At 37.2% G+C, this 72,089-nt stretch overlaps 1 pseudogene; it reads left to right on the top strand.

The window, feature by feature from the left end:
• The first annotated feature begins 14,317 nt into the window (after positions 1 to 14,317).
• Positions 14,318 to 53,419, top strand: LOC104654219 (annotated as a pseudogene).
• The last annotated feature ends 18,670 nt before the right edge of the window (positions 53,420 to 72,089 follow it).

The raw sequence follows: 72,089 nt of genomic DNA, 5'->3' as shown, positions 1-72,089 counted from the left end.
CTCCCCCATTTCCCACAACAGCTGCAGCAATCCTCGTCCAGGGAGAATCTGAGCTGAGACATTCCTAACCCTGCCCCCAATTGATGGTCTTTCCCTACCCACCCTGGTAGCCAAAGACAAAGGACATAATTTCATGGGAGCTCTAGAGCCCCACCCATGGCCTGATCATCCCTATACTACCATAATTGATGCTCTCTTGAAAGTGCTACCTCCTGGCAGGAGACCAGTCAACTCAAAATTAGTGCAATAAACAAAACTATAATTAAGGACCTTCACGGAGTCCATTTCATTCCCCTGCCACTTCCACCAGAGCAAGTGATGGAATCTATGACTGAGACACCTGAAGATGGTTCACATCAGAGGACTCTGTGCAGACACCCCACAGTACGAGCCCAGAGACCAGCAGATGCACTGGGTGGCTAGATCCAAAAGACAAATAACAAGCACTGCGGTTTACCTCTCAGGAAGCCACATCCCTAGGGGAAGGGGGAGATCACTACATCAAGGAAGCACCCTGTGGGACAAAAGAATCTGAACAGAAACCCTTGATCCCCAGATCTTCCCTCTGACATATTATACCCAAATGAGAAGAAACCAGAAAAACAATTCTGGTAATATGACAAAACAGGTTTTCTTATCACCCGCAAAAGATTACACTAGCTCACCAGCAAGGGATCTGAACCAAGGAAAATATCCCTGAATTGCCAGAAAAATAATTCAGAAAGTCAATTATTAAGCTAAACAAGGAGGCACCAGAGAAAGGTGAAGTCCAACTAAATAATTTTTTTAAAAATGACACAAGATATGAAGGGAAACATCTTCAGTGAAATAGAGAGCATAAATAAAAAACAATCACAACTTCTGGAAATAAAGGACACACTTAAAGAAATGTGAAATGCACTGGAAAGTCTCAGCAACAGAACTGAACAAGCAGAAGAAAGAACATGAGTGCTCAAAGACAAGGTTTTCAAATTAACCCAATTAAGCAAAGACAAAGAAAAAGAATTTTAAAAAATGAACAGATCTTTCAGGAAGTTTAGGATTATGTTAAACAACCAAACCTAGGAATAATTGGTGTTCCCAAGGAAGACGATAAATCTAAAAGTTTGGAAAATATAGTGGAAAGAATAATTGAAAAAAACTTCCCTGGCCTTGCTAGACATCTAGACATCCAAATTTAAGAATCTCAAAAATCACCTGGGAAATGCATCACAAAAAGGTTATTGCCTAGGCACAAAGTCATCAGGTTATCTAAAGTCAAGATGAAAGAAAGTATCTTAAGAGCTGTAAGGAAAGAGCACCATATAATCTGTAAAGGAAAACCTATCAGATTAACAACATATTTCTCAGCAAGCTAGAAGGGATTAGGGACCTATCTTCAGCTTCCTTAAAGAAAACAATTATCAGCCAAGAATTCTGTATCAAGTGAAATTAAGATTCATAAATGAAGGAAAGATACAGTCTTTTTCAGACAAACAAATGCCAAGAGAATTCACCACACTAGAAGAACTGCTAAAAGGTGCTCTAAATCTTGAAATAAATCCTGTAAAAACAGCAAAATAGAACCTCCTTAAAACATACCTCTCACGGGACCTATAAAACAATAATACAATTTAGATAAAACAAGGTATTCAGGCAACAAATAGTATAATAAATAGAATAGTACCTCACATCTCAATATTAATATTGAATGTAAATGGCCTAAATGCTCCACCTAAAACAAAAGAATGGAAGAATGAGTAAGAACTCACCAACCAAGTGTCTACTATCTTTGAGAGACTCACCAAACACAAAAATACTCATATAAACTTAAGGTAAAGGGGCAGAAAAAGATATTCCATGAAAATGGACACTGAAAGCAAGCAGGAGTAGCTTTTCTTATATCAAACAAAACAAACATTAAAGCAACAGCAGTTAATAGAGACAAAGAGTGACATCATAAAATGATAAAAAGACTAGTCCAACAGGAAAATATTGCACTCACAAATATATATGCACCTAATACTGGAGCTCCCAAATATATTTAAAAATGACTACTAGACCTAAGAAATGAGATAGACAGCAACACAGTCATAGTGTGGGACTTCAATACTCCACTGACAGCACTAGATAGGTTATCACAACAGAAAGTAAACAAAGAAACAATGGATTTAATCTGTGCCTTAGAACAAATGAACTTAACAAATATTAAGAAAACATTCTCCCCAACAACTGAAGAATATACATTCTATTCACAGCAAATGGAACGTTCTCAAAGATAGACCTTATGATAGACCCCAAAACATGTCTCAACAAATTTAAGAAAAACAAAATCATATCAAGTACTCTCTCAGACCACAGTGGAATAAAATCGTAAATCAACTCCAAAAGGAACCCTAAAAACCATGCAAATATCTGGAAATAAAATAACCTACTCCCAAATGATCATAAGGTCAAAGTAAAATCAAGTTGGAAATTTAAAAAATCTTTGAGCTTAATGATAATAGTGACATAATCTATCAAACCCTCTGGGATACAGCAAAAGCAGTACTAAGAGGAACGTTCATAGCATTAAATGCCTACATCAAAAATTCTGAAAAGAGCACAAATAGACAATCTAAAATCACACTTCAAGGAACTAGAATAACAAGAACAAACCAAATCCAATCCAAGCAGAAGAAAAGAAATAACCAAGATTAGAGTGAAGCTCAATGAAATTAAAACAAACAATAAAACAATACAAAAGATAAAACAAAAAACTGGTTCTTTAAAAAGATAAATGAAATTGATAGGCTACTAGCGAGATTAACCAGTAAAAGTAGAGAGAAAATCCAAATAAACTCAATTAGAAACAAAACAGGAAATACTACAACCAATATCACAGAAATACGAAGGATGATTCAAGGCTAGTATAAACACCTTTACACACATAAACTAAAAAACCTAGAGATGATGGATAAATTCCTGGAAATATACAACCCTTCTAGATTAAATCAGGAAGATATAGAAACTCTGAATAGACCAGTAACAAGCAGTGAGATTAAAATGGTAATTTAAAAAGTGTAAAAAAAAAAAAAAGTCCAGGTTGAGACAGATTTACGGCTGAATTGGAGCAGATATTCAAAGAATTGTTACCAATCCTATTGACACTGTTACACAAGACAGAGAAAGAGGGAATCCTACCTAAATCATTCCATGAAGACAACATTACCCTAATACTAAAACCAGGAAAAGACACAACAAAAAAAAGAAAACTGAATGGGTGTGGTGGCGCACGCAGGTAATCCCACCACTTTGGGAGGCCGAGGCAGACAGATTGCCTGAGGTCAAGAGTTTGAGACCACCCTGGCCAACATGGTGAAACCTCATCTCTACTAAAAATACAAAAATTAGCCAGGCGTCGTGGCACATGCCTGTAATCCCAGCTACTCGGGAGGCTGAGGCAGGAGGATTGCTTGAGCCTGGGAGATGGAGGTTGCAGTGAGCCAAGATCATGCCCCTGTACTCCACTCCAGTCTGGCTGACAGAGTGAGACTCTGTCTATTAAAAACAAAAAAAAAAAAAAAAGGCTATAGACCAATATTCCTGATGAATATAGATGCTAAAATTCTCAACCAAATACTAGCCAAATGAATCCAACAGCATATCCAAAAGATAATCTACCATGATCAAGTGGGTTTCATATCAGAGATGCAGGGATGATTTAACGTATGTAAGTTAATAAATGTGATAACCACATAAATAGACTTAAAAACGAAAATCAAATGATCATATTAATAGATGGAGAAAAAGCATTGGCAAAATCCAGCATCACTTTATGATTAAAACCATCAGCAAAATCAGCATAGAAGGGACATACTTTAAGGTAATAAAAACAATCTCTGACACACCCACAAACAACATTATACTGAACGAGGAAAAGTTGAAAGCATTCACCCTGAGAACTGGAACAAGACAAGGATGTTCATTCCCACCACTTCTATTCAACATAGTACTGGAAGCCCTAGCCAGCACAATCAGACAAGAAAAAGGAATAAAGGCATCCAAATTGGTAAAGAGAAGGTCAAACTGTCACTGTTTGCTGATGATATCATTGTATACTAGAAAACCCTAAAGACTACTTCAAAAAGCTTCTAGGACTGATATATGAATTCAGCCCAGTTTCAGGATACAAAATGAATGTACACAAATCAGTAGCTCTGCTACACACCAACAGCAACCAAGTGGAGAATCAAATCAAGAACTCAACCCCTTTTACAATAGCTGCAAGAAAATAAAATATTTTAGAAATATGCCTAATCAAGGAGGTAAAAGTTCTCTACAAGGAAAACTACAAAACACTGCTGAAAGAAATCATAGATTACGTGAATAAATGAAACACATCCTATGCTCATGGATGGGCAGAATCAATATTGTGAAAATTGCCATACTTCCAAAAGTAATCTACAAATTCAATGCAATTCACATCAAAACACTACCATCATTCTTCACAAGGCTACAAAACACAATCCTAAAATTCGTAAGGAACCAAAAAAAGAGCCCGCATACCCAGAGCAAAAGGAACAAATCTGGAGGCATCACATTACCCGACTTCAAACCTACCCATGAGGCCATAGTCACCCAAACAGCATGGTACTGGTGTAAAAACAGGAACATAAACCAATGGAACAGAATAGAGAACCCAGAATTAAAGCCAAATAAGTACAGCCCACTGATCTTTGACAAAGTAAACAAAAATATAAAGTAGAGAAAGGACAACCTATTCAACAAATGGTGCTGGGATAATTGGCAAGCCACATGTTGAAGAATGAAGCTCATTTCTCACCTTAGACTAAAATCAACTCAAGATGGATCAAGGACTTAAATCTAAGACCCAAAACAATAAAAATTCTGGAAGATAACATTGGAAAGACCTTTCTAGACATTGGCTTAAGCAACGACTTCATGACCAAGAACCCAAAAGCAAATGCAACAAAAACAAAAATAAATAGATGGAACTTAATTAAACTAAAAAGCTTGTGTACAGAAAAAGAAACAATCAGTAGAGTAAACAGACAACCCACAGAATGGGAGAAAATCTTCACAATCTTTACATCTGGCAAAGGACTAATGAATATCCAGAATCTGCAAGGAACTCAAACAAATCAGCAAGAACAGAACAAACAATCCCATCAACAAGTGGGCTAAGCAGTCATCCCATTACTGAGTATGTGCCCAAAGGATTATGAATCATCCTGCTATAAAGACCCATGCACATGTATGTTTATTGCAACACTATTCACAATAGCAAAGACTTAGAACCAACCCAAATGTCCATCAATGATAGACTGGATTAAGAAAATGTGGCACATATACACCATGGAATACTATGCAGCCATAAAAAGGATGAGTTCATGCCCTTTGTAGGGACATGGATGAAGCTGGAAACCATCATTCTCAGCAAACTATCGCTAGGACAAAAAACCAAACACCACATGTTCTCACTCATAGGTGGGAATTGAACAATGAGAACACTTGGACACAGGAAGGGGAACATCACACATGGGTGCCTGTCGCGGAGTGGGGGAGTGGGGGAGGGATAGCATTAGGAGATATACCTAATGTAAATGACGAGTTAATGGGTGCAACACACCAACATGACACATGTATACATATGTAACAAACCTGCACGTTGTGCACATGTACCCTAGAACTTAAAGTATAATAATAAAAAAAGTGGGTTAAGGACATGAATAGACAATTATTTTTTAAAAGTTATGGCCAGCAAACATATTTTAAAATGCTCAACATCACTAATAATCAGATAAATGCAAATCAAAACCACAATGTAATACCACCTTACTCCTGCAAGAATTGCCATAGTCAAAAAATCAAAAAATAATAGATGTTCATGTGGATTTAGTGAAAAGGAAAAAATAAACAAAATAATGGGATTAGCAGCAACCTGGATGGAATTGGAGACCATTAGTCTAAGTGAAGTAACTCAGGAATGGAAATCCAAACATTGTATATTCTCACTCACCAGTGGGAGGTAAGCTATGATGATGCAAAGGCAGAAGAATGATACAATGGACTTTGGGGACTTGGGGGAAAGGGTTGAGGGTGGTGAAGGATAAAAGATTACACATTGGGTACAGTGCATACTGCTCTGGTGATGGGTGTATTAAAATCCCCGAAATCACCACTAAAGAATGTATTCATGTAACCAAACATCACCTTTTCCCCAAAACCTATGGAAATAAAAAAAAGATAAGCTAGCACTGAGAGACTAAACCAGGAAGAAGTTGAATCCCTGAATAGACCAATAGCAGGCTCTGAAATTGAGGCAATAATTAATAGCCTACCAACCAAAAAAAGTCCAGGACCAGATGGATTCACAGCTGAATTCTACCAGAGGTACAAGGAGGAGTTGGTACCATTCCTTCCGAAACTATTCCAATCAATTCAAAAAGAGGGAATCCTCCCTAACTCATTTTATGAGGCCAACATCATCCTGATACCAAAGCCTGGCAGAGACACAACAAAAAAAGAGAATTTTAGACCAATATCCCTGATGAACATCGACGCAAAAATCCTCAATAAAATACTGGCAAACCGGATTCAGCAGCACATCAAAAAGCTTATCCACCATGATCAAGTGGGCTTCATCCCTGGGATGCAAGGCTGGTTCAACATTCGCAAATCAATAAACGTAATCCAGCATATAAACAGAACCAAAGACAAGAACCACATGATTATCTCAATAGATGCAGAAAAGGCTTTTGACAAAATTCAACAGCCCTTCATGCTAAAAACGCTCAATAAATTCGATATTGATGGAACGTACCTCAACATAATAAGAGCTATTTATGACAAACCCACAGCCAATATCATACTGAATGGGCAAAAACTGGAAAAATTCCCTTTGAAAACTGGCACAAGACAGGGATGCCCTCTCTCACCACTCCTATTCAACATAGTGTTGGAAGTTCTGGATAGGGCAATCAGGCAAGAGAAAGAAATCAAGGGTATCCAGTTAGGAAAAGAAGAAGTCAAATTGTCCCTGTTTGCAGATGACATGATTGTATATTTAGAAAACCCCATTATCTCAGCCCAAAATCTCCTTAAGCTGATAAGCAACTTCAGCAAAGTCTCAGGATACAAAATTAATGTGCAAAAATCACAAGCATTCTTATACACCAGTAACAGACAAACAGAGAGCCAAATCAGGAATGAACTTCCATTCACAATTGCTTCAAAGAGAATAAAATACCTAGGAATCCAACTTACAAGGGATGTAAAGGACCTCTTCAAGGAGAACTACAAACCACTGCTCAGTGAAATCAAAGAGGACACTAACAAATGGAAGAACATACCATGCTCATGGATAGGAAGAATCAATATTGTGAAAATGGCCATACTGCCCAAGGTTATTTATAGATTCAATGCCATCCCCATCAAGCTACCAATGAGTTTCTTCACAGAATTGGAAAAAAAAAACAGCTTTAAAGTTCATATGGAACCAAAAAAGAGCCCGCATTGCCAAGACAATCCTAAGTCAAAAGAACAAAGCTGGAGGCATCATGCTACCTGACTTCAAACTATACTACAAGGCTACAGTAACCAAAACAGCATGGTACTGGTACCAAAACAGAGATATAAACCAATGGAACAGAACAGAGTCCTCAGAAATAATACCACACATCTACAGCCATCTGATCTTTGACAAACCTGAGAGAAACAAGAAATGGGGAAAGGATTCCCTATTTAATAAATGGTGCTGGGAAAATTGGCTAGCCATGAGTAGAAAGCTGAAACTGGATCCTTTCCTTACTCCTTATACGAAAATTAATTGAAGATGCATTAGAGACATAAATGTTAGACCTAATACCATAAAAACCCTAGAAGAAAACCTAGGTAGGGGCGGAGCAAGATGGCCGAATAGGAACAGCTCCAGTCTCCAACTCCCAGCACGAGCGACACAGAAGACCGGTGATTTCTGCATTTTCAACTGAGGTACTGGGGTCATCTCACTAGGGAGTGCCGGACAATCGGTGCTGGTCAGCTGCTGCAGCCTGATCAGCGAGAGCTGAAGCAGGGCGAGGCATTGCCTCACCTGGAAGCGCAAGGGGGAAGGGGATCCGTTTTCCTAGCCAGGGGAACTGAGACACACAACACCTGGAAAATCGGGTAACTCCCACCCCAATACTGCGCTGTAAGCATACAGGCACACCAGGAGAATATATCCCACACCTGGCCGGGAGGGTCCCACGCCCACGAAGCCTCCCTCACTGCTAACACAGCAGTCTGCCGCGATCTATCCGCAAGGCAGCAGCGAGGCTGGGGGAGGGGCGCCTGCCATTGCTGAGGCTTAAGTAGGTAAACAAAGCCGCTGGGAAGCTCGAACTGGGTGGAGCTCACAGCAGCTCAAGGAAGCCTGCCTGTCTCTGTAGTCTCCACCTCTGGGGACAGCGCACAGCTGAAGACCAACAGGGGAAGTAGCGGGAGCCAGTGCAGACGCGAACGACTCTGTCTGACAGCTTTGGGGAGAGCCGCGGATCTCCCAACTCGGAGGTTGAGATCTGAGAACGGACAGACTGCCTGCTCAGGTGTGTCCCTGACCCCTGAGTAGCCTAGCTGGGAGAAATCCCCCACTAGGGGCAGTCTGACACCCCACACCTCACAGGGTGGAGTACACCCCTGAGAGGAAACTTCCAAAGGAAGAATCAGACAGGTACACTCGATGTTCAGCAATATTCTATCTTCGGCAACCTCTGCTGCTGATACCCAGGCAAACAGGGTCTGGAGTGGACCTCAAGCAATCTCCAACAGACCAACAGACAGTCCTTCTGACTGTCAGAAGGAAAACTATCAAACAGGAAGGACACCTATACCAAAACCCCATCAGTACGTCACCACCATCAAAGACCAGAGACAGATAAAACCACAAAGATGGGGAAGAAGCAGGGCAGAAAAGCTGGAAATTCAAAAAATAAGAGCGCATCTCCCCCTGCAAAGGAGCGCAGCCCATCGCCAGCAACGGATCAAAGCTGGTCAGAGAATGACTTGGACGAGAGGAGAGAAGAAGGCTTCAGTCCATCAAACTTCTCAGAGCTAAAGGAGGAATTACGTACCCAGCGCAAAGAAACTAAAAATCTTGAAAAAAGAGTGGAAGAATTGACAGCTAGACTAATTAATGCAGAGAAGATCATAAACGAAATGACAGAGATGAAAACCATGACACGAGAAATACGTGACAAATGCACAAGCTTCAGTTACCGACTAGATCAACTGGAAGAAAGAGTATCAGCGATTGAAGATCAAATGAATGAAATGAAGCGAGAAGAGAAACCAAAAGAAAAAAGAAGAAAAAGAAATGAGCAAAGCCTGCAAGAAGTATGGGATTATGTAAAAAGACCAAATCTACGTCTGATTGGGGTGCCTGAAAGTGAGGGGGAAAATGGAACCAAGTTGGAATACACTCTTCAGGATATCATCCAGGAGAACTTCCCCAACCTAGTAGGGCAGGACAACATTCAAATTCAGGAAATACAGAGAACGCCACAAAGATACTCCTCCAGAAGAGCAATTCCAACACACATAATTGCCAGATTCACCAAAGTTGAAATGAAGGAAAAAATCTTAAGGGCAGCCAGAGAGAAAGGTCGGGTTACCCACAAAGGGAAGCCCATCAGACTAACAACAGATCTCTCGGCAGAAACTCTACAAGCCAGAAGAGAGTGGGGGCCAATATTCAACGTTCTTAAAGAAAAGAATTTTAAACCCAGAATTTCATATCCAGCCAAACTAAGTTTCATAAGTGAAGGAGAAATAAAATCCTTTACAGATAAGCAAATGCTTAGAGATTTTGTCACCACCAGGCCTGCCTTACAAGAGACCCTGAAGGAAGCCCTAAACATGGAAAGGAACAACCGGTACCAGCCATCGCAAAAACATGCCAAAATGTAAAGACCATCGAGGCTAGGAAGAAACTGCATCAACTAACGAGCAAAATAACCAGTTAATATCATAATGGCAGGATCAAGTTCACACATAACAATATTAACCTTAAATGTTAATGGACTAAATGCTCCAATTAAAAGACACAGACTGGCAAACTGGATAAAGAGTCAAGACCCATCAGTCTGCTGTATTCAGGAGACCCATCTCACATGCAGAGACATACATAGGCTCAAAATAAAGGGATGGAGGAAGATCTACCAAGCAAATGGAGAACAAAAAAAAGCAGGGGTTGCAATCCTAGTCTCTGATAAAACAGACTTTAAACCATCAAAGATCAAAAGAGACAAAGAAGGCCATTACATAATGGTAAAGGGATCAATTCAACAGGAAGAGCTAACTCTCCTAAATATATATGCACCCAATACAGGAGCACCCAGATTCATAAAGCAAGTCCTTAGAGACTTACAAAGAGACTTAGACTCCCATACAATAATAATGGGAGACTTCAACACTCCGCTGTCAACATTAGACAGATCAACGAGACAGAAAGTTAACAAGGATATCCAGGAATTGAACTCATCTCTGCACCAAGCAGACCTAATAGACATCTATAGAACTCTCCACCCCAAATCAACAGAATATACATTCTTCTCAGCACCACATCGCACTTATTCCAAAATTGACCACATAATTGGAAGTAAAGCACTCCTCAGCAAATGTAAAAGAACAGAAATTATAACAAACTGTCTCTCAGACCACAGTGCAATCAAACTAGAACTCAGAACTAAGAAACTCAACCAAAACCGCTCAACTACATGGAAACTGAACAACCTGCTCCTGAATGACTACTGGGTACATAACGAAATGAAAGCGGAAATAAAGATGTTCTTTGAAACCAATGAGAACAAAGATACAACATACCAGAATCTCTGGGACACATTTAAAGCAGTGTGTAGAGGGAAATTTATAGCACTAAATGCCCACAAGAGAAAGCATGGAAAGATCTAAAATTGACACTCTAACATCACAATTAAAAGAACTAGAGAGGCAAGAGCAAACACATTCAAAAGCTAGCAGAAGGCAAGAAATAACTAAGATCAGAGCCGAACTGAAGGAGATAGAGACACAAAAACCCCTCCAAAAAATCAATGAATCCAGGAGTTGGTATTTTGAAAAGATCAACAAAATTGACAGACCGCTAGCAAGGCTAATAAAGAAGAAAAGAGAGAGGAATCAAATAGATGCAATAAAAAATGATAAAGGGGATATCACCACTGACCCCACAGAAATACAAACTACCATCAGAGAATACTATAAACGCCTCTATGCAAATCAACTAGAAAATCTAGAAGAAATGGATAATTTCCTGGACACTTACACTCTCCCAAGGCTAAACCAGGAAGAAGTTGAATCCCTGAATAGACCAATAGCAGGCTCTGAAATTGAGGCAACAATTAATAGCCTACCCACCAAAAAAAGTCCAGGACCAGATGGATTCACAGCTGAATTCTACCAGAGGAACAAGGAGGAGCTGGTACCATTCCTTCTGAAACTATTCCAATCAATCGAAAAAGAGGGAATCCTCCCTAACTCATTTTATGAGGCCAACATCATCCTGATACCAAAGCCTGGCAGAGACACAAAAAAAAAAAGAGAATTTTAGACCAATATCCCTGATGAACATTGATGCAAAAATCCTCAATAAAATACTGGCAAACCGGATTCAGCAGCACATCAAAAAGCTTATCCACCATGATCAAGTGGGCTTCATCCCTGGGATGCAAGGCTAGTTCAACATTCACAAATCAATAAACGTAATCCAGCATATAAACAGAACCAAAGACAAGAACCACATGATTATCTCAATAGATGCAGAAAAGGCTTTTGAAAAAATTCAACAGCCTTCATGCTAAAAACGCTCAATAAATTCGGTATTGATGGAACGTACCTCAAAATAATAAGCGCTATTTATGACAAACCCACAGCTAATATCATTCTGAATGGGTAAAAACTGGAAAAATTCCCTTTGAAAACTGGCACAAGACAGGGATGCCCTCTCTCACCACTCCTATTCAACATAGTGTTGGAAGTTCTGGCTAGGGCAATCAGGCAAGAGAAAGAAATCAAGGGTATCCAGTTAGGAAAAGAAGAAGTCAAATTGTCCCTGTTTGCAGATGACATGATTGTATATTTAGAAAACCCCATCGTCTCAGCCCAAAATCTCCTTAAGCTGATAAGCAACTCCAGCAAAGTCTCAGGATACAAAATTAATGTGCAAAAATCACAAGCATTCTTATACACCAGTAACAGACAAGCAGAGAGCCAAATCAGGAATGAACTTCCATTCACAATTGCTTCAAAGAGAATAAAATACCTAGGAATCCAGCTTACAAGGGATGTAAAGGACCTCTTCAAGGAGAACTACAAACCACTGCTCAGTGAAATCAAAGAGGACACAAACAAATGGAAGAACATACCATGCTCATGGATAGGAAGAATCAATATCGTGAAAATGGCCATACTCCCCAAGGTTATTTATAGATTCAATGCCATCCCCATCAAGCTACCAATGAGTTTCTTCACAGAATTGGAAAAAACGGCTTTAAAGTTCATATGGAACCAAAAAAGAGCCCGCATTGCCAAGACAATCCTAAGTCAAAAGAACAAAGCTGGAGGCATCACGCTACCTGACTTCAAACTATACTACAAGGCTACAGTAACCAAAACAGCATGGTACTGGTACCAAAACAGAGATATCGACCAATGGAACAGAACAGAGTCCTCAGAAATAATACCACACATCTACAGCCGTCTGATCTTTGACAAACCTGAGAGAAACAAGCAATGGGGAAAGGATTCCCTATTTAATAAATGGTGCTGGGAAAATTGGCTAGCCATAAGTAGAAAGCTGAAACTGGATCCTTTCCTTACCCCTTATACGAAGATTAATTCAAGATGGATTGGAGACTTAAATGTTAGACCTAATACCATAAAAACCCTAGAAGAAAATCTAGGTAGTACCATTCAGGACATAGGCATGGGCAAGGACTTCATGTCTAAAACACCAAAAGCAACGGCAGCAAAAGCCAAAATTGACAAATGGGATCTCATTAAACTAAAGAGCTTTTGCACAGCAAAAGAAACTACCATCAGAGTGAACAGGCAACCTACAGAATGGGAGAAAATTTTCGCAACCTACTCATCTGACAAAGGGCTAATATCCAGAATCTACAAAGAACTCAAACAAATATACGAGAAAAAAACAAACAACCCCATCAAAAAGTGGGCAAAGGATATGAACAGACATTTCTCAAAAGAAGATATTCATACAGCCAACAGACACATGAAAAAATGCTCATCATCACTGGCCATCAGAGAAATGCAAATCAAAACCACAATGAGATACCATCTCACACCAGTTAGAATGGCAATCATCAAGAAGTCAGGAAACAACAGGTGTTGGAGAGGATGTGGAGAAATAGGAACACTTTTACACTGTTGGTGGGATTGTAAACTAGTTCAACCATTATGGAAAACAGTATGGCAATTCCTCAAGGATCTAGAACTAGATGTACCATATGACCCAGCCATCCCACTACTGGGTATATACCCAAAGGATTATAAATCATGCTGCTATAAAGACACATGCACACGTATGTTTATTGCAGCACTATTCACAATAGCAAAATCTTGGAATCATCCCAAATGTCCATCTGTGACAGACTGGATTAAGAAAATGTGGCACATATACACCATGGAATATTATGCAGCCATAAAAAAGGATGAATTTGCGTCCTTTGTAGGGTCATGGATGCAGCTGGAAACCATCAATCTTAGCAAACTATCACAAGAACAGAAAACCAAACACCACATGTTCTCACTCATAGGTGGGAACTGAACAATGAGATCACTTGGACTCGGGAAGGGGAACATCACACATCGGGGCCTATCATGGGGAGGGGGTGGGGGGAGGGATTGCATTGGGAGTTATACCTGATATAAATGACGAATTGATGGGTGCTGACGAGTTGATGGGTGCAGCACACCAACATGGCAGAAGTATACATATGTAACAAACCTGCACGTTATGCACATGTACCCTAGAACTTAAAGTCTAATATAAATAAATAAATAAATAAATAAATATGAAATAAAATAAAATAAAATAAATCAAGATAGCCCACTACTTTTCCTATGTAATGAAAACTGTGTTATTCCCAGCTTTCCAGGGAGTACTATTGCTTCCGGACCAGGTTTCTGTATTTATGCAAAGTAAATCAGATGCTCGTGCTAAACTTAAAAAACATATATATATCCAGGGGCCAAAGGGAGATCTTTACAGAACAGGGACAATGACTTTCATTGGCTGACACAGAGAAGCCCAAGAAACTTGACCATGAATGTTTCTCGGAGCCCCAGAAGCCCCAGTGATTCCTCCACAGAATCTAAGAGCAACCGTGCAGGAGAGAGCAGCTCCACCAAGATGCAGTCAAATGCCCCAAAATGTCAGAAAGTGGAACTGGGTCCTCAGACAGGTGCAGAACCAGCCCCAGTGCAGCCAGGTCCCCACCACCCTGCATAGCTGCCCCTGGAACTGCCCCAGGGTCCACAGCTTCCCCAGAGGGAGGTGATCGTTGTGGTCTTGGAACCAGGAATGGTCCTGCAACTGCCCCTGGGAGAGGAGGTTCTGGTTCTGCACTCACAGAGAGCCCTGCAGCTCAGCCCCCTCCATGTGCTTCTCCTGATGGTCCCTGAGCAGGTCTGATATCCTTGAAAGATCTCTTGTTCCCTGTTCATGCCTGCTGGCTCATGCTGATAAGCACAGAAACCACCTGAGAGATCAACGTTGAAGATGGATCTGTGAGAACCCAGAGAGCAGAGAATGTGTGTGTGGCACCTGCAGTAGCAAAGGGTGAGGCTCCTCACACCTGTTGCGACCCCCAGCAAACCCCATGCCTGGAATCAGCCCTTCTTCCCAGTACATCCTGAACCTCAAACCTTGCTACAGAGAGTCAATGCCCCAGGACTCCTCTCAGATGCCCAAGCCTGGTCTCTGGAGAAAGACTTTGCCTGAAGAACTCAAATTGGATCTCCATGTTGTGAAGCAACTGCCCAGCTCTTCCCTAAGACCTCTTCCTCCCTTGTGCTGCCCAGGGCCCAGAATTTGCCCAAGGTTCAACACAGGCTAATGTGCAAGACCCAAAGACATCTTTTCCAAGGCTTATGGGCCAAGAGCCCTCATGCCCCAGACAAGAATCAGAAACACACTATTAAGAATCAAGCACGCCTGTTTTCTCATGATGTCTCCCTGCACAGACATCTCTGCACATTGACGGAGGGAGCCACTGCACATACTGGATAAGTGGAGAAATGTGGCGTCCTCTCACCTGAACCACTTACCTTTACTTTGTTCTGCTTCAGCTGCTAAAAATAAAAATAAAAAAAAGAGCAACCTAAAGTTTGGGAAAGAAAATATTTGCAAATCTCACACACATGCAAGGACTCCTACCCAGGATATAGGAAGAGTTGTCAAAACTCCAATGGGGAAAAAAAATGATTCTGTTTAAAAACCAGCAAAAGACTTGAACAGACGCTTCCCCAAAAGGGATGTAAGGAATCACTTCAAAAGGTGTTCAGCATCTCTCCCCTGGGGGAAAGGCACATCAAATACACCTTGAAATACAACCAGGAAGCTATTAGGCCACCGTGACAATGACTGACCATGCTGGGGGCTGCAGAAAATGTGGAGCAGCTGGAACACTCCGACAGTGCTGATTGGAATCAAAATGGTACAACCCACCAGGAGAATAGTTGATTGTTCCATATTCAATGCAATGGGCACTCATCACTGAAGTCAGCCATCCCACACTGAAACAGTTGTTCTAGAGAAATTAGAATTCATGTTGACAAGGCTGAGGACAATGGTTTTTAGCAGCTGTCTTCACCATATCCAACATGTGGAAGGAGGTTTGTCATTTCTTCCATAGTAAATAGAAACACAAACTCTGACCCATTCCTACAATTAGGTGCAATTCAACAATAGATGAGATTTTTGTGTCAAATTCAGTTCTGAAGTGTGATACTTGATTCACTTGTTGAAATAATTGATGGTATGTTTAGAAAATTAGTGGGGGTTAAAATTATCTTGGAACTGTAACTCTTGGAAATCTACATGGGTGACAGGAATATCTGACCAAAATTAACTTTCCAATGGAGATGGGGTTCAGATATATCTTTATCATTGTGGTTTGAATTATATTTGTAATAATCATGGCTAGATTTCTTGGGTTAATGAAAATGTTAGAAATATTTTTAAAAAGACAGAAATGAGAGATAAGGCATCATGCTTGGAAGTGGTGTGATGAAAAAATTTTATGCTACTTTATTATTTGTTCCTGATAATTATAGTTATCATGTAATAAATGATTTTATGAGCCAAGAACTATTCTATACCTGTATTGTCTCACTTACTTTTTTAGGTAGCCAAAATTATGTGCATTTTTAAAGAGAAAAAATTGATTCTCAGATAATTTAAATTGCTGGCTTGCTTAAGTATACATACCAAGGCGGTGGTAAATCTGGATTGAATCTTTATTATATCTAACCCCAGAGCTTATGACTGGAATTGTGTACTAGAGTTGTAGAAGGCAATATTTGTAAATGTTCTCCTGGTTATACTAGCCAAGGAATTCTGGAAAGAAGGAGTGATGTGAAAGTTACAAAAAAATGAAGGATCCCAGACTTCTAGTTATTAATCTGCTGTGTAAAAAGCTTGAAAGCAGTCACTTTCTTCCACAGAAGAAGAAAGCTGAATATACATAAATCAGTAAATATTCTTACATCCATTAGAGAAGTGAGATGAAAGGGCAAACTGCTCCCCTAAATACTGAAGACAGACAGGTGAGTACAGAGAACTGTAACTTACTAGAGTAAAAATTCATGAACAGAAATCTTCTTGAGAATGAGTACTGGGGTAAAGAAACCTAAACCGTACTTCATAAATTGCTGAAAGCTCAGTGGGGTGGTTTGAGATTTAAAAACACTACCTCTCTCCCACACACATTTTTTTTTTTAATTTTATTTAATTTTATTTTTATAATTTTTTTTATTTCTTTCTTTCTAAAAAATTTCAATAGCTTTGGGGGTGCTGTATTTTTTTGTTACGTGGATGAATTATATAGTGGTAAATTTGGAGATTTTAATGCACCCATCACCTGAGTAGTGTACATTGTACCTAATGTGTAGTTTTTTATCTCTGGCCTCTCTCCCGCCCTCCCACTTGTGAGTCTCCAAAGTCCATTATATCACTCTGTATGCTTTTATATACTCCTAGTTTAGCTCCCACTTGTAAATAGGATCATATGGTTTTTGCTTTTCCACTCTTCTGTTACTTCACTTAGAATCATGGCCTCTAGCTCCATCCAAATTGCTGCAAAAAAAAAAAAAAAAAAAAAAAAAAAACAAGAAACAAAAAAAACACTGTTTTGTTCCTTTTAATGGCTGAGTAGTATTCCATGGTGTACATATACATCACATTTTTTTTTTTATCCACTCATTAGTCCATAGGCACTTCGGTTAGTCTATATCTTTGCAATTGTGAATTGTGCTGCTATAAACATACAGGTGCAAGTGTCTTTTTCTGTTTTTAAATTTTTATTATTTATTTTTAATGTAATTTTTTTTTTCTTAATTTTACTTTAGTCCCAGGATACATGTACAGAACATGCAGGTTTGTTACATAGGTATATGGGTGCCATGGTGGTTTGCTGCACCTATTAACCCATCATCTAGGTTTTAAGCCCCACATGCATTAACTATTTGTCCTGATGCATTCTCTCCCCTCACCCCCGCAACCCAACAGGCCCTGGTGTGTGACGTTTCCCTACCACGTGTCCATGTGTTCTCATTGTTCAACTCCCACTTCTGAGTGAGAACATGTAGTGTTTGGTTTTCTATTCCTGCATTAGGTTGCTGAGGATGACAGCTTCCAGCTTCATCCATGTCCTTACAAAGGACATGATTTCATTCGTTTCTATGACTGCATATTATTTCATGGTGTATATGTACCACATTTTCTTTATCCAGTCAATCACTGGTGGGCATTTGAGTTGGTTCTATGTGTTTGCTGTTATAAATAGTGCTGTAATAAACATATGTGTGCTTGTGTTCTTATAGCAGAATAATTTATATTCCCTTGGGTATATACCCAGTAATGGAATTGCTGGGTCAAATGGTATTTCTGGTTTTAGATCCATAAGGAACCCCCACACTGTCTTTCACAATGGTTGAACTAATATACATTCCCACAGTGTAAAAGCATTCCTATTTCTCCACAGCTTCTCCAGCATCTATTGTTTCTTGACTTTTTAATAATCACCATTCTGGCAGGCATGAGACAGTATCTTGTTGTGGTTTTAATTTCCATTTCTCTAATACTAAGTGGTAGTGAGCTCTTTTTCATATGTTTCTTGGCCACATACATATCTTCTTTTGAGAAGTGTCTGTTCATATCCTTTGCCCACTTTTTGATGGGGTTGTTTGTTTTGTTCTTGTAAATTTCTTTAAGTTCCTTGTGAATTCTGAATATTAGACTTTTGTCAGATGGGTAGATTGCAAAAATTTTCTCTCATTCTGTAGGTTGGCCTGTTCACTCTGATGATAGTTTCTTTTGCTGTGCAGGAGCTCTTTGGTTTAATTAGATCCCCTTTGTCAATTTTAGCTTTTGTTGCAATTGCTTTTGGCATTCTTATCATTAAATCTTTGCCCATGCCTATGTCCTGAATGGTATAGCCTAGGTTTTCTTTCTTCTCGATTTTTTACGGTTTTGGGTTTTACATTTAAGTCTTTAATCCATCTGGAATTAATAATAAGGTGTAAGGAAGGGGTCCAGTTTCAGTTTTCTGCATATGGCTAGGCAGTTTTCCCAACACCATTTATTAAATAGTGAATTATTTCCCCACTACTTGTATTTGTCAACTTTGTCAAAGATCAGATGGTTGTAGATGTCTAGTGTTATTTCTGAGGTCTCTGTTCTGTTCCATTGTTCTGTATATCTGTTTTGGTACAAGTACCATGCTGTTTTGGTTACTATAACCTTGTAGTATAGTGTGAAGTCATGAAATGTGATGCCTCCAGCTTTGTTCTTTTTGCTTAGGATTGTCTTGGCTATACAGGCTGTTTTTTGGTTCTATATCAAATTTAAAGTAGTTTTTTCTAATTCTGTGAAGAATCTCAGTGGTAGTTTGATGGGAATAGCATTGAATCTATAAATTACTTTGGGTAGTATGGCCATTTTCACAATATTAATTCTTCCTATTCAAGAGGATGGAATGTTTTTCCATTTGGTTGTATCCTCTTTTATTGCACTGAGCAGTGGTTTGTAGTTCTCCTTGAAGAGATCTTTCACATCCCTTGTTTACTGTATTCCTGGGTATTTTATTATCTTTGTAGCAATTGTGAATGGGAGTTGATTTCTAATTTGGCTCTCTGCTTGTCTCTTGGTGTATAGGAATGCTTGTGATTTTTCACGTTGATTTTGTATCCTGAGACTTTACTAAAGTTGCTTATCAGTTTACGGAATTTTGGGGCTGAGATGATGGGAATGGGGTTTTCTAAACATAGAATCATGACATCTGCAAAGAGAGACAATTTGACTTTGTCTCTTTCTATTTGAATACCCTTTATTTCTTTCTCTTGCCTGATTGCCCTGGCCAGAACTTCCAATACTATGTTGAATAGGAGTGGTGAGAGAGGGGATACTTGTGACAGTTTTCGAAGGAAATGCTTCCAGCTTTTGCACATTCAGTATGATATTGGCTGTGGGTTTGCATAAATAGCTCTTATTATTTTGAGATTTTTAATCAATGCCTAGTTTATTGATAGTTGTTAACATGAAGGGATGTTGAATTTTATTGAAAGCCTTTTTTGCATCTATTGAGATAATCGTGGTTTTTATCTTTGGTTCTGTTTATGTGATAGATTATGTTTAATGACTTGTGTATGTTGAACCAGCCTTGCATCCCAAGAATGAACCTGACTTGATCATGATGGGTAAGCTTTTATGTACTGCTGAGTATGGTTTGCCAGTATTTTATTGAGGATTTTTGCATCAGTGTTCATCAGGGATATTGGCTTGAAGTTTTCTTTTTTTGTGTGTGTCTCTGTCAGGTTTTGGTATCAGGATAATACTGGCATCAAAAAATGAGTTAAGGAGGAGTTGCTCCTTTTCAGCTGCTTGGAATAGTTTCAGAAAGAATGGTACCAACTCCTCTTTGTACCTCTGGTAGAATTTGGTTGTGAATCCGTCTAGTCCTGGGTTTTTTTGTTTTTTTTTTTTTTTTATTGGTAGGTAGAAGTTGATTAATTTTTTCCTCAATTTCAGAACTTGTTATTGGTCTATTCAGGGATTTGACTTCTTCCTGGTTTAGTCTTGGGAGGCTGTATGTGTCCAGGAATTTATCTATTTTTTCTTGATTTTCTTGTTTATTTGTGTAAAGGTGTTTTTGGTACTCTCTGATGGTCGTTTGTATTTCTGTGGGGTCAATGGTGATATCCCCTTTATCATTTTTTATTGTGTCTGTTTGATTCTTCTCTCTTTTCTTCTTTTTCATTCCAGTTAGCGGTCTATTTTGTTAATTTTTTTTTTAATTGTTTCTGGATTCCTTGAATTTTGAAGGACTTTTTTGGTCTCTATCTCCTTTAGTCCTGCTCTGATCTTAGTTATTTCTTGTCTTCTCCAAGATTTTGGATATATTTGCTCTTGCTTCTGTTTTTTTTCTTTTCTTTTCTTTTCTTTTTTTTTTTTTTTTTTTTTTTTTTCTGTGACACTAGGGTGTTGATTTGAGGTCTTTCTAGCTTTCTGATGTGGTCATTTGGTGCTGTAAATTTCCCTCTTAACACTGTCTCAGCTGTGTTCCAGGGATTCTGGTACGTGGTCTCTTTGTTCTCATTGGTTCCAAAGAACTACTTGATTTCTGCTTTAATTTCATTATTTACCCAGGAGTCATTCAGGAACAGGTTGTTCAATTTCCATGTAGTTGTGTGGTTTTGAGTGAGTTTCTTAATTCTGAGTTCTAATTTGATCGTGCTGTGGTCTGAGAGACTATTGGTTATGATCTCAGTTCTTTTGCATTTGCTGAGCGGTGTTTTACTTCCAATTATGCAGTTGATTTTATGGCACTGAGAATGATGTATATTCTGTTCTTTTGTGGTGGAGAGTTCTGTGGACATCTATTAGGTCCACTTGATCCAGAGTGGTGTTCAAGTCCGGCATATCCTTGTTAATTTTCTGTCTCATTGATCTGTCTAATATTGACAGTGGGGTGTTAAAGTCTCTCATTATTATTTTGTGGGAGTCTAAGTCTCTCTGTAGGTCTCTAAGAGCTTGTTTTATGAATCTGGGTGCTCCTATATTGGGAGCATATATATTTAGGATAGTTAGCTCTTCTTGTTGAATTGATCCTTTTACCGTTATGTAATGCCCTTCTTTGTCTTTTTCGATTTGTGTTGGTTTAAAGTCTGTTTTGTCAGAGACTAGGATTGCAACCCCTGCTTTTTTTTTTTCTTTCCATTTGCTTAGTAAATTTTTTTCATCCTTTTATTTTGAACCTATGTGTGTCTTTGCCTGTGAGATGAGTCTACTGAATACAGTACACTGATGAGTCGTGATTCTTTATCTAATTTTCCAGTCTGTGTCTTTTAATTGGATCATTTAGCCCTTTTACATTTAAGGTTAATATTGTTATGTGTGAATTTGATCCTATCATCATGATCCTAGTTGTTATTTTGCATTTTAGTTGAAACAGTTTCTTCATAGTGTCATTGGCTTTTATATTTTGGTGTGTTTTTGCTATGACTGATACCAGTTTTTCCTTTTCATATTTAGTGCTTCCTTCAGAAGCTCTTGCAAAGCAGGCCTGGTGGTGATGAAATCCCTCATCATTTGCTTGTCTGAAAAGAATTTTACTTCTCCTTTGCTTATGAAGCTTAGTTTGGCTGGATATGAAATTCTAGGTTAAAAATTCTTTTGTTTAATAATGCGAAATATTGACCCCCACTCTTTTCTGGCTTATAGGGTTTCTGCTGGGAGATCTGCTGTTAGTCTGATGGGCTTCCCTTTCCCAGAAAGACCTGGTCTTTCTCTCTGGTTGCCCTTAACATTTTTTCCTTCATTTCAACCTTGAAGAATCTGATGATTATGTGTCTTGGGGTTGATCTTCTTGTGGACTATTTTAGTGGGATTCTCTGGATTTCCTGAATTTGAATCTTGGCCTGTCTTGCCCAGCTGGGGAAGTTCTCCTGGATAATATCCTGAAGTGTGTTTTGCAACTTGATTCCATTCTCCCCATCTCTTTCAGGTACTCCAACCAATCATAGGTTCAGACTTTTTACATAGCTCCGTATTTCTCAGAGGTTTTATTCATTCCTTTTTTCCCTTTTTCTCTAATCTTGTCTACCTGCCTTATTTCAGGAAGATGGTCTTCAAACTCTGATATTCTTTCCTTCACTTCATTGATTCAGCTATTGATACTTGTGTATGTTTCACGAAGTTCTCATGCTGTGTTTTTCAACTCCATCAGGTCATTTATGTTTCTCTCTAGACAGGTTATTCTAGTTAGCAGCTCCCGTAACCTTTCATCAAGGTTCTTAGCTTTTTGAATTGGGTTAGAACATACTCCTTTAGCTCAGCAGAGTTTGTTATTACCCACCTTCTGAATCCTACTTCTGTCAATTTATCCATCTCATCTTCCATCCAGTTTCGTCCCCTTGCTGGAGAGGTATTGTGATCATTTGGAGGAGAAGAGGCACTCTGGTCTTTTGCGTTTTCAGCATTTTTTCATAGATTCTTTCTCATCTTCTTGAATTTGTCTAGTTTTGATTTTTGAGCTTGCTGACTCTTGGATGAGGTTTTGTTGGGGACAAAGTGCCTGGAGATGTCACTTGAGGAGTCTGGAGAACAACGAAGATGGGTGTCTTCTTCTTCCTCTGGGATCTCTGACTTCGAGGGGCACTAACCTGATGCCAGTAGGTATGCTCTTGTATAGGATGTCTCACAACCCCCTTGTTTGATGGTCTCACCCACTTTGGTGGCACAGGGAGCAGGACTCATTTAATGAAGCACTTTGGCTGTCCCTTGGTGGAGCGGGTGTGCTGCACTGGCAGGAAACCCACTCATCAGGTCTGCCTGGATTCCTCAGAACTATCAGGAGGAAAGACTAAGTCGGCTGCTCTATGGAGACTACGGCCACCTCTCCCACTAGAGGCTCAGGCCCAGGGAGATCAGAGTTTTCTGCTCCTGAGCCCCTGACTAGAGTTGTTCGAGTTCCTGCATTGAGGCCTCACCCAGTGAGGAGGGATGGGTCAGAGTCAGGCCTGAAGCGGCACTCTGGCTACAGTCTGCCACAGCCAGTATGTTAGGCTGTCGGGGATACTTCTTGGGACCAAGCTGTCCAGCCTCTCTGGCTCCAGCAGGGGAAAAGCACAGGCTGGAGCTATAGAGATGGCTGCTGCCTTTCCCTGCCTTTCCCCTCCTATTCCTCCCCCTACCCCCAGTTTAGTCCCTTAGGCGGCTAACAGTCCTATTGTTGGCTGCCACCCCTCCCCCAAGGAGCTCAGATGGCTTAGACAGCAGGTAGCCACAGCTGTGGTGATGGTTGCCCCTCCCCCCAGGAACATGGCAGGCTTAAGCAGATTCTAGCTAAGTGGCTGTTGAGAATCTAGGTGACTCTCTGATTGGGACCCTAGACCTTGATGGCGTGGGCTGATGAGTGGGATCTTCTCACCTATTGATTGCACAGTTCCATAGAAAAAGCATGGTTTTTCAGGCTGGGTAGCAGGGTTACTCACTGCCTCCCTTGGCCAGGGGATAGGGACTCTCCTGCACCATTTGACTCCCAGGTAGGCCACATCACACTGCTCTTCCTTCATTTCCATGGGTCACGCCAGGCACCTAGTCAGTCCTGACAACAAAACCTGATACCCTGGTTGCCAGTGCTGGATTCACATGCTGTTTTAGTTCTTTTCGATGTGAGCCTCTGATCGCCACTATTTATAGTCAGCCATCTCTGCCCTGTCCCCCTCCCACACACTTTTATAAGTTTTACTTTTAGGAGCCCTAAAAGATTCTCACAGTTGAAGACCAAAGAAAAAAGAAAAAAAGAAAAATGCAAAAAGAAAAATCCTCATACTTCTCTCAAGGGAGGAGTAAAGTAGCATTTATGAGATACATTCAGAACATTCTGCTCTTCTTAACAAGGCCTGACCTCAAAAGAACGTATTTCACCGGAACCTAACTAACTGGGTTGTTGCCAGAGCTTAAATTGCCTCAGGGAGGGGATAAAACCAACTCTTGCCCACTCTAGCCTCTCATATAGGAGAAGGAAAATACTCTAGGTTAGCTGCTTCAGTGAAGAAAGAGGGGCTGAAAAGCACGTGTGAAGATAACAGCCCACTAAAAGACTGAGACCTAATGATATAACTTTAGAATGTGTCCCCTCCGGCCGGGTGCGGTGGCTCACACCTGTAATCCCAGCACTTTGGGAGGCCGAGGCGGGCGGATCACGAGGTCAGGAGATCGAGACCATCCTGGCTAACACAGTGAAACCCCGTCTCTACTAAAAAAACTAGACGGGCGAGGTGGTGGGCGCCTGTAGTCCCAGCTACTCGGGAGGCTGAGGCAGGAGAATGGCGTAAACCCAGGAGGCGGAGCTTGCAGTGAGCCGAGATCGCTCCACTGCACTCCAACCTGGGTGACAGAGCGAGACTACGTCTCAAAAAATAATAATAATAATAAAGAAAAGAATGTATCCCCTCCTCCTACACCTTACCAACCTTACCATAGTATCAGAATAGCTCCTAAATAATCATCCAGGGGCACAACTAAATAGAATGGTAGATATAGAACCTTACTTGGAAGAAAAGTCTCTAGGGAGTCCCAAAGACAGCAGGAGAGACAAAGCAAGGACACCAGAGGAAATTTTTGCCTCTGACACCAACAGATATAACAAACAGTAAACATAGTTATAACCCTTATCCAGATAAACATAATATCTCTCACTAAAGTTTACTTACCTGAACTTCTTTTCACCGAATATCATATATGACTCTTAACAAAAAATAAGGTATAATTTTTTTTAAAGTCTGAAAAGAGAGAAAGCAAGAGAACCAGACTCAAATATGGCAAAGAAGTTGGAAATATCAGACAGAAATTTAAAACAAGCGTGATTCATATTCTAATGATCCTAATGGAAAAAGTGGACAATATACAAAAGCAGATGGGTAATGGAAGCAGAAATATGAAATCTCAAAGAATCAGAAAGAAATGCTACAAATAAAAAAAACCCAGAATATTATGAGAAATGAAGAATGGTCTCAGCAGAAGGCTAAACATGACCAAGAAAATAATCAAGGAGCTTAAAGAAACTTCTGAAACTGAAATGCAAAGAGAAAAAAAGAGTGAAGAGACAGAATGGTTTATTCAAGAGCAGATGGACTATTACAAAATAAGTAAATACACATAGTGAGAATACCAGAAGAAGAAGAGGGAAAGACAAAGAACAAATGTTTGAAACAATAGTGACTGAGGACTTTCCCAAATTAACAACAGACATCAAACAACAGATCAGAACATTAGGCAGGAAAAATATCAAAACCAAACAAAACTATACCTAGGCATATCATATTCAAACTGTAAAAAATCAAAGACAGAAAAAAATCTTAAAAGAAGTCAGGGTAGGGGAAGCATTTTTCCTATAGAGGAATACCTAGATCAGACTTCTTTTCAGAAATCACGTAAGCAAGAAGAGAGTAGAGTTAAATATTTAGTGTTGAAAGAAAAAACAATACATCATTAGAATTTCATATCCAGTAAAATTATCATTCAAAAGTGAAGAAAAATCATTTTCTCTGAAAACCAAAAATGTAGGGGATTTGTTGCTGGTAGACCTGTTTTACAAGAAATATTAAAAGAAATTCTTCAGAAAAAGGGAAAATGATATAGGCCACAAACATGGATCTACATAAAGAAAGGAATAGCAATAGAGAAGATATAAATTGAGGTAAAATAAAATCTTTTGCATTTTCTATTCTTAACTTATCCAACAGAAAACAGTTTGTTCCAAATAATAACAGTAACACTATAGCCTATATTTGTGACTTATGTATAGGTATAATGAATGGCAACAATGTATAAGGGTTAAGAGAGGGAAATTTGGAATACTATGATAAGATTGTTTTTTGCCTATATAAATTTATAAGGTATAAGTGCAATTTTGTTATATGCATAGATTGCGTAGTGGTCAACTCACAGCTTTAAGGGTGTACATCACACAAATAACATACATTTTACCCATTAAGCAATTTCTCATCTTGCACTCGCCCTCCCACTCCTTCATCCTTCAGAGTCCCCATTGTCTGTCATTATACTCTCTGTATCTATTTGTGTGAATATTTTAGCTCCCATTTATAAGTGAGAACATACGATATTTTTCTATCTGTGTGTGACTTGTTTCACTTATAATAATGGCCTCCAGTCCCATGCATGTTACTGCAAAAGACATCATTTCATTATTTTTTATGGTTGGATAGTATTCCACTTTGTATATAAACCACATTTTCTTTATCCAATCATCTATTGACGGACACTCAAGCTGATCCCATATATTTGCTATTGTGAACACTGCTGTAATAAACATATGAGGACAGATATCTGTTTAATATAGATTTATTTTCCTTGGGGTAGGTATCAAATAATGAGATTGCTGAATTGAATGACATTTCTAATTTTAGTTCATTGACAAATCTCTATACTGTTTCCCATCAAGGTTGTACTAATTTACATTCCCTCCAACAGTGCAAACTAGTTCCCTCTCGACATTACGTAGGTATACTTGTGTCATGGGAGTTTGTTGTACAGATTATTTCATCACCCAGATATTAAGCCTAGTACCCATTAGTTATTTTTTTTTATACTCTCCCACCTCCCACCCCCACACTCTGATAGGCCCCAGTGTGTTTTCTGCCCCTCTTTGTATCCATGCATAGTCATCATTTAGCTCCCACTTATGGGTTAGAACATGCAGTATTTGGTTTTCTGTTCCTGTTAGTTTGCTAAGGATAATGGATTCTTTGCTATTATAAATGGTGCTTCAATAGACATATACATGCATGCATATTTATAATAAAATGATTTTTATTCCTTTGGGTATATCCCCAGTAATTGGATTTCTGAGTCAAATGATAGTTCTGTTTGTAGCTCTTTGATGAATCACCACACTGCTTTCTACAATAATTGAGCTAATTTACACTCCCACCAACAGTGTATAGGCATTTTCTTTTCTACAGAACCTTGTCAGCCACTGTTATTTTTTTAGTTTTTTATAATAAGTCATTCTGACTGGTGTGAGATGGTATCTCATTGTGGATTTGATTTGGCTTTGCATTTCTCTAATGATCAGTGATATTGAGGTCTTGTTTTTTTTTTTTTTTTTTTTTCCCCATAGGCTTCTTGATCACATGTATGTCTTCTTTTGAAAAGTGCCTGTTTATGTTTTTTGCCCAGTTTTTAATGGGGTTGTTTGCTTATTGCTAGTAAATTTGCTTAAGTTTCTTATAGATACTGGATATCAGACCTTTGTCAGATGCATAGTTTGCAAATATTTTCTCCCATTTGGCAGGTTGTCGGTTACTCTGTTGATAGTTTCTTTTGTCATGAAGAAGCTCTTTAGTTTAATTAGATACCATTTATCAATTTTTGCTTTTGTTGCCACTGCTTTTGGTGTCTTTGTCATGAAATCTTTGCCTGGTCCTATATCGAGAATGGAACTGCCTAGATTGTCTTCCAGGGTTTTATAGTTTTGGGTTTTATATTTAAGTCTTTAATCCATGTTGAGTTGATTTTTGTATATTGAGTAAGAAAGGGGTCCAGTTTCAATCTTCTGCATATGGCTAGCCAGTTATCTCAGCACAATTTATTGAATTGAGAGTTCTTTCCTATTGCTTGTTTTTGTCAACTTGGTTGAAAGTCAGATGGTTGTAGGTGCAAGGCCTTATTTCTAGGCTCTCTATTATTCTAGTTCAGTCTATGTGTCTGTTTTTGTACCAGTACCATGCTGTTTTGGTTATTGTAGCCCTGCAGCATACTTTGAAGTTGGGTAATGTAATGCCTCCTGCTTTATTCATTTTGCTTAGAATTGCCTTGACTATTCGAGCTCATTTTTTGTTTCATATGAATTTTAAAATAGTTTTTTTTTTCTAGTTCTATGGAGAATTTCATTGGTAGTTTGATAGGAATAGCATTGAATCTGTAAATTGCTTTTGCCAGTATGGCCAATTTAATGGTACTTATTCTTCCTATGCATGAGCATAGAATGATTTTAATTTGTTGTATCATCTCTGATTTCCTTGAGAAGTGTTTTGTAATTCTCATTGTAGACATCTTTCATCTTCCTGGTTAGCTGAATTCCTAGATATTTCATTCTTTTTATAGAGATGGTAAATGGGATTGGGTTTCTGATCTGACTCTTGGTTGACATTGTTGATGTATAAAAGTGCTAGTGATTTTTACACGTTGATTTTGTATTCTGAAACTTTGTTGATGTTGCTTATCAGTTTTAGGAGCGTTTGGGCCAAGACTGTGGGGTTTTCTAGATATAGAATCATGTCATCTGCAAACAGGGATAGTTTGACTTCCTCTCTTCCTGTTTGGATGCCTTTCATTTCTTTCTCTTGCCTAATTGCCCTTTACAGGAATTCTCATACTATGTTTGATAGGAGTGGTGAGAGAGAGCATCTTTGTCTTGTGCCAGTTTTCAAGAGGAATGCGTCCTGATTTTGCCCATTTTATATGATGTTGGCTGTGGATTTGTCATAGATGGCTCTTATTATTTTGAGATATTTTCCTTCAATACCTAGTTCATTGAGAGTTTTTAACATAAAAGGATACTAAAGTTTTTATTGAAAGCCTTTTCTGCATCTTATTGAAATAATCATGTGTTTTTTGCCTTTAGTTTGTATATCTGATGAATCACATTTATTGATTTGCATATGTTGAACCAACCTTGCATCCAGGGATAAAGCCTACTTGATCGTGGTGGATTAGCTTTTTGATGTGCTGCTGAACTTGGTTTGCTAGTATTTTGTTGAGAATTTTTACATCAATGTTCCTCAAGGATATTGGCCTAAAGTTTTCTTTTGTTGTGTCTCTGCCAGGATTTGGTATCAGGATGATTCTGGCCTCATAGAATAAGTTGGGGAGAAGTCCCTTCTCCTGAATTTTTTGGAATAGTTTCAGTCGGAATGGTACCAGCTCTTCTTTGTATGCTGGTAGAATCTGGCTGTAAATCCATCTGGTCCTCAGCTTTCTTTGGTTGGTAGGCCATTTATTTCTAATTCAGTTTCAGAGCTTATTATTGGTGTGTTCAGGGATTGAATTTCTTCCTGGTTCAGTCTTCGGAGGGTGTGTGAGTCCAGGAATGTGTTCTTTTTTTCTAGAGTTTCTAGTTTATGTACATAGAGGTATACATCCTAGTCTTTGATGGTTATTTGCATTTCTGTGGGATAGTGGTAATATCCCTTTTGTCATTTGTAAATGCCTTCGCTTGAATCTTTTTTCTCATTAGTCTAACTAGTGGTCTATTGATTTAATTAATTTTTTTCAAATAATCACCTCCTGAATTTGTCGATCTTTTGTATGGGTTTTCATGTCTCTATCCTCTTGAGTTCAGCTCAGATTTTGGTTATTTATTGTCTTCTGCTAGTTTTAGTATTGGTTTTATCTTGCTTCTCTAGCTCTTTTATTTGTGATGCTCCACTGTTAATTTTCTAACTGTTTAATGTGGACATTTAGTGCTATGCATTTCCCCGTTAACACTGCCATAGCTGTGTCCCAAAAATTCTGGCATGTTGTATCATTGTTCTCACTAGTTTCAAAGAACTTCTTCATTTCTGTCTTAATTTTATCATTTACTCAAATATCATTCAGTAGCAGATTGTTTAATTTCCATGTGATTGCATGATTTTGAGCAATTTTCTTAGTCTTGATTTCTATTTTTATTGTGCTATAGTCCAACTGTGTGTTTGGTATGACATCGGTTCTTTTGCATTTGCTGATATTGTTTTATGTCTGATAGTGTGGTCAATTTTAGAGTATTTGCAATATGCCAATGAAGAGAATGTATATTTTGTTGTTTTCATAAGGAGAGTTCTGTAGATGTTTGTCAGGTCCATTTAGTCCAATATTGAGTTCAGATCCTGAATATCTTTTTTAATGTTCTGCCTCAATAATCTGTCGAATACTGACAGTGAGATGTTGAAGTCTCTCACTATTGTTGTGTGGGAGTTGAAGTTTCTTTGAAGGTCTCTGAGAATTTGCTTCATGATTCTGGATTCTCCTGTGTTGGAGGTATATATATTTAGGATGGTTAGGTCTTGTTGAATCAAAGCCTTTACCATTATGTAATGCTCTTCATTGTCTTTTTTGATTTTTGTTTGAGGTCTCTTTTGTCTGAAATTAGAATTGCGTCCTCTGCTTTTCACTGTTTTCCATTTGTTTGCTAGATTTTTCTCTATCCCTTTATTTTGAGACTATGTGTGTCATTGCACATAAGATGGGTCTCATTGCACGTAAGATGGGTCTCTTGAAGACAGCATGCCATTAAGTCTTGCTTGTTTATCCAGTTTTCCACTCTGTACCTTTTAGTTGGGGCATTTCGCCCATTTACATTCAAGTTAAGTATTGATATATGTGGATTTGATCCTGTCATTTTGTTGTTAAGTGGTTATTTTGCAGAATTATATTTGTGGTTGCTTTATAGTGTCACTGGTCTGTGTAGTTAAGTGTGTTTCTGTAGTGGCTAGTAGTGGTCTTCCCTTTACATATTGAGTGCTTCTTTTAGGAGCTTTTATAGTGCAGGTCTGGTGGTGAAAAATTCCCTCAGCATTTCCTTGTCTGAAAAGATCTTATTTCTTTTTTGCTTCAAAAGTTTAGTTTTGCAAGATATGAATTTCTTGGTTGAAAATTCATTTCTTTAAGAATGTGAAATACAGGTACTCAAACTCTTCTGGCTTTTAGAGTTTTTGCTGAGAGGACTGCTGTTAGCTGATTGGGCTTTCCTTTGTAGGTGATCTGTCCTTTCCCTCTAGCTGCCTTTAATATATATTTTTTTCATTTTCACCTTGGAGAACCTGATGATCACGTGCCTTGGGAATGATTGTTTTGTGAAGTATCTTATGGCGGTTCTCTGCATTTCTTTGAATTTAAATGTTGGTCTCTCTACCTAAGTTGGGGAAGTTCTCACGGATGATATCCTGAAATACATTTTCCAAGTTTCTTCCATTCTCCCCATCTTTTTCAGGGATGCCACCAAGTCATAGATTTGGTCTCCTTACATAATCCTATATTTATTGGGTGTTTTGTTTTTTCCTTTTCATTTATTTTTCTTTATTCTTGTCTGTCCTATTTCAGAAAGCCAGTCTTAAAGCTCTGAGATTCTTTCCTAGGCTTGGTCTGTTCTGCTCTTAATATTTTCAGTTGCACTATAAAATTCTTGTAGCAAGTTTTTGAGCTCTATCATGTTGTTCACATTCTTTTCTGTACTATTTTGTCTGTCAGCTCCTGTATCATTTTATTGTGATTCTTAGCTTCCTTAGATTGAGTTTTAACATTCTCCTGAATGTTGACGATTTTCATTTCTATTTATATTCTGAATTATATTTCTGTCATTTCAGCCATCTCAACCTGATTAAGAATCCTTGATGTAGAACTGGTGTGATCATTTGAAGGAAGGAAGACATCTGGCTTTTTGAGTTGTTAGAGTTTTTGTGCTGGCTTCTTTCTAATCTTTGTGGGGTGGTGTTTTTTCAGTCTTTGAAGTTGCTGACCTTTAGATTTTTTTTTCTTTTATCCCGTTTGATGACCTTGGGGGTTTGACTGTGGTATAGGGTAAGTTCGGTTGACTAGCTTCATTTCTGCAAGATTATAGGGGGCCAAGGCTCAGCTCTGGACACCTGCAGTACATGCTCTAACTATGGAGAACAGATATCAGTCCCTGATTGTTCTCTGGCTCCTTGAGGTTAGAAATCTGCTGCACTGAAAGATCTAAGGTGCCCCCTGACCACTGGTCACAATACTGTAATGGGTGGTGCCAGGGGATCTCTCCTCATTTGCATGTGTCAGCTGCAGGGGCAGCATCAATATGATGTGGTGCACACTCATCAGCTGCAGCAGGATGCAAGTGGGTGCCAAGGTGCTGGCCTCCATGAGGGCAATCACAGCAGCAACAGTGGCAGCCTGGCTTAGGGCAGTGGGGTATCCCCACCCCCACTGGCGACTGTGCATGCATTTGCGTTGTAGATAGTCTTAGCATGGGGGTGGGGCATTCATGGGCACAGGACTGTGTTCACCCTCTGAGCATTCATGTGGCCAGCAGTTACCTCTCAGATCAGGGGAGGTCTTTCTTTTCTTTGTGCCTGTCATTTTGTTTTGTTCCAGCAGCAGTGTAGGCATAGGGCAGGACACTGGCAGGGATTTGGGGGATGGTACTGGTAGGAGTGGGGCTGCTGGGTTTCTGCCCACCGTGTGAAGGACAATGGTAGTGCAATGGGGAGGGGAGCAGGTTGCACTCATGCTGGCAGCAATGACACAGTAGGGTGCATGTGCACACATACCCTAGTGGGGAAGAGAAGTCAAGGTCCATACTTGCACACACATGCAGGCAAAGTGATGTGGGAGATTGCTATGGGCTAATGTGTGCAGGCAAAGCGGCATGGGGGAGACCTCAGTAGAGGGAGGGTGTAGTCAGGCTGCTGTGTGTCTGTGGAGACCACTCAGCTAGAGCACTCTGCCAGTCAGGTGCAATCTGCCAGCACAAGTGCTGTGATGTGGACACCCAGGAGGTACCTGGGGGTTGCACTACAAGCAGGTGCAGCCTGACTGGGCCTCCAGGGAAGGCCAGCAGACCAAGGCCTGCTCAGGTCAAATTGGCCCTGTCTCATGGGCAAGACCACCCTGCAGAGTTCAGGTCTGACAGTTCCCCTACGGATAAAGTCTCCTATGAGAGCAAGTGGAGCCTAGCAGGATGGGTGTCCCTGACTGTGCTCCATGACCAACGCTCCCACATCAAACCATCTGGGCTTTGCACTGGCTGAAGTTCTGCCCCTACCACTTCTCTAAGCAGCTCTTCCTGCCAGCTTAAGTGTCTGTGGTGATCGAGGGGGTCTCCTTCTGCTGGGATTCCAGAGGCTGGTGGTGTAAGTGGGTTGCTTTTTGCCTGTTCAACTCAGCCCTTCCCTAGGAGTTGGTAGGGGCCAGGAACAAGTACTGGTGCATGGTAGCCCTGCACAGTGTTCTCAGATTCTTTGCCTTTCAGCCCAACATCTGTGTCTTCTTTCTATTCACTCTCAATGCTTTACCTCTGAAGATCTGCTAGAAGTATGCTAGTCTTTCCAATGTCTTGATCCCTCAGTGGGAGATGTTCCTCCCGGCTGCATGTAGTCAGCCATCTTTGCCTCCTTCCAGTTCCAAAATATGTCTTTTGGATGTCAGGGGGACCTAATATCTAAGAAGGTTCATCAGGTCATAAAAGGCTTAATTTAAAATTTGACTTTAGAAAGTTTATCAAGTATTTAAAACACTTTACATTGCAAAATAGAATCTCAATCGCTATGTCATTTATTTAGACAAAATAACTAAAAAAATTCAAAAATGTAAAATTCTTTACTCAATAATAAAGGAGAGATTCAGTTTCTCAAACAGCAAGACCCAATAAAGACAGTATGAGAACAACTGAATCTGTCTCTTTTCTCTCCCCTCTTTTTCCTGTAGTTTAAACAAATATTATTTATCATCTCTCAATATTATAGGTAAATCTTGCTCAAAAGGAGAAAACCAAATTTTATCTTTGCTCTAGTGTATTATTAAAGTTAAACCTAATTTTAAATAAAATCTCATATATGAAACTATCTAATTTTAATTTGACCATAAGGTAAGATTTTAATAAACATTTTATAACTCTTTACCATTTTTTTTTTTTTGCAGAGCAGATCAATTCCTAATAAAACCCTGTTATTCTGACACATGAGCCCAGATTCTGGCCGTGTATCAGCATACATTTATTTTAATGTTTAATTTATGCAGAAAGTAAATAACACCTTTTTAAATTTTAGCCGAATTGCTCACACACAGAAGTGCTATGAGCTTAATCTTTCATAAACCTTCCACAATTTGGTTAAACCTTCAGTTTTCTTCTCCGTTTAAAGAAAAACAATCCTTAAATTCTCTCAGTTAAGCAAAATAACTTTTTCTTTTTTAAAAAAACACATTCTTATGCCTTTTAATCAAAAACACATAGTTTATATTTTTAATGTAAGCAATTTGGGTTATATATCAGGTGCACAGTCTCGGCTACAGGACAGAACCACACATAATGTCGGACTCTTTCTAGCATATTTAAAGTGTATGGCTAACTACAAATATTTCCAGGCCTTACCTAAAATCTAATGGCTTTGAGGCAGGCAAGTCAAACAATTATCAAAAGTCATAGAAACAGTTTGTGATTCTAAACTGTCTAGTAAAGACAGTATCTGACCTGACTACTTTAGACCAAATGCCTAAAGTTTGAAGACATTTTTATTTTAGTTTATCAATAACCATTAAAACTGTCCTTATTTACCAAAGATTACATACTAAAGTGATGTGAACTAAAAGGCAATAAAGCTTTTATTTTTGACACAATATTTTATTTAAGCACTTATTTTTCTTTAAGCCAATTAATTAGAGCTCATTTATATAATCATTAAACACAAAACACAAACGCAAAATACATATAAGTACACAGTCAGACGGGAGATATAATAGTATTATACATTTTTTTATTTGCCAGTTTTTAAGTTTTTCTTTACTATTTTAAAATAAGATTATCAGTCCTTTGATTACCTGTTTCCTGCCATAAAAAATTGTCAGCTAGGGAACTCTGAATTTATATATTTTAAAATTTCCAACCTTTGGGACTGCAAGTGGTTTTTGGCTACATGGATACATTGTATAGTGGTGAAGTCTGAAATTTTTGGTGTACTCATCACCTGAGTAATGTACATTATACTCAATTTGTAGCTTTTTATCCCTTAACCCATTTCTACTTTCCCTGCATCTGAGTCTCCAATGTCCATTATACCACCATATATGCCTTCGCATACCTATCGTTTAGCTCCCACTTATAAGTGAGAACATGCAGTATTTTGTTCTTCATTCCCAAGCTGTTACCCTAGAAGAATAGTCTCCAGTTCTATATGACTTGCTGCAAAAGACATTATATTTTCTTATTTATGACTGAGTTGTATTCCATTTCATATATATACCACATTTTCTTTTTCCATTTATTCATTTCTTGGCACTTATGTTGGTTATATATCTTTGCAATTGTGAATTGTGTTGTGATAGCCATATATGTGTAGATATCCTTTTGATATCATGAGTTCTTTACATTTGGTTACTCAGTAGTGGGATTGCTGGATTGAATCATAGGTCTATTTTTAGTTCTTTGAGAAATCTCCATAGGGTTTTCCATAGAGGTTGTACTAATTTTCACTCCCACTAGCAGTGTATATGCATTCCCTTTTCACCATATCCACACAAACGTCTATTATTGTTTTTGTTTTTGTTTTGCTTTTTAATAATGGCCATTTTGGCTGTGGTAAGGCAGTCTCTCATTGAGGTTTTAATTTACATTAATCTGATAATTAGTGATGTTGAGTTTTTTTCAAATATTTGATGACTTGTATATCTTCTTTTGAGAAATGTCTACTGTTATTTTTCCACTTTTTGATGGAATTATTTGTTTTTTCCTTCCTGATTTTTTAAGTTCCTTGTAGAGTCTGGATGTTAGTCCTTTGTTAGATGCATAGTGTGCAAATATTGTCTACAATTTAGTGGCCTGTCTGTTTATGCTGATGAATATTTATTTTGCAGTGCATAAGATTTTTAGTTTAATTAGGTCCTATTTATTTATTTTCATTTTTGTTGCATTTGCTTTTGGGGCTTTTAGTCATAAATCTATTGCCTAGGATAATGGCCCAAAGAGTTTTACCTAAGTTTTCTTCTGAATTGTTATGGTTTCAGGTCTTAGATTTAAGTCTAATCCATCTTGAGTTGATTTTTGTATATGGTGAGAGATAGGGATCCTGTTTTAATTTTTTACATATGGCTATCCAGTTTACCGAGCACCATTTATTGAATAGTATGCCATTTCCTCAATTTATGTTTTTGTATGCTTTGCCAAAGATAAGTTGATTGTAAGTGTTTGGCTTTATTTCTGAATTCTATATTCTGTTATATTGGTCTATGTATATACTTTTATACCAGTACCATGCTGTTTTGATTCCTATAGCCTTGTAGTATAATGTGAATTTGAGTAATGTGATGCCTCCAGATTTTTTTCCTTAGGATTGCTTTGACTATTTGACCTCTTTTTTTCCCCACATGAATCTTAGGAGTGTTTCTTCAAGTTCTGTGAAGAATAATATTGGTATTTTGATAGAAATTGCATTGACTCTATAGATTGTTTGGGGCAGTGTTGCCATTTAAATAATATTGATTCTTCCAATCCATGAGCATAGGATGTATTTCCTTTTGTTTGCATCATCTATGATTTCTTTCATCAGCGTTTTGTAGCTTTCCTTGTAGAGATCTTTCTCTCCCTTGGTTAATATATTTCTAGATGCTTTATTTATTTTTGTGTAGCTATTGCAAAAGGGATTAAGTTTTTTGTTCAATTCTCAACTTGGTCATTGCTGGTGTTTAGCAGTGCTACTGATTTGTGTGCATAAATGTTGTAACCTGAAACTTAGCTGAATTCATTTATCAAATCTAAAAGTCTTTTAGAGGAGTCTTTAGAGTGTTCTAGGTATACAATCATATCATTGGCAAACAGATAGAATCACTTCCTCTTTTCTAATTTGGATGCTCTTTATTGCTATCTCATGCCTGGTTTTTCTAGCTGGGATATCTGCTTGGTACCCCAGCTCAAGATATTTTTATGACTCAAACCAATAGGACAATTTGCTGAGGTCTGTGAGCTGCCCCCCTTCAAGAGAATTGCCGATTTCCCAAATTTTGTGTGAAATTTAAAATTTATTTTGCTGTTTATTTTATTGACGTTTATGTTATTCCTGTTTATTTTACTTGCTTCCAACGAGTAAGGTAAAATTTTCTGCTTCCATAATGATGGAGGACAGGCAACTGCTTTCTGAAGTTTCAGCTGATTTCCAACAGTGATGGCTAGTTCAAGTTTTTGTTTTTGTTTTTGTTTTCCTGATTCTAAGATGATAGAAAATAGTCTTGGCCTGGGGTTCCATTCCTAGGTAAGTAGCTAAATTGGGCTTTTTGTTTTTTTCTGATATTGGAAACTCTCCATAATGACTAAAAGTTAGCAGTGACAACCAGCAGGTCTTAATTTCTTCTTACCATTAGAGCTCTCAGCAATTATATTTTTTATTGTTGTTGTTATTTTGGTCTTTCTCCTATCAGATTTGATCAACTCTAAATGACGTGTTCAAATCTGAATGAGAATTTCAAATTATGGGGAACAAGGCCTATGAATTGGCTACAATGCCTTGAGCTGCAAAAAGAAATAAAGAAAAAGAAACAAACAAAAAAACAAAGAATGATGTGCTTAGTTTCTATGTTCACTTAATTCCTTAGAAAAACGATTTTCTTCCTTTTACTTTTCTTCTACCCTATTCATCCTTCCTCCTTTGTCGCCTTTGACATCAAGAAAAATCTAGAGAAGGCTTCTAATGACTCATACCCTTTAAAGAACTCAAAACAAAAGTGCTACTCACACTTTTGAGGCTGTTGTGTTTTTTGTTGACATCATGGTCAAGAGTCATGGGCAGATTCTCCTTAGGCCTAAAGCTCTGCTTTCTTGTATTGCATTACCTGACTCTTTGGCTTTTGGGGGTACCAGAGATTACCTTGTACTGTGAGAGGATTTGAGTTTGACATGTGTAATGGTGGATGAGAACAACAAATTTGGGTATGGCTGAGGACAGTTTACAGAAAGTGGTCTTAGTTGTTTTATTTTTACTCTAGAAAGTTGTTGTTTGGAACCCTAATTCCAGTATAGACATTCATTCTACAGAGTCTTCCCCATTGCTTTTTCTCCAAAAATTAAGCTCAATTGGCTTGTCTGCACATTTGCATGAGAAACTGAACTGTCATGTTCATAGATAAATGAGAGACTGTGTTTCCTCAATTCTGAAGAGAAAGGGCGTTTTAATCCTCCCAGTCAAAAGTTTCCCCTGGGTGACCGATTGCCGAGTGGGAGTGTCTGCTTTGTGGAACATCTGCAATGTGCAATGATCCTACAGGAACCCCCAACAAAATTAGTTTAAAAGGGCTTCTCCAGAAAATGCTAGTAGCTTGTCACTCTGCATTTTAAGCCCTCTCATGGGTGATAGACCTCCAGAGAGAGAAACTGAGTCATATTAAGGAGCAGAAACAATTCAGTGGTGACACACTGTGGAGTCCTGCCCACAATTAGCACATTTTGATCCACTACACTAAACCCTAGGCCACAGCACAATTACTCATTTTAAGAGAAAAAAGATGGGAAAAATTATCTAAGAATGAGGAAAGACAAGTAGAATGACCCCATTTTGGGCACCCCATTGTTTTTATGGCACCTCTACTAGCAAGTATTTGTGTAAGATTAAAATTTTGAGGACATGTCAGCTTTCCTAGTACTGCAGCAGGTTTACATATTACAGTATTTTATGCACATTTTAAACTGATGAGCAAATTACATCAAAATTCAGAGCCCAAATGTCAACTTGCAGCTATAGAAGTCCTAAGATTTCTATCTCTCTCTCTTTTTTTTGTTTGCTTGATTTATATCTGCTGCTATGTTTCTACTGAGCTAAAAACCACTGTTTTTAGACACAGTTATTTCATTTTGCTTTTATTTTTGCAAACAAATCCATTTGTATTAATATTTCATGACTAAAGTTCTAAAGTAAAAGCTATAGCATCTTTGTGTTTATGAGTGTGCATATGAGTATGTACATATATTTGTAGTGTGTTACTGACCTCAAGGTACTCAATTGGCTTAAAATTTAAGAGTACTTATTAATTAAATAATATACTCAGATGCTTTGCAAGTTCACATGACTTAACTAAAATATTTAATAAATGAATAACCTTTCTTTAAAGTTACTGGTAAAACAATTTTAGACATTTCTTGAGATATGTCAGCATACATTTTGTTTGCATTTATTGATCAAGTAATTTCATATTTATCCCTACCAAATATTTTAAGGTGTCAAAATTTGGCATAAGGATTTAAAATTATAAACTCAGCTCAAAATGGAATTATTTTTGCTTCTGTAATTTTTGATAAAGAGACATTTAATATTGTTAGTTTAATTTAAAAAGCTTAATCCTGAGTTATTGGTAAAATACCCATATATTTACCCTTAAGTTTCTTACTTAGATAAACACTTGAAATTCATAGGCTATATAAATGGCTAACAGGAAAATAACTTTCAATAATGACTATCAGAGTTTCCATAAATAATATAGGTAAACAATTGTATTAGTCCATTCTCATGCTGGCTAATTTATAAAGGAAAGAAGTTTAATTAATTCATTGTCCTGTGCTGCTGGGAAGGTCTCAGGAAACTTACAATCATGATGGAAGGCAAAGAAGAAACACGCACCTTCACAGGTTGGCAGAATGGAGTGAGTGCGAGCAGGGGAAATGCCAGACACTCATAATACCATCAGATCTTATGAGACTCACTCAAATCTCATAAATATGTGAAGGCCACCTAATTTGGGTGACTCTGAAATACTACTGGTGTTGTCCACACTGAGCCTCCAGTATTTTATCAGTTATAGCTTAGGTTATCACATCCTGGCACTAGTTCCCATAGAATTTTATACTTGTGGGTTTTGTTCTTGTAAATTGTAATTTTCTGTATTTGCTTTTCTGTCTGTCTAATTTTGAAGTGGCAGTTTACCCTATGACCTCACTTTTCTGATGAATTTCAGAAGTGTTAATTTCAGTTTGTTTAGGTTTTTACTTGTTAGGATAGAGTGCTTATTGGGATTTTGAAATCTGGTGGTTTGAAGCTTGTCTTTCAACATGGTGATTTATTTTGGATCAGGTTAAGATCAAGACAGAATAGTTTAGGATTAGTTGATACAGCAAAGCAAGGATTTGAAGCATATGTTTCAAATAGTCTTGGGGTATAAACTGTTTGATGTTCTCTATTGAAGAGTTGATTAATCTTTTCAAAAGTATCTGGAATTAACAACATAGATATTTTCAACTTTTTTCTTCCCTAGGAAGAGTTTCACAGAATAATGTAGATATTTTGACGATGACTGAAAAATAGTGAAGTCAAATCAATATTGAAATACTGTTTTGATTTTCATTATACAACTACAGTATCAAGACAATTTGACTTATCCATAATGGCATGAAAGTAGTGCAGTGGAACTGAATAGAATTTATCAATAATCCCACACATAAATGGTCAATTGGTTTGTATAAAAGTGACTGAGGAGATTTAATAGGGAAAGAATAGCCTTTTCAACAAACAGTGCTGAAACACTTATATATGTATATCCTTATACAAGAAAGAAATATTGATCTATACTTCTTTACACCCTAAACAAAAATGGCTCACAGACTGAAACTTGAAACCTAAACTATAAAACTTAAAGAAGAAAACACAAGAAATCTTTATGATATTGAGTTAAGCAAAGATCTGTTATATGTGACACCAAAAGCATGATCCATTACACAAATTGATAAGTTGAACTTCATTAAAACTTTAAACCTTTGCTCTGTGAAGAGCATCATAAAAAATTGAAAAGATAAGCTATAGACTGAAAGAAGATATTTTCAACTCAAATATATGATAAAATACTTGTTTCTGTATTGTATAAAGAAATATCAAAATTCACTAATAAGAAAACAACTCAGTAAATAAACAGATTTAAGAGCATTTAATAAAAAATACACTGGCAAATAAACACATGAAAAGATGGTCAACATCGTTATTAATTATGGATATGCAATTAAAAAACTGATGAGATAAAATTTCATATGTATTAGAACCACTAAAATTAAAAGAACTAGCCATCAATTATTGTATGTGGAGCACTAGAATTATCATACTTTCCTGGTTGGAGTGTAAAATGCCACAACCACTATAGAAACTAATTTGACAGTTATTTTTTTATACACCTAACTATGCTCTTAAATGTTTGCACAAAATAAATTAAAGTATATATCCACATAAAATGTTTACAAGAATATCAATAGAAAGCTTATTTTTAATAGCCAAACTTGAAAACAATGTAAATGTCCATCATCAGGTGAATAGATAAACACTGGTACGACCATAATAGAACACTACTCAGTAATAAAAATACATTCAACTTTTGATACATGTAACAACCTGGTTAAACCTCAATATAATTGTGAGCAAAATAAATTTCATAAAAATTAGTACATATTGTATAATTACATATATGTAAAACTTCACAAAATACAAGGTAATATGTATTGACAGAAAGCATATCAGAGGTTGCCTGAGTAAGGGGAGAAGTGCAGAAGGGAAGGATTATAATGAGTCATGAACAAACTTTTGGGATTGATAGATATGTTCATTATGTTTGTATATGGTCTTGAGGGTATATACATAGGTAAAACTTTTCAAACTTTATATTTAACTATGTTCACTTATTTTGTGTCAATTATACTCAAATCAGTTTAATAAAATGGAATTTTTTCTCCAAAAGTCCCTAGGCCCAGCCATTATAACAGAAAGGTTTAACAAAAAAGAAATAATTAAGTCTTTTATAAATCTATTCCAGAATGTATAATGAGAAAACACTCCACAACTTACATTATAAAGTCTGTGTGTATAAAGCTGATATCAAATCCTGATAAGTGGAGTTCAACAAAAACAATTACAAGCATCTCTCTTTTATGAATATACATGAGAAAATCATTAACAAAATATTTTAAAACTCAAAACAAAAATATTCGAACCCTATAACACATTATGTCTTCATCAGGTTTATATCAGAAATGTAGATTGTTTTAAAATTTGCCCTTCAATCAATGTTTATTAACAAGTTAATAAATAATAGAAAAAACATATCACATTAAATCTGATGGTATTAAACACTGTCAAATAGTATGTGATAAAGTTCAGCATTCATTCATTATAAAAAACTTGTAGCAAAATAAAAAAGTGGAAGATGATTTTTTAATCCTAATAATGGGTAACATTAAACAATTCTGTATAGAAAGTATCATACTTAAATGGAATGAAACTGAAGGCATTCATTTTAATTTCAGGAAAGAAACAAAGGTGTCTTGTGTTATCACCCCTCTTTATCATTGTGCTGCAAGCTAACAAATAGAAAGCTATAACAAACAAAAACTAAGCATAGAATTTCAATTAGCCACAGATGACAGTGATATGCTTAGAAATAAAATAATCTATAGGCAAATGACTATAGGTGACATGAGAATTTAGCAAAATTTGTGGATGCAGAATCAGTATACGGAAAGAAACTGTATTTCTATGCAACAGTAAGAATCTCTTCTTGCAATTTTTAAAGTCTGATCTACAGTAACATGAAAAATAAGTCATAAGAGAAAATAAGAAAATATAAAAAAAGACTTAAAGACAACTTTGCCAAACAGATTGAAGCATAAAAATAATATTAGTAGAGGCTATTTTATCATTCTTACCAGCATCATTCCTTGGTCCAAAGCCTATGACAGTTGTTGGTTATGAAACATCTTTTGCAGATGCAAAGGTACATTTTACTAACATTTTATTAAATGGTTCTGAAGATTTGGATCTTAGAAAGTAGGAAAGGTAGACTTGCTATGTCTCTGTACAATATTTAAGCTTTATTTCAGTATCATTTTATACTAATTTATTATTTTATATCCTATTGTGTGGTTGTTGCTAAATCTACTGCTTTTAGGACAGGATTTGCCATGTAGTCTGAGATATCATTTATACAACACACAAGAATAAAAAACTGAAACTGAAATACTGGTTAGCTCAAAAAGAGATTTCTTTTATGAATGCAATTCAATGTCTTCTCATCACGTGTTGGATGCTAAATGCTGTGAATGGCTTGGTTTTGCATTTTATAATCAGAATTAAATATTGACTCTTTAAGATCAAAGAAAAACAATACTAAATTCTAGGTAAATAATCACATTGGTTGAACTGTAAATCCCTTGTGATTATACTTTCATAGTACACAGTCAATATTCTTTTAGAAAATAGGTATCTTATTTGAATAATAAATAAGTGATATATCTTCAAATAAAATTATTTTTCTTTCCCTTTTTTGCTTATTATAGTTTATCTGATGTTGATGGTTTTGTCCTTTTTATATTTCTAAGGACATACACATTAGGAGGGTAAGACACTACATTAATACATGAAATTTTGTTGCCACACAGTACATATTTCTGGTGAATTGTGTTTTACGTGTAGTATTCAGTTAGGGGGTACACAATTACATTAGATTAGTTCACTATTAATGTTTGAATTCAACAAAAGGGAGTAACACAGAAGTGTGGACAAACTGCAAATGTTATCTCATCCTATGCATTCACTTTACTAAGTCTCTATTTAAATGGCATTTATGAAAAACTGCATGAAGAAAGTTAAATACAAAGATAATTCCTAGGGAAATGGTAATTTTCACATGAAATGCAGTTACTTTGTACCTACAAATTCAAAGGAAAGAATGATGCTCAACCAAAGTATAATTTAATTTATCTCACCATTTTAGGAGGTATTGATAATTGTAGGAAAGAAAAAACAATACTAGATTCTTAGTAAATCACTGTCCCAGAAATAAACATAAAGACTGAAAAAGTTAAGTGGGGTTAGAAGTTGTTTTACTCCGTGTTCTACCTTCTTTACTACATGAAAAGTTTCTAGATCAAGGGAAAATGACAGTTATTCTGGATGCATTTGAATGAATATATTTATAATATTTGGTTATCTATTTAGCTTTCATAATGATTTTTGAGAGTTTCTATTCTAAAGAAAAAGAATTACTTGCCAAAATAACTTGCCTTCATATAACTTTTTCTCAGGACAGCTAAGCTCATCTTCAATGTGATCACATTTGTCTGTTCTCAGACTGTTGAGGAAGCTGAGGTAGAGATACAATTGACATTTTCAAGCCTTTTCAATACAGAACTTGGCTACCCAGGGGACTCATTCCTTTAAGCGTAATTATTTTATACACTGTTGGTTTATCTTTTGTTGTTATTTCTGCAGCAAAGCTCTGTGAATACAAACCACCAAAATCTTTAGCTGTACTGCATTTTTACCCTTCTATGAGATCAAATGAATCTTTAGATGTTCCCTTCAACTTCTTAAAAATCACCATCAGTGCATATTTAATAAGAGACTTATGGTATGATGAAATATAAAACACATTCTTGGTACAATTATTAAAACTATATAAGATAGCATCCTAAGTCTACAATGAGTGGACTAGTTAAATTTCCACCTTTTTATTGTAATTATTATTTGGCTTATCTATTTATTCACCAAATGTCAAGTACCTACAATATGTGGATGACATTGCACTATATGTATTTTTAATTTACTAAGTTGAATATGAGTGTTATTTTCCCAGAAACTGCCAGTGATGTTTTTTAATCTTCTACATTCATCATACATACATGCCTAGATCAGTACTCATCCAGACCCTTGTGCAGGTCTTCTGAGCTTTCTCATCATGCAGCTCTGATCAATCCAGTGTTTTTCTCCATGAATTGTAGACATCCTGTGACCTCTCAACTCCAAATTCTCTCTGCTCAAGTCATCAAGACTATTGGGGTCTAACTGAACTTTCCCTCTCTTCTCTGTGGCCAGGAAATTCACTACAGGTAGAAAACTGGACAGTCATAGGACTACCTTTATTTGTTTATGTTTTCACAGGGATTCCTGGCATCACTACCAATTAATTAAAGTTTGAAAACTTTTATTTAAAATGCATTGTCATTTTTCCAGTTGTTTGCAGTGGGATAATGATACATATTATTCCTATAGCTTTATCATGCCAAAAAGAAGTAAAAAACTGTGGTTACATACCTATCTGTCTAACCCGTCCATTCTAGATGTCTGTTATCATATCGAGGACTTTATGCCTCTATGTTATGATAGACAATAGGTTGTAATTTTCATTTTTCATAATTTCTTTCTCAGCTTATGGTGTCAGAGTTGTTTCCTTCCTAAAATATATTGAGAAGGTTTCCTGTCTATATATATTCACAGAGTATGTGTAAAATAAATATTATTTCTTTTTGTACATTGCTTAATACAATTCAGAGTGAAACTACCTGGATCTGGAGTTGTCTTTGTGGGAAGGGATGTGAATATAAACTTAATTTATGTTAATAAATATAAAGTATTTAGGTTATTTATTTTTGAGATGATTGTACTATAGTTTTTGTAAGAATTTTTTTTACTTCAACCTAGTTGTTAGATTAATTGGCAAAAACCGTGTATACCATTTTCCAAAATTTCATTTAGACAGGAAGAATAAGTTCTAGTGATCTATTGCACAGCATGGGGACTATAGTTAATAATAATGTATTGTGTATTTCAAAATTGCTAAAATAGTACATTTTAAATGTTCTCACAACAAAGAAATGATAGCTATATGAGGTGATAGGTATGTTAATTAGCCCAATTTAATTCTTGCACAAAGTACACACATATGTATATAACATCACATTGTACCTCATAAATATATGCTATTATTGTCAATTAAAATCAAAATTGAACTAAAAATATACTATTCCTTTATTATTACTTTTTATAAATATTTTATTTTTAAAACAAAAATGACCTTATTATATACAATTAATTTTATAACAAATTGTTTTGTTAAACACATCAAGTAACAAACTTCAAGTACTATTGATCTGTCACATGATTTTTCCTACCTGTCCAATGCTCCTTTGGATGGCTAGACCTCCATTCAAGTCACTTCTGATGTTGGACACTATAGTTGTTTTGTGTGTGTGTGTGTGTGTGTGTGTGCATAAATTAACAATCTATATCTTAAAAATAGTCTAGGTTTTAAGCAAACTTGTGAAGAAAGTGCAGAGAATACCCATATACTCCTTTCCCAGCAATACATTACGTGTCCTTTGAAGTTCCATATAACTGTGATACATTTCTCACACTCAATGAACCAGTAACACCATATCATTATCAACCAAAGTTTCTAGTACATATTAGAGTTCAATCTTGTTCTTGTATATTCTATGCATTTTGACAAATTTATGATAATATGTAACCACCATTACAGTATCATACAGAATACTTGTACTGTCTTAAAAAAAAAAAACCCTGTGCTCCACCTATTTATCCCTTCTTCTCCACCAAAACCCTTGTCAACAGATGACTTGTTAATATCTCCATAGTTTTGCCTTTTCTAGAATGCCATATAGTTGGAATCATACAGTATGTACATTTTTAGATTGGCTTCTTTCACTTATTGTTATGCACTTGTTTGTTTTATGTCTTTTCATAGTTTGACAGCCCATTTTCTTCCTCTGAATAACATCTCATTGTCTGATGTACCACAATTTATTTATTTATCCATTCAACTATTGAAGGACATCTTGGTTGCTTCCAAGTTTTAGCAATTATAAATCTGTATGAAAGTTTTTGGATGGGCATAAGTTTCAAATCATATGGAAAAAATAACAAGCAGAGGGACTGCTGGATCCTATGGTAAGAATACATTTAGTTTTGTAAGAAATTGCCAGTGTCTTCTAAAGTGGCTGTACCATCTGCATTCCCATCTGCAGTGAATGAATATTTCTGTTGCTCTATTTTCTCACTAGAATTTTGTGTTCTCTGTGCTTTAGATCTTTGCCATTCTTACAGGTATATAGTGCTACTTCATCACTGTTTTGTTTATATGCCTTTTTTATTACATTTAATGTTCATAGGAATTGCAATGAAGTAACCGTTTTCATTCCTGACGTTGGTGGTTTGTATCTTCTCTCTCATGTCATTATCAGTTTTGCTAGATGTTTATAATTTTATTAACATTTTCAGAGAACAACTGTTTGTCTTTATATTTGTCCCAATTATTTATTTCCTGTTTTATTTGTTTTAGTTCATTCCTTCACTATTTCGTTCCAACTACGAACATTAAATTTCTTCTTTCTCAAGCATCATTAAATAGAAGTTTATATTTACTTATAATCTTTATGTTTTATAAAATAATAATTTAGCATTTATATATTTCCTTTTAAGCTCTATTGTCACTGCATCTCAAAAAATTGTATATGTTATGTTTTCACTATACATGTAAAAATATTTTCTAATTGTTCTTTTGGGTTTTTTTAACCCCTATTTTGTCTCTATATTTTGATATTGAATATATATTTTGATATTGAATTCCAAATTAAATGTCAGAGAACATTCTCTATATGATTTCAGATTTTGGTAATTACTTTCCACCTGTTTTATATCTTAATATATGGTTCATTTTAGTAAACAGCTTCATGCTAATTTTTAATGAAGGTGCAAAATGTTGTGCAACCTCCTCCTATATCTAGTTACAAAATATTTTTCTCCCTTAAAGAAAATTGCACTAACATTAAGCCCTCACTTGCTGTATTAGCCCTTTTTCACAGTGATATAAAGATACTACGTGAGACTGGGTAATTTATAAACAGAAGAGGTTTAATTGACTCACATTTCTGCATGGCTGGGGAAGCCTCAGGAAACTTACTATTATAGCAGAAGGCAAAGTGGAAGCAGACACCTTCTTCACAAGGCAGCAGGAGAGAGAGAGAGTGCAGGGAAAACTGTCACTTTTTCACCATCAGATCTCATGAAAACAGCATGAGGGAAACCACCCCCCAATCCAATAACCTTCAACCAGGTCCCTTCCTCGACATATGGGGTTATAATTTGAGATGAGATTTGGGTGGAGACACAGAGCCAAACCATATCATTCTACCCCTGGTCCCTCCCAATCTCATGTCCTTTCCACATTTTAAAACCAATCATGCCTTCTCAATAGTCCCCCAAAGTCTTAACTCTTTCCAGGATTAACCCAAATGTCCAAATCCAAAGTTTTATTTGAGAGAACAAGTCCTTTTTGCCTGACAGCCTGTAAAAACAAACAAACAAACAAACAAACAAACAACCATATTAGTTACTTCAAAGATAGAATAGGGGTACAAGCATTAAGTAAATTTTTCCATTCCAAATGTGAGAAACTGACCAAAACTAAGAGGTCACAGTCCCCATGCAAGTTCAAAACCCAGCAGGGCACTCATTAAACCTTAAAGCTCCAAAATCTCCTTTGACTCCATGTCTAACATCTAGGTCATTCTGATGCAAGGTGTGGAGTCCCATTGCCTTGGGCAGGTTCACCCCTGTGGCTGTGCAGGAACAGCCTCTTTAACTGCTTTAATGGACCGGCATTAAATGCCTGTGTCTTTCCCATGCTCATTGTGCAAGCTGTCAGTGGATGTACCTTTCTGGGGTCCAGAGGATGGTGGTCCTCTTCTCACAGCTCAACTAGGCAGTGTCACAGTGGGGAATCTGTTTGGGGGCCCTAACCTCACATTACCCTTCCATACTGCCCTTGCAGAAGTTCTCCATGAGGGCTCCACCCCTGCAGCAGACTTCTGCCTGGATATCCAGGAGTTTCCACATATCCTCTGAAATCTAGGTGAAGGTTCCCAAAGCTCAGCTTTGTCTTCTGTGCACCTACAGGCCCACCAACACCATGTTGAAGCTGCCAAGGCTTGGGGCTTGCACACTATGAAGCAATGAACCAAGTTGTACCTTTGCCCCTTTTAGCCATGACTGAAGCTGGAGCAGCTAGGATGCAGGGCACCATGTCCCTGGGCTACACAGAGCAACAAGGCCCTGGGCCTGGCACACAAAACCATTTTTCCCTCCTAGGCCTCTGGGCCTGTGATGGGAGGGGCTGCCACGAAGATCTCTGACATTCCCTGGAGACATTTTCCTCATTGTCTTGGTGATTAAAATTCGGCTCCTTGTTAGTTATGCAAATTTCTGCAGCCAGCTTGAATTCCTCCCCCCAAAATGGATTTTCCTTTTCTACCACATGGTCAGTCTGCAAATTTTTCAAACCTTTATGCTCTGCTTCCCTTTTAAACATAAGTTCCCATTCCGAACCATCTCTTTGTGAGTGCATATGAGTGAATGCTCTTAGAATAAGCTGGGTCACTTCTTGAATGCTTTGCTACTCAGAAATTTCTTCCGCCAGATACCTAAATTATCTCTCTCAAGTTCAAAGTTCCACAGATCTCTAGAGCAGGGGTAAAATGCCATCAGTCTCTTTGCTAAAGCACAGCAAGAGTGACCTTTGCTCCAGTTCCCAATATATTTATCATCTTCATCTGAGACCACCTCAACCTGGACTTCATTGTCTATTTCTCTATCAGCATTTTGGTCAAAGCCATTCAGCAAGTCTCTAGGAAGTTCCAAACTTTCCAAAACCATCTTATCTTTTACTGACCACTCCAAAGTGTTCCAACTGCTTTTCATTACCCAGCTGAAAGTCACTTCCACATTTTCAGGTTATCTTTATATCAGTATCCCACTATCCCAGTACCATTTTTCTGTATTAGTCTGTTTTCACACTGATATAAAGATACTACCTGTGTCTGGGTAATTTATAAGGAAAAGAAGTTTAATTGGCTCACAGTTCCACATGGCTGGAGAGGTCTCAGGAAACTTAAAATTATGGTGGAAGGAGAAATGGAAGCAGGCACCTCTTCACAAGCCAGCAGAAAACAGAGTGCAGTAGAAATTGTCACTTTTTTTTCCATCAGATATCCTGATGCCCTCCTCAATATCATGAAAACAGCATGAGGGAAAATGCCCCCGTGATCCAATCATCTCCAATCAGATCCCTTCCTCGACACATGAGGATTACAATTTGAGATAAGATTTGGGTTGGGACACAGAGCCAAACCGTATCACATGCTAATCTCCTCTGCTGACAGAACCTGGCAAACACCAATTAGCTTTATATTTCTGTGAGTACAGACTCTTATTCTGAATATTTCCTGGAATCATACAATATGTAACCTTTTGTGTGTGGTTTCTGTTAGCATTTTCAAGGTTTATCCATTGTTCAGAAGTTCTGTGTAAACTATATTTATGGCTTATTATTCATATATATATTATATATATATATATATATGTCACAATTTGTTCATCCATTCACTATTAATGGACATTTGTGTTTCCATCTGTTGGCTATTGTCAATAGGGCTGTTAATTAATATTTGTAAAATATTATTAGTTTGAGTAATTTCTTTTCATTTTGTGGGTATATACCTAGGAGTGGAATTATTAGGTCAAATACCAATTCTATGTTTAACTTTTTAAGGGCCTGCCAAAATACTTTTTTGACAGCACTATGTTTTGAATGTCCTCTCCAAAACTCATGTTGAAATTTAATTGCCATTTTGATGGTATTAAGATGGGGACCTTTAAGAGAGGATTTAGTTATGAGGGTAAAGCCCTCATGAGTAGATTAATGCTATTATCATGGAAATCAGTTTGTTATTACCAGACTGGGCTCTTGACAAAAGGATTAATACTGTCCCCATTTTTTCTCTCCCTATGCCTTCCACTATGTGGTGACCCTCACTAGGTGCTGGCACTATGCTCCTAGCGTGCCCAGCCTCTAGAATTGTGAGCCAAATAAACATTTCTAAAAAATTACCTGGTCTGTGATATTTGTTATATCAGCAGAAAATGAATAAGATATGCAGTGACTGAACCATTTTATATTATCACCAGCAATAAATGAGGTCTCTAATTTCTCCACATCCTCAATAACACTCGATATTTCCTGTTGTTCTATAATAGCCATCTTAGTGATTGTGAAGTAATATCATTGTGGTTTTGATTTGCATTTCCTTTTTCGCTAGTCACCAATGAAATGTAAGTCTAAACCATAATGAGATGCCACTTCACACCTACTATGATGCCTAGAATCAAAAATGTATTAATTAGCATTGGCAAACATGTGGAGAACCTCACCGTAGAATAAAAAATGTATTAATTAGCATTGGCAAACATGTGGAGAACCTCACAAACTCTGCTGTTAGGAAGTTTGTCTCAGACACTTTGAGAAAAAGACTAAAAATTCCAGAAATAATTATACTTAGAGTTACCATATATGACTCAGCTTTTTCACTTTTAGATATATAACCGGAAGAAATGAAGATATAAATATATATAAGATTGTTTCAAGCAGCATATTTTATAGTAGTCAAATAGTGAAAGAAATCCAAATGTCTATCAACTGATAGATGGATAAACAAAATGTGTTATATGCGAACATTGAACGAACCTTGAAAACGTTATGTAAAGTGAATGAAGCCAGTCACAAAATATCATATATTGTATCATTGCACTGTAAGAAATACGAAGAAGTGGTAAATATGTAGAGATGGAAAATACATTAGTGGTCATTTAAGGAGCTGGAGGATGGTTTGAAGAGAGGATGATAGCTAAAGAATATGGGGTTTCTTTTTAGTGATAAAAATATTTTGATTTACTTTTGCAATGTGCAGATATTAGCAAATATGATAGAAAACATTGAGTTATATAATGCAAAGGGGTAAATTGATTGTTATATAAAATTATCTCAATAAAATTGTTTTTGAAAATGTAAGAGAAAAAAATGTACATTCTAAGTGCCTGCTGGAACTGAGTTGCAGGTATCTCAAATCAGAAATTCACCTGTATCTAGTGCTTAGTTTTTCTCCTTCAAAATGAAATGTATTTTTGTCATTCCACAATAAGCAGTTCAGCAGAGCAGAAAGAGAAGGACTCTGGGACACACCTATAGACTGGCAGCTTCACTTTGTTATATAACTAGAGGCATCTTCTTTGGAGTCACAGATTTATCAAAGCTCTCTATAGGTATGGTTTGCCTTCCTTGGTTTCATATATGACAAATTGGGAAGTACTAGTTGCTCAAAGACCCTTGCCCTCTGATGCTCACCAAGGACAACTGTGGCCTTGTCTGGATTGTTACACAGAGGGCAATCATTCCTGAAATCGTTTCAGCAAATCCTGGGTCTATAGAAAGGAGACAAGACTCAGGGATTGAGGATGGGGTATTTTGGTGGATTGGAGGCTTCCAGCTAGCTCTGCCTGAGTGACAACCTGAGAATTTTGGAACCCTGTGTTCTTAAAACTTACAAAGATGTCTGTTTTCTCATAAAGTAACCTAAGTGTTCTTTCTTTATTTTGGGGAAGTCCAGAAGAACATGCTACAGACGTGTTTAATCCACATGTATTAGATGTGCCAGCTGTAATTTTTAACAATGGTTCAAGACTGCAAAGCCAGCCTATCTGGAGAGATTGGATGCCACCATGTCAACAACTGCATCTTGGGACATCCTAAATGCAACATGCCTTCAGCAAGACCCAACCAGAAGAGGTACTTCAGGGGGCAAGAACCCTTGTACAAGTAGGAGGACTTATATCTGCACTACCCCAATGAGTGTGGGCTGGTACCAGGATGGGATGACATGGAGAAACTCTGGAAACATCTCTTTGAGTGGGAGCTCAGAAAAAAACCCAGTCAACAGCCTATACTCGTGACTGAGCCCTCTTAGACCCCTAGAGAAATTTGAGAAAAGCTTGCAGAAACGATGTGTGAGAACTTCAGTGTCCCTGCTTTCTACTAGTCTAACCATGCAATGGCAGCACTCTGCCTCTGCCTGTGTTACAGGCCTGATGGTGGATAGTGGAGATGGGGTCACTTGCACTGTCCACATCTATGAGAGTTACTCCCTGCCTCATGCAGTCACCAAGCTCTTTGTGGCAGGGAGGGACATCATAGAGCACCTCACCTGGCTCCTCTTTTGCTAGTGGGTATACTTTTCCTTGCATACTCTACAAGGCCTTGGTAAATAACATCAAAGGGAAGCTGTGCAACATTACCTTAGAGTCACATAAAAAGCTATGCAAGAGGTCAGAGACATCCTGAGAGAATACAAACTGCCAGATGGGAACATCGTCCACATTGGGGACCAACTGTACCAAGTGCCCAAAGTTCTTTTTGCCCCGACCAGCTGGGAATCCACAGCCCGGGACTCTCAAAAATGGCCTCCAGCAGCATCATGAACTGTGACACTGACATCCAGAGAATGTTTTTGCAGAGATTGTACTGTCTGGGGGCACCACTCTCTTTTCTGGGCCAGAGGAAAGGCTTATGAAAGAACTGAAACCGCTAGCTTCCAAAGGTACTCACATCAAAATTACGACTTCTCCTGCTCGATGCTTCTTTGTGTGAATTGGTGTATCCATCATGACCTCTCTGAGCAGTTTCAAACAAATGTGGGTTACCTCTGCAGATTTTAGTGATTATGGGACATCTGTGGTTCGGAGAAGATGCTTTTAAAGATCCTTGAGTTCAGGGAACAACTTGATGGGTGAGATCACAGAAGCACCAGTGGGAGGTGCCACTGTCCTTCAGGCTTTTTCAGGATGTTGAATAAAAGTGTTTTCACATTTTATGTTTCCGTATATTTTTCTTTGCACATTATTGTAAATATTGTACAAGTATCTACCTGAGTCCCCGGTAAATTCTTTTGGCTATATACCTATAAGTGTATTTTATGGGTCATTTACTAATTCTTTTTTTAACTTTTTGAGGACTGCCAGAGTGCTTTTCCAGTACCCTCACTGCTTTACACTCCCATCATCAATGTAAGAGTCTGTTTTATCCTCCTTGCTGACAACACTGCTAGTTTTTTGCTTTTTGAATAATAGCCATTTGAAAGTGGTATCTCATTGTGATTTTTATTTGCGTTACCATAATGGTTAGTGATGTCTAGCATTTTTATGTGCTTATTTACTATTTCTATATCTTCTTTGGAGAAATATTTAGTCAGTCCTTAGCCTATTTTTTAATTGGCTTGTGTGTAGTATGGCCATCTAGTTTAGGAGTTCTTTATATAGTCCAGATATTACACTGCTATAATATATGCAAGTTTTGTTCTCCTATTTATTGGTTTGGCTTTCTACTCACTTGACATTATCATTTGATGCACAAAAATTTATTTTGATAAAGTCCAATTTATTTTTTTGCATATTCATTTGGTATCATATTTAGGAAACCATTGCCAATTTCAAGATCATGAAGATTTACTCCTAAGTTTTCTTCTGAGAATCTCATGGTGTCAGTTCTTACACTTAGGGTTTTTATTCATTTTGAGTTAATTGTTTTTTTATGCAGCATGAGATAATTCTCCAGCTTCATTCTTTGGTATATGACTATCCTGTTTTTCCAACACTGTTGAAGATACTGTTTTTTCCCATTGTATGGTCTTGACACCCTTGTTGAAAATCAATTGAACTTATATGTATAGGTTTATTTCTGAATTCTCAATTCTGTTCTATCAATATATAAACTTATCTTTATGCTATGACCACACTGATTTTATTACAGTTGCTTTAGAGTAAATTTTGTAATTAGGAAGTGTGAGTTCTCCAATTTTGTTCTGCATTTTCAAAATTAATTTGGTTATTTGGGGTCCCTTGAAATCCTTAAAATCCAATAGATTTGGATTTTAGCACAGGTTTCTCCATTTTTGTAACAAACACCATTAAAATTTTAATAAGGAATGTATTGAATTTTTATATCACATTTTTAGTATTGTCATCTTAACAATGCCAACTATTCCAATGTATGCATAAAGGATATATTTTGACATATATGGGTATCTTTGACATTTTTCAACAATGTTTTCCAGTTTTCAGTGTACAAGTTTTGTTCCTCTTAAGTTCATTCCTAATTATGATTTTATTCTGTTGTAAATTGAATTAATTCATTTTCTTTTCAGGCTGGTCTTTAGTAATGTATAGAAATACAACTGATATTTGCTTGTTGATTTCGTAGCCTACAACTTGACTAAATTTGTTTACTAGCTCTAATGTTTCTGTGTATATGTTTATTCCTTAGAATTTTCTACATGTAAGTACATATTGTCTGTAAACAGAGATAATTTTGCTTCTCCCTTAAATCTTGTTCTTGCCAAGTTGATCTGGGTACAACTTTCAGTACTATACTTGAATAGGATTGTGAAAGCAGCCATCCTTTTCTTCTTCCTGATCTTAGGGTCAAACCTTGTAGTCTCTCTCTATTGAGTATGATGTTAACTGTACACTTTTCATATGTGGTCTTTGTCATGTTGAGGATATTTCCTTATATGTCTAGTTAATAGATTGTTTACATTATAAAAAGGTTGTGGACTTTGCCAAAAGCTTTCTGTGCATCATTTGAGATTATGTTGTTTATGTTTCTTTTATCTGTCAACTTTTTTTTTCATTCTGTTGGTGTGGTGTATTACTTTGATTGATTTACATATGATTAACTGCTTTTGAATTCCTGGGATGAATCCCATTTTGTCGTAATGAATAGTCCTTTTAATATGCTGCTGAGAGAAGGTCATAAATGAAATGACAGAGATGAAAACCATGACACGAGAAATACGTGACAAATGCACAAGCTTCAGTAACCGACTCGATCAACTGGAAGAAAGAGTATCAGCGATTGAAGATCAAATGAATGAAATGAAGCGAGAAGAGAAACCAAAAGAAAAAAGAAGAAAAAGAAATGAGCAAAGCCTGCAAGAAGTATGGGATTACGTAAAAAGACCAAATCTACGTCTGATTGGGGTGCCTGAAAGTGAGGGGGAAAATGGAACCAAGTTGGAAAACACTCTTCAGGATATCATCCAGGAGGACTTCCCCAACCTAGTAGGGCAGGCCAACATTCAAATTCAGGAAATACAGAGAACGCCACAAAGATACTCCTCCAGAAGAGCAATTCCAAGACACATAATTGCCAGATTCACCAAAGTTGAAATGAAGGAAAAAATCTTAAGGGCAGCCAGAGAGAAAGGTCAGGTTACCCACAAAGGGAAGCCCATCAGACTAACAGCAGATCTCTCGGCAGAAACTCTACAAGCCAGAAGAGAGTGGGGGCCAATATTCAACGTTCTTAAAGAAAAGAATTTTAAACCCAGAATTTCATATCCAGCCAAACTAAGTTTCATAAGTGAAGGAGAAATAAAATCCTTTACAGATAAGCAAATGCTTAGAGATTTTGTCACCACCAGGCCTGCCTTACAAGAGACCCTGAAGGAAGCCCTAAACATGGAAAGGAACAACCGGTACCAGCCATCGCAAAAACATGCCAAAATGTAAAGACCATCGAGGCTAGGAAGAAACTGCATCAACTAACGAGCAAAATAACCAGTTAATATCATAATGGCAGGATCAAGTTCACACATAACAATATTAACCTTAAATGTTAATGGACTAAATGCTCCAATTCAAAGACACAGACTGGCAAACTGGATAAAGAGGCAGGACCCATCAGTCTGCTGTATTCAGGAGACCCATCTCACATGCAGAGACATACATAGGCTCAAAATAAAGGGATGGAGGAAGATCTACCAAGCAAATGGAGAACAAAAAAAAGCAGGGGTTGCAATCCTTGTCTCTGATAAAACAGACTTTAAACCATCAAAGATCAAAAGAGACAAAGAAGGCCATTACATAATGGTAAAGGGATCAATTCAACAGGAAGAGCTAACTCTCCTAAATATATATGCACCCAATACAGGAGCACCCAGATTCATAAAGCAAGTCCTTAGAGACTTACAAAGAGACTTAGACTCCCATACAATAATAATGGGAGACTTCAACACTCCGCTGTCAACATTAGACAGATCAACAAGACAGAAAGTTAACAAGGATATCCAGGAATTGAACTCATCTCTGCACCAAGCGGACCTAATAGACATCTATAGAACTCTCCACCCCAAATCAACAGAATATACATTCTTCTCAGCACCACATCGCACTTATTCCAAAATTGACCACATAATTGGAAGTAAAGCACTCCTCAGCAAATGTACAAGAACAGAAATTATAACAAACTGTCTCTCAGACCACAGTGCAATCAAACTAGAACTCAGGACTAAGAAACTCAATCAAAACTGCTCAACTACATGGAAACTGAACAACCTGCTCCTGAATGACTACTGGGTACATAACGAAATGAAAGCGGAAATAAAGATGTTCTTTGAAACCAATGAGAACAAAGATACAACATACCAGAATCTCTGGGACACATTTAAAGCAGTGTGTAGAGGGAAATTTATAGCACTAAATGCCCACAAGAGAAAGCAGGAAAGATCTAAAATGGACACTCTAACATCACAATTAAAAGAACTAGAGAGGCAAGAGCAATCACATTCAAAAGCTAGCAGAAGGCAAGAAATAACTAAGATCAGAGCCGAACTGAAGGAGATAGAGACACAAAAACCCCTCCAAAAAATCAATGAATCCAGGAGTTGGTGTTTTGAAAAGATCAACAAAATTGACAGACCGCTAGCAAGGCTAATAAAGAAGAAAAGAGAGAGGAATCAAATAGATGCAATAAAAAATGATAAAGGGGATATCACCACTGACCCCACAGAAATACAAACTACCATCAGAGAATACTATAAACACCTCTACGCAAATCAACTAGAAAATCTAGAAGAAATGGATAATTTCCTGGACACTTACACTCTCCCAAGGCTAAACCAGGAAGAAGTTGAATCCCTGAATAGACCAATAGCAGGCTCTGAAATTGAGGCAACAATTAATAGCCTACCCACCAAAAAAAGTCCAGGACCAGATGGATTCACAGCTGAATTCTACCAGAGGTACAAGGAGGAGCTGGTACCATTCCTTCTGAAACTATTCCAATCAATAGAAAAAGAGGGAATCCTCCCTAACTCATTTTATGAGGCCAACATCATCCTGATACCAAAGCCTGGCAGAGACACAACAAAAAAAGAGAATTTTAGACCAATATCCCTGATGAACATTGATGCAAAAATTCTCAATAAAATACTGGCAAACCGGATTCAGCAGCACATCAAAAAGCTTATCCACCATGATCAAGTGGGCTTCATCCCTGGGATGCAAGGCTGGTTCAACATTCGCAAATCAATAAACGTAATCCAGCATATAAACAGAACCAAAGACAAGAACCACATGATTGTCTCAATAGATGCAGAAAAGGCTTTTGACAAAATTCAACAGCCCTTCATGCTAAAAACGCTCAATAAATTCGGTATTGATGGAACGTACCTCAAAATAATAAGCGCTATTTATGACAAACCCACAGCTAATATCATACTGAATGGGCAAAAACTGGAAAAATTCCCTTTGAAAACTGGCACAAGACAGGGATGCCCTCTCTCACCACTCCTATTCAACATAGTGTTGGAAGTTCTGGCTAGGGCAATCAGGCAAGAGAAAGAAATCAAGGGTATCCAGTTAGGAAAAGAAGAAGTCAAATTGTCCCTGTTTGCAGATGACATGATTGTATATTTAGAAAACCCCATCGTCTCAGCCCAAAATCTCCTTAAGCTGATAAGCAACTTCAGCAAAGTCTCAGGATACAAAATTAATGTGCAAAAATCACAAGCATTCTTATACACCAGCAACAGACAAGCAGAGAGCCAAATCAGGAATGAACTTCCATTCACAATTGCTTCAAAGAGAATAAAATACCTAGGAATCCAGCTTACAAGGGATGTAAAGGACCTCTTCAAGGAGAACTACAAACCACTGCTCAGTGAAATCAAAGAGGACACAAACAAATGGAAGAACATACCATGCTCATGGATAGGAAGAATCAATATCGTGAAAATGGCCATACTCCCCAAGGTTATTTATAGATTCAATGCCATCCCCATCAAGCTACCAATGAGTTTCTTCACAGAATTGGAAAAAAACTGCTTTAAAGTTCATATGGAACCAAAAAAGAGCCCGCATTGCCAAGACAATCCTAAGTCAAAAGGACAAAGCTGGAGGCGTCACGCTACCTGACTTCAAACTATACTACAAGGCTACAGTAACCAAAACAGCATGGTACTGGTACCAAAACAGAGATATAGACCAATGGAACAGAACAGAGTCCTCAGAAATAATACCGCACATCTACAGCCATCTGATCTTTGACAAACCTGAGAGAAACAAGAAATGGGGAAAGGATTCCCTATTTAATAAATGGTGCTGGGAAAATTGGCTAGCCATAAGTAGAAAGCTGAAACTGGATCCTTTCCTTACCCCTTATACGAAGATTAATTCAAGATGGATTAGAGACTTAAATGTTAGACCTAACACCATAAAAACCCTAGAAGAAAATCTAGGTAGTACCATTCAGGACATAGGCATGGGCAAGGACTTCATGTCTAAAACACCAAAAGCAACGGCAGCAAAAGCAAAAATTGACAAATGGGATCTCATTAAACTAAAGAGCTTTTGCACAGCAAAAGAAACTACCATCAGAGTGAACAGGCAACCTACAGAATGGGAGAAAATTTTTGCAACCTACTCATCTGACAAAGGGCTAATATCCAGAATCTACAAAGAACTCAAACAAATATACGAGAAAAAAAACAAACAACCCCATCAAAAAGTGGGGAAAGGATATGAACAGACATTTCTCAAAAGAAGATATTCATACAGCCAACAGACACATGAAAAAATGCTCATCATCACTGGCCATCAGAGAAATGCAAATCAAAACCACAATGAGATACCATCTCACACCAGTTAGAATGGCAATCATTAAGAAGTCAGGAAACAACAGGTGTTGGAGAGGATGTGGAGAAATAGGAACACTTTTACACTGTTGGTGGGATTGTAAACTAGTTCAACCATTATGGAAAACAGTATGGCAATTCCTCAAGGATCTAGAACTAGATGTACCATATGACCCAGCTATCCCACTACTGGGTATATACCCAAAGGATTATAAATTATTCTACTACAAAGACACATGTACACGTATGTTTATTGCGGCACTATTCACAATAGCAAAGACTTGGAATCAACCCAAATGTCCATCTGTGACAGACTGGATTAAGAAAATGTGGCACATATACACCATGGAATACTATGCAGCCATAAAAAAGGATGAGTTTGCGTCCTTTGTAGGGACATGGATGCAGCTGGAAACCATCATTCTTAGCAAACTATCACAAGAACAGAAAACCAAACACCGCATGTTCTCACTCATAGGTGGGAACTGAACAATGAGATCACTTGGACTCGGGAAGGGGAACATCACGCACTGGGGCCTATCATGGGGAGGGGGGAGGGGGGAGGAGGGAGGGATTGCATTGGGGAGTTATACATGATATAAATGATGAATTGATGGGTGCTGACGAGTTGATGGGTGCAGCACACCAACATGGCATAAGTATACATATGTAACAAACCTGCACGTTATGCACATGTACCCTAGAACTTAAAGTATAATAAAAAAAAAAAAAAAAAAGTAAGTTCAAGTTAATTAAGGAATATCTGATGGTCTTAAGTTGGAGGTATGAATAATGTGATGTTGTAAATTCTTCTCTAATTAACCTGTAAATAGATTCAACAGGCTTGAAGTTTTAATTCTAGAAGGTGTTTCCTGTGTGTGTATGCACAAATGTGTATGTGTGTGTGGTAATTTACCAACTGATTCCAAATTTTTATGAACATTTAAAGGGCCGAGAATAGCCGGAATAATCAAAGAAAGGGAGTCTGCATAATTGCTATCAATAGGATAGTTGCTATCAAACCCAAAATCTGAGTGGGTTTAATATATACATTTATTTTTCACTCTATAATATGCAAGGAAATGCAGGAGTTGTGGCACCTTCCATCTTGTGGCTTTGTCATGCCCTGCAGTCCCAGAATTCCCCTATTGGTGCCTCTTTCTCTGACTGGGAGTTGTGGAAAGATAGAACTAAAATCACACAGGATTTTTTTAATGGGCTATTCCTTTGTGTTACATACATATTTCAGCTTACCTTGTGTTAGCCAGAAATATGTCTCGTGACCTCATCTAAAATTATAAATGAGGCTGTGAAAGTTATTTAGTTTTAACTCCCTGAAAAAGAAGAGAAACACAAATACTAGAGATCACCAGCATTGAAGTTGCTAGTAATTGATGCTACAATAAATATTAGAAATATTTTTTTTTCTGGGGAAAATGCTGTATTAATTATATCTTCATGTCTCTTCAGGTTTCATATCACATGACTATTTCCTAAGAATTTAAAAGCCTGACACTTCAAAATGGAATAGACTTGATTTGCTGATTTATCAGTTATTATGTAAAACTTCTAAGAACATTCTTATAGCCTGAAGACTAATTATGAAATTCAATTTCAGTGTGAGCTTGTTTTTTTGTCTATCTACTGTTCAGAGGATCAAGAGAAAGAACTCTTAGGCAAAAGTTGTCAAAGCACTAATAATGCAAACTTTGTGAAAAATGAAGCAAAAGTCCCAAGAAGAGAAATGTTAATGCAAGTGAGCCAAAATTTATTCTAGCTCTTCAGAAATTAAAATATTTTGCATATGAAAAAAAAAAAGGACCATGGGAACCCACTTCTTATATCAGAATGACCTATATGAGAGACCTGGAGTCAAAGGAGATCATTTTGGAGCTTTAAAATTTGACTACCTCACTATATTTCGGACTTGCATGGGCCCTGTAATCCCTTTGTTTTGGCCAATTTCTCCCATTTGGAATAGTTGTATTTACCCAATCCATGTAACCCTATTGTATGTAGGAAGTAACTAGCTTACCGTTGATTTTACAGGCTCATAGGTGTAGTGTCTTGCCTTGTCTTAGATGAGTCTTTGGACTGTGGACTTTTGGGATTAATGCTGAAATGAGTTAAGACTTTGGGGGAATGTTGGGAAGATATGATTCGTTTTGAAATGTGAGGACATGAGATTTGGAGGGGCCAGGCATAGAATGATATGGTTTGGCTGTTTCCCCACCCAAATCTCAACTTGAATTGCATCTCCCAGAATTCCCACATGTTGTGGGATGGGCCCAGGGGGAGGTAATTGAACCATGGGATCCAGTCTTTCCTGTACTATTCTCATGATAGTGAATAAGTCTCACAAGTTCTGATAGGTTTTTCAGGAGTTTCTGCTTTTGCTTCTTTTTCATTTTCTCTTCCCACTGCCATGTGAGAAGTGCCTTTTGCTGTGCAGGAGCTCTTTAGTTTAATTAGATCCCATTTGTCAATTTCCGCTTTTGTTGGGATTGCTTTTGGTGTTTGAGTCGTTAAACTTTGTCCATGCTTATGTTCTGAATGGTATTGCTGAGGTTGTCTTCCAGGGTATTTATGGTTTTAGGTTTTACATTTAACTCTTTAATCCATCTTGAGTTAATTTTTGTGTAAGGTATAAGGAAGGGGTCCAGTTTCTGTTTTCTGCATATGACTAGCCAGTTTTCCTAGCATCATTTATTAAATAGGGGATTCTTTCCCCATTGCTTGTTTTTGTTAGGTTTGTCGGTGAAATAAAGTATTTTCAGAGTATACAGGCAACCTACAGAATGGGAGAACATTTTTGCAATCTATTCATCTGACAAAAGTCTAATATCCAGAATCTACAAGGAACTTAAACAAATTTACAAGAAAAAAACAAAAAATCATCAAAAAGTGGACAAAGGATACGAAGAGACACTTCTCAGAAAAAGACATTTATGTGGCCAAGAAACATATGAAAAAAAGCACATCATCACTGGTTATGAGAGAAATGCAAATCAAAACCACAATGAGATACCATCTCAGGCCAGTTAGAATGGCAATTATTAAAAAGTCAGGAAACAACAGATGCTGGTGAGGCTGTGGAGAAATAGGAACGCTTTTACACTGTTGGTGGGAGTACAAATTAGTTCAACCATTGTGGAAGACAGTGTGGTGATTCCTCAAGGATCTAGAACCAGAAATACCATTTGACCCAGCAATCCCATTATAATCCAAAAGGATTATAAATCATTCTACTATAAAGACACATGTACACATATGTTTATTGCAGCACTATTCACAATAGCAAAGACTTGGAACCAATCCAAATGCCTATCAATGATAGGCTGGATAAAGAAACTGTGGCACATATATACCATGGAATACTATCCAGCCATAAAAAAGAATGAGTTCATGTCCCTGAAGGACATGGATGTAACTTTAAGTCATCATTCTCAGAAAACCAACACAGGATCAGAAAACCAAACACTGCATGTTCTCACTCATAAGTGGGAGTTGGACAATGAGAACAAATGGACACAGGGAGGGGAACATCACACACTGGTGCCTGTCAGGGTGTTGGAGGCAAGGGGAGGAAGAGCATTAGGACAAATACCAAATGCATGTGTGGCTTAAAGCCTAGATGATGGGTTAATAGGTACAGCAAACCACCATGGCACATGTATACCTATATAACAAACTTGCACATGCTACACATATATCCCTAACTTAAAGTAAAATTTAAAAAAAGAAGTGCCTTTTGCCTCCTACCATGATTCTGAGGCCTCCCCAGCCATGTGGAACTTTAAGTCCAATTAAACCTCTTTTTCTTCCCAGTTTCAGGTATGTCTTTATTAGCAGCATGAAAATGGACTAATACAACATCTATCAAAAAACACATGTGCTTCATAAATATATCCAACTTCCTTTATCCATAAAAAATAATAAATTAAAGCCAGAAAGACCTATGTTTAGTAGAGATTGAATCAAAATTTTCCAACAATGTAAACCCTTCACCAAGGGGATTCATTGAGTTCTACAAGACATTTAAGGCATTAATACCAATTATTTACAAACTCTATCAAACAATAGCAGAGAAGAAAATACTTCCCAACTAATTCTGAGGCCAGTGTTTGGTAAATATCAAAATCAGATGAATATATTACAAGAAAAGAATATTACTGGCCAGTATCACTTATGAATATAAACGAAAACAATCTCAGAAAAATACTAGCAACCTGACTTCACCAATGTTTAAAAGAATTACCCAATATGATCAAATGGAACTTTAGTTAGAAATTCAATGTTGTTTCAACCTCCAAAAATTAATTAATGTAATATACCATATCAATAGAATAAAATAAAAATTATAAGATTATGTAATTTCTGTAATAGTTGCAGAAAAATTATTTGAAAAACCCAACACTTCATGTTAAAAATACTCAATAGACACTATCTATTGTCATCTGCACTAGAGTTTTCAGGCTTTTGGCAATCAAGGACAGAATACATAACTGAGAATGCTGCTAACCAAATTCAGACCCCAGCTTATCTTTGCCTGTGCTTCCTCACTTAGTCTAAGAAAACCCAGGCTGAGGTCTCAGGAGGAGATCTCCATTCTTTTTCCAGAGAATAACAGGATGGCCATGTCCTGGGAATCACTGACCTTCAAAGACATGTTTGTGGACTTTGTCCTGGAGCAAAGGCAGCAAATGGACTCCCCTCGTAAGAATCTTTACAGGAATGCCATGCTTGGCAACTATAGCCACCTGGTGTCCAAGGGGTATCTGGTTGCCAAACCAGATGCTATCTTCAGATTGGGACTGGGCAAAAAGTCCCGGATGGTAGATGGAGGAAATGCAATGAAGGTCTGTCCCAAAATCTAGCAAGTTGATGAGCAGATAGATTACTAAAAAGAAAGCCCAGATAAAACTCTGTGGTACGCTGCACTCATAGGAAAGAAACACTGAAGGATTAAAATGGTCAAGAATGCGGAAGATGTAGAAAAATCATTTACCTGAGAACAGACTGTTTTTGATAAGACAAAGACTCTCTAAATATTATTCATGGGGAAGATGTTCAAAACATAATTTAAACATTCATAGTCAAAATAGAGGCTATGTAAAAAAGAAAGATGAGAGATGTAAGGTGTATTGGAATTTACTTCTAATTTTGATGCCTGTGCTAGTTTTGCTGCTGCATCTCATCCTGCAAAAGTTATGGCCAGAGTGCATGATAAGTGCCTAGTTATGATAAAAAAAAAAAAAAAAAAAAAAGATTACATTTATAGATAGAAGACATGAATGGAAACATGTTCCAACTAACAGCAATCAGGTTCGGTATTATCCACAGTTTCAGGCATCCACTGGAGATTTTGGAACATATCCCCATGGATAAGTGTGGACTACTGTACACTGTTACATTATGCATCAAAAATTTGCTGAGAGTAAACATGTAAACCTAATAGATATCAAAACACTGCAGATATCATTTAGCCTTTATTAGGTATAATAAAAATCAAAGTTATAATATTCAAAGAATGCCGTAAATGTTACAAATTATTTTTTAAAATACAAAGTAAACATAAAAAACACTCAATAGACTATGAATAGTAAGATCGTTGCTTGACTTGATAAAGTAGATGCATAAAAAACCGACAGCTAACATTATAAGTAATGGGGAAAGATTGATTTTTTTTTTTTTTTTTTACTAAGATCACAAAAAAGGTGTTTACTCTCACTATATCTATTCAACATTACACTGAGTTTCTATCCAAGGTAATTAGACAGGAAAAATTTATGAAAACATACAGATATGAAAATAAGACATAAAACTATTTTTATTTTCACATGGCACAATATGGTATATTAGTCTATTTTCATACTACTGTGAAGACATATCTGAGACTGGATAATTTATACAGAAAAAAAGGTTTAATGGACTGACAGTTTCGCATGGCTGGGGAGAACTCACAATCATGGTGGGAAGTGAAGAAGGAAGGAGCAAAGCCAAGTCTTACATGGCAGCAGGCAAGAGAGCCTGTGCAGGTGAACTGCCCTTTGTAAAACCATCAGATCTCGTGAGACTTATTCACTATCATGAAAACAACACAGAAAAATCTGCCCCATGATTCAATTATCTCCCACAGGGTCCCTCCCACAATATGTGGGGATTATGGGAGCTACAATTCAAGATGAGATTTGGGTGGGGACGCAGCCAAACCATATCATCTGGTATGTAAAAAGTCCTAAGTTGTCTATTGAAAAACTATTAGAAGTGATAAATGAAGTCATAAATGTTGCAACATGTAAGATAAATATGCCGAATCAAATGTATATCTATATGGAAGCAGTAAGAAAACTGAAAATGACCTTTAAAAACTAATTAAATTCGTAGTACCATTAATAAAAATACTTAAGAATACATTTAACAGAATTGCAAAACTTATACTCTGAAAGGACAAGTGTTAAGAAATTAATGAAAACCTACATAAGTGAATATGTATCTCATGCTAGTGAATTGCAATAGTAATTTTTCTTATGGTAGCAAATGGATATAATATTTACTGCAATTTTCAGAGATAGACAAGCTGATTCTAAATTTATATAGAAATTGTTGGGACATAGCCAATACAATGTTGAAAAAGATGTACAAAATAGAAGGGCCCACACTTTTCAATTTTTAAAATTACTGATTTTAGAAATTGCTACAAAGCAGCAGTACTCAAAAGTGTGGTACTGACATAAGAACATACATCTAAATCAACAAAATACAACTGAAAGTTTAGAAATACACCCTTACATTATGGTCAGTTGAGTTTTGACAAAGATGCCAAGACCATTCAATGTGGGGAAGAATAGAGTTTTCGACAAATAATTCTGGGACAACTTGATAGCCACTCGCAAATGTAGGAACCTAGCGACCTCACACCGTGATATGGTTTGGCTGTGTCTTCACTGAATCTCATGTTGAACTGTAGCTAACATAATTCCCACGTGTTTTGGGAGGAATGGTGGGAGATGATTGAATCATAGGGGTGGTTTCCCCCATACTATTCTTGTGGTAGTAAATAAATCTCCTGAGATCTGAGGATTTTGTAGTGGGAAATCCCTTTCTCTTGGCTCTCATTCTCTCTTGTCTGCTGCCATGAGAGACGTGCCTTTTGCCTTCTGCCATGATTGTGAGGTCTCCCCAGTCACATAGAACTGTGAGTCTGTGAAACTTACATTTTTTTTTGTAAATTACCCATTCTCAGGTAAGCCTTCATCAGTTGTATGAAAATGAACTAATACAGTTAATTGGTACCAGTAGAAAAAGGTGCTACTGTAAAGTTACCTGAAAATGTGGAAGCAACTTTGGAACTGTGTAACAGGAAGAGTTTGGAACAGTTTGGAAGACTCAGAAGAAGACAGGAAAATGTGGGAAAGGTTGGAACTTCTTAGAGACTTGTTAAATGGTTTTGATCAAAGTGCTGATAATAATATGGACAATGAAATCCAGGCTGAGGTGATCTCAGATGGAGATGAGGAACTTGTTAGGAACTGGAGTAAAGGTGACCCTTGCTATGTTTTAGCAAAGACACTGATAGCATTTTGCCCCTGCCCTAGAGACTTGTGGAACTTTGAACTTGAGGCAGATGATTTAGGGTATCTGGTGAAAGAAATTTCAAAGCAGCAAAACATTGATGATGTGACTTGGGTGCTGTTGAAAGCATTCAGTTTTAAAAGGAAAACAGCATAAATGTTTGGAAAATCTGCATCTTCACAATGCAATAGAAAATAAAATCCCATTTTCTGAGAATAAATTCAAGCCAGCTGCAGAAATTTGCAAAAGTAACGAAAAGTAATGGCTCTCATTCTCTCTTGCCTGCTGCCATGTGAGACATGCCTTTTGCCTTCTGCCATGATTGTGAGGCCTCCCCGGCCACGTGGAACTGTGAGTTTATGAAATGCATATTTTTAAAACAAATTGCCCAGTCTCAGGTATGTTTTTATCAGCGGTGTGAAAGTGGACTAATACACCTCATATACAAAAATTAACTCAAAATAAACAAAACACCCAAATGTAGAGTGTACAACTATAAAACTTTTAGAAGAAGGAATAGGTGCAAATACTTCTGAACCTGGATTAGGCAATTGTGTTATATATATGACTTCAAAAACACAAGGAACAAAATAATAATACATAAATTATACATTATTAATTTCTTTTAAAAATTTGTACTTCAGAAAACACCATTAAGAAAGTAAAAAGAGAGCCCATCAAATGGGGAAAAATATTGAATGAAATCACATATAGGTGGCTTATGGAGGACAGAGCAGAAGTGATAGTTTTAAGATGGCTGACTAGAGACATTAGACACTTGCCCTCTCTACAAGGAAGGATTCAAACTGAAGATAGATAATCAGACTTTGAATAGAACATCTGGGAGAGAACACTAGATTTCAACAGAGATGTCACAGGAAACACCCGAGGCACAGAAGGAGAAGGAAGTGAGCATCCATTTTGGCTGAGATTGGCTGGGAGCCCCAAGGGGCTCTATATTCCAGGGTAAATGAAGGACTCTCAGTTGTCCAAATCCCCATCACAAACTGCTGCAATTTGAAGCACAGGAGAGCTCCTGTACCCACACAAACTCTGAGACTAGGTTCAGTGATGATCTGGAGGCTCTGTGAGGGCATTACACTAGACAGGTAACTCACACTGGGTCACACAATCCCCTGAGAGTTACGCGGCTGTAGAACAGCACCATTGTGAGAACATAACTGTCACCAAACTTCATTAGACCCTGAGATCCACAGCCCTCATATTTCCTAATTTTAGGAGGCCCCACTGACATTCCGCAGCATTCACCTGGAGAACTAAAGTGGCACAACACAATCTGGACCCAAACGTGCTGCAAAGTCCTCAGTACTTTAGCCCATATAGAGTACCACTTCTTCAAAAAATGGACAGTGCAGTACACCAAGAAGGTAGGCCCCTGGGACAGAGGAAACAAGAGGATGATTTCCAGACCCTGAGATCTTTCTGGCTGGGGCTGTGAGAAGAGACCCTGCCTCCAGCAGTGCACCTGGCATCTCTATCCACAACAAAACTTAACCACAGCCACCACTAATAATAACCACACTCCAAGCCATTGAGGAAATCAAAGATACCATTGATGCCATTTACAACTGCCACATGCATCTGGAATCAAATCCAAAAAGCTGTACCTAACCAACATCATTGATACAGCTTCAGGAAAATATCCTCCCCTATGACAGTAAATTTAAAAAATTAGAGAAAGTGACTATTACACCAGGTATGAAGATATGAATGTAAGAACACAGGAAACATGAAAATGCAAGGACATGTGGCACCTCCAAAGGAACACAATAATTCTCCAGCAACACACCGAAATCAAGTAGAAATTCAGAAAATAACAGAAAATGACTTAAAATTTAAAACTAAAGAATCTTAGCAAGATAGAATTCCAAAAAGCAGTACAAATGAATCACAAAAAAATTAAAACATTAATGACAAATTTACAAAAGAGATACGTGTCACACAAAAAACAAATTCTGGAACAGAAGAATTAATTGAACAAGAGAGAAAATACATTTTAATGCTTCAAGAATACACTGGGTCAAGAAGGAAAATGAATCTAAGTACTTGAAGACCTGTCTTTGGAAATAACCCAGTCAAAGTAAAGAAAAAAAAACAGAATGATGATCCGTCTAATATTGTCAGGGACATAGGAACTGGCTAGATGTCATGATGAAGATGCCAAAAGCAATTATAACAAAAACAGAAATTGGCAAATGGGACCAAATTAAACTAAAGAGCTTCTGCACAGTAAAATAAACTATCAACAGAGTAAACAGACAATGTACAGAGTGGGAAAATATCTGCAAACTATGCATCTGACAAAGGTTTAATATCCATAATCTATAAGTAACTTAAATCCACAACCAAAACACAAACAACCAGATAAAAAGTGGGCAAAGAACGTAAACAGACACTTTTCAAAAGAAGACATGCATACACGTTCAAAAGACATACACACACTTTCAAAAGAAGCCAAGAAGCATGTGAAAAAATTCTCAACATCATTAGTCTTTGGAGAAATGCAAATCAAAACTACAATGAGATACCACCTCACACAGGAAGAATGAGTATTACTAAAAAGTCAAAAAATAACAGATGCCGGCAATGCCATGGAGAAAAGGGAATGCTTATACACTGCTAGCGGAAATGCAAATTAGTTCAGCCATTGTGGAAAGAAGTTTGGTCATTTCTCAAAGAACTCAAAGCAGAATTACCATTCGACCCAACAATCCCATTATTGGATATGTACCTAAAGGAATATAAATCATTTTAGTATAAAGACACATGCACTTGTATGTTCATTGCAGCAGTATTCACAAAAGCAAAGACATGGAAACATCCTAAATGCCCATCAGTGGTAAACTGGCTAAAGAAAATGTGGTGCATGTTCACCATGGAATACTATGAAGCCATAAAAAAGGAACAAGATTACCCTTTTTTTTTTTTTTTTTTTTTTTTGGCAGCAACAGGGATGGAGCTGGAGGCCATTATTTTAAGCAAACTAATGCAAGAACAGAAAACCAAATACTGCATATTCTCATTTATAGGTGAGAACAAAACATTTAGCACATATGGTCACAAAAAAGGGAACAACAGACACCAGGGCTTACTTGGTGGTAAAAAGAGTGAGGAAAGTGAGGATCAAAAAAAAAAAAAAAAAGCTACTTATCGAGTACTATGCTTATCACCTCGGAGACAAAATAATCTGTACACCAAACCCCTGTGACATACAATTTACCTACGCTGCCAACCTGCACCTGTACCCCTGAAATAAAATAAAAGTTAAAAAAATTAATTATAAAATATACTAAAATGATTTTGTTTATTAACTTTGTATACAGTGACCTGGAAAAATTTGTTTTTAATTTTTATGAGCTATAATTCACACATAATAAATTCATAATCCTAAGTTATAGAATACACTGACTTTTATATATATGAAATTTTACAACAATCATTACTAATAGCAGAACATTTTGTTAACTCCAAAATAATTTCCATAGCAATTAAAAATCCCTCTCATTTCTCTCTACCCTAGCCCCTGTGAACTGCTAATAAACTTTCTGTGTCTATAAATTGGCCTATTCAGGATATTTCATATAAAAGGAATTATATCCTATGTGTCTTGACACTTTAAATAGGCATCATGTTTTCGAGTTTCATACATGTTGTAGCATATATCAGTACTTCATTCTCTTTTTTTTTTTTTTTTTTTTTTTTTTTGAGATGGAGTTTCACTCTGTCGCCCCGGCTGGAGTGCAGTGGCGCGATCTCTGCTCCCTGCAAGCTCCGCCTCCCGGGTTCACGTCATTCTCCTGCCTCAGCCTCCCTAGTAGCTGGGACTACAGGCGTCCACCACCACGCCTGGCTAATTTTTTGTATTTTTAGTAGAGACGGGGTTTCACCATGGTCTCGATCTCCTGACCTCGTGATCCACCCACCTCGGCCTCCCAAAGTACTAGGATTACAGGCATGAGCCATCGTGCCTGGCCCAGTACTTCATTCTTATATATGGCTATGAACTGTTGCTCACTTTATGGAGATGCCAAATTTTGTTCATCCATTTATCAGTTGACAGATATTTGGGTTATTTACAGCTTTTGGTTGTAAATAATGCTGTTATAAACATTCATGTTCAGGTTTTTGTCTGAACATATCATTTCATTTTCCTTGGTTACATGTCTAGGAATAGAATTTCTCAGTCATATGGCAAATCTAGATTAATTGTTTCTTAAAGTTATTAATTAGATTTCCTTCTCACTGGCGATGTCTAAGAGTTCAGATTTCTCTAGATTCTTGCCAATATTTCTTATTGTGTATCTTTTTCGATTACAGCCATCTTAGTGGGTGCTATGTGATATCTTGTTGTGGCCAAAGTTTATATAGGTTGTTTTTTGGCAGGGTTGGTATTTTAGGCTTTGCTATGTAAACAATCGTGTCTCTTGTAAGTAACATTACATATTCTACATTTCCAAACTTTATGCCCTTCATTTATTTTTCTTGCCTTTTAGAACTACCTATGACTGACAGTGCAAGACCCAGTATTTATGATGAGAACAGATATCCTTATAGTCTCAAGATAAAACTTACTTGACAATGACCTTTTGTATTTATTGCTAGACTTTTCTGTTTATAATTTGTTAAAAAACTGTTCTTTTCTATCATGCTGGATATTGAATTAACATTTTTTTCTTATATGTTTTAGTTTTGTTATTAGAATAACTCTGGTCTTCTAAGATGTGTTGATAATTGTCTTCACTATTCTTTTCTGGAAATTTTTGGTTTGGGTAAAATAAGTACTTTCATTCTTTAATTATTTGGTTGAATTTACCAATAGCCACCTATGCCAAGCATTTAATTTGATGAGATATATTTTAA

Source organism: Rhinopithecus roxellana, chromosome 7, assembly GCF_007565055.1.
Source record: "Rhinopithecus roxellana isolate Shanxi Qingling chromosome 7, ASM756505v1, whole genome shotgun sequence".
NCBI lineage: Eukaryota > Metazoa > Chordata > Mammalia > Primates > Cercopithecidae > Rhinopithecus > Rhinopithecus roxellana.
This window is presented reverse-complemented; position numbering and strand designations above follow the sequence as displayed.